Here is a 72,089-nt window from a genome sequence, read left to right as displayed (position 1 = left end):
GTTTCTACTCTTAAGGCACTGACAATGTCAGTACTACTGTACTAACAGTTAAAGTGCTGACAATTTAGTACAGATGCTTATAATGAAATGATCAATAATTTTCACCTGCTTCAACTGACCATTGAGGATCTGTCTTCAAAGCATTGACCATATATGTGGCAGAGCTTGAGCCTTATTAAATGTGGATTATAATTATACACTAAAGACACTAATAGGTTTGCTAACCATGTTTGTCCACTGGAAACTTATCACTGGTCATATCAGCTCACAGGCACACATGTCTCAAAAGGAGTCTGGCTCCCGGAGAAGCCGGCGGGAGCCCCGGGGAGAGTTCTCTTTTCTGGCACTGAAGAAAACTAAGATATGAATTTGTCTTTGCCAACTGTTCCATCTTTCAATATCTCTCCCTTGCATCTACCCCTCGGACACCTCAGACAAGCACAAAGAATCACCTTAAACTTGTGCTTTAAGTGAAATTTGCCACTTAAAATAATAATTTACATTTGCATTGCACTCACCTACTCTCCAGTCCAGGCTTTCTGACACCTAAGGTGAATTTTTGCTTGTTAAAACCAGGAGTTAGAGAGCAGAAGGTAAGAGCCTGCGATTACCTTAAGGAGTTTTGCATCTCTGTAGAGAGTGGCTTGGACTTTCGCAGTTAAGATTTTTCCACCCAAGTACTAAACTAGGCCTGACCCACTTAAGAAATGGGCAGAAGACATGAATAGACACTTTTCCAAAAAAGAGATCCAGATGGCTAATGGATCATAAAAAGATGCTCAACATCACTATCAGGGAAATACAAATCAAAACCATGATGAGATACCATCTCACACCTGTCAGGATGGCTAAAACTAACAACACAAGAAACAACAGGTGTTGGTGAGGATACAGAGAAGGGGAACCCGCTTGCACTTATTTGTGGAAATGCAAACTGGTGCAGCCACTCTGGCTAACAGTATGGAGGTTCCTCAAAATGTTAAAAATAGAACAACCCTGCAATCCAGCAATTACACTACTAGATTTTTACCCAAAGGATACAAAAGTACATATTCAAAGGGATATATGCACCCCAGTGTTGACAGTAGTCTTGTCAATAATAGCCAAACTATGGAGAAAATCCTAATCTCCACTGAGTGATGTATGGATTAAAAAATAGTTCACAAAAAATAAGAAATTAAAAAAAATAGTACACACACACACACACACACACACACCCCACACACACATTGGAATATTACTCAGCCATCAGCAAGAATGAAATCTTGCTGTTTGCAACAACATGGATGAAGCCAGAGTGTATCATTATGCTATGTGAAATAAGTCAGAGAAAGACACCATACGATCTCACGCATATGTGGACTTGAAGAAAGAAAACAGATGAACGCAGGGGATGGGGAAAAGATAAAAAAGGAGAGAGGGAAACAAGCCTTAAGAAACTCTTAATGACAAAGAACAAACTGAGGGTTGTGGAAGGGAGGTGGACAAGGGAGGGGCTAGATGGGTAATGGGTGCTAAGGAGAACACTGGTGATGAGCACTGGGTGTTGTAAGTGATGAATCACTGAATTCTACTCCAGAAACCAAAATTGCACTGTACGTTAACGACCTAAAATTTTAAGTTAAATAAAAAAAAAAGTTAAAATAAATAACATAACATCTCGGTTGTCAAAACAACAACAAAAAAAGACTCTTCCTATGCGTTTTGTTTCTTTGTAAAGCCCTGGATAATAAATAATTACAATGGCTTACAAATTTAGGGGGCTGATACGTATTAGGCACAGTTTTGTAAACGTCACATTTTCTTTCTTAAAACAATCCTTGGAGGCAGGTGATACCAGTACTCTATTTTTGAGCTGTGAAATTGAGGCTGGGAAGTTAAATAATTTTCTCAAAATCCATATAACTGCTCAGGACTGAATGTGTATGCTTTCATGAAGCAAGTTTGGTTTTCTATTGCTTCACAGCAAATTTCCACACAACTTAGCGACTTAAAATAACCATTTTATTTTACTCACAAATCGATGGGTCTGGAACATGGGAAGGGCTTGGCAGGGCTCTTCCCTGATCCATGTGGCGTCATACGGAACAGCCCAGGCTAATGAGTCTGCTTTCAGGGTGGCGTCTTCATATATCCGTTGCCTCAGTGCTCCTTGCTGTTTCTCCTCCTCCAGAGCTTCCCAATGTAACTTGGGCTTCTCACCACACAGTGGGTTAAAGAGTCTCATTTCTTACGTTGAAGCTGACTTTTAAAAGCAAGTTTTCCCAGAGAAAAGGAGCAGAAACTAGCATTCCTCTTTAATGTAGGCTGGAAATTTTACCTTAACGGTCAAAGCAGTCCAAGGCTGCCTATATTTATAGAGGGGAAATGGGCCCCACCTTTCAATGGGAGGAGTGTCAAAGCATTTGCAGCTGTAGTCAATCAATAATGCCTGCAGCCTCTTCAATCAAGCAAGCATTTGCATTCAGGTGGTGGCTTAGGCTGGAGGCCTTTGAAGGCTCTTTTGCATGGGACAGCCCAGTTGGCTTCCTTGTGTGACTGCAAACTGATGTTGGCAACTGGCGGGGAGCGCGGATAAGGCTGTTGACTAGGGTGCCTATGCTATACACAATCTCACTGTGTAGATTCTCAAGCATGGTGGCTGGATTCTTAGAGAGAGTCCTAAGAGTTATTCCTGGAGGCAGAGCAGAAGTTGCAAAGTTCTGCCTCAGTCTATTGGTCAGGTGATCATTAAGAGGCTCTGATTCCCAAGTAGAGTAGACTACACCTCTTGGTATGAGGAACCAACTTCTATCAGTTGCAAGGTCTTTTCATACGGTGTTTGCCTTCTATCAGAGTGCACACTTTTGTTTTTTATTTACCAGTTACATATTTCATGCAGTAAAAGTTATGGTTTAATGTATTCATGAAGGAATGCCACCGACTAAGGGACCCTCAGCCCAGATAGACTGAACCATAGGAAATGTCTAATACTCAAGCAGCTTTGACCAACAAAAATTGCAATTTTATGATTCAACTTAAAATTTTAGGTGTCTGTCAGAATTGAGATGTGTAGTAAAATAAAAACACTTTATATGAATATTTAGCAGAATCAGAAAGAAAGATTTGCTATCTTAACTTTTAGAGAAAAAAAAAAAAAAAGGTCATTTTATGGTAGCTCAGAATTGCCAGACCAACATTTCTATCTTCTGCTTACTTACATCCCTTAGTCCAGATCCTTGAAGCCCTTCCTGGCATTGATTCTCTAAGTTTATGAGGCCAATGCTTATATTTGGTGAATACTTGTAAAGGCTCTCCAACCTTATCCCCATGGGAGTGAATAAGGTCAATTCACTGTGCAAATAGAAATGAAAGTGTTCTCCTACATACCACATCTTCTATTTGTCTTTGTGACTTTCCCAGTGTTGCTCCCCACATGAAGGACCTGTCTTACAATTTACTTCTAACAGAAAAGCTTTTCAATAATAGATTCCCCTGTGAAGCTCCCCACAGCTCTTAAAATGAGGGAAGGGAGCCAAACCTCCAAGCTCAAAGTCGACAACTTGCTGGTATATTTTAGGAAGGAATTATTATGTGTCAATAACTCTCTTATACTATGGTTTATATGGTATGAAACACTCAACAAATGTAAATTACTAACAGCGCTATGATTATGACTATAATTCTGTCTCCTTTGCGTTGCCACTACTTAGACAGTATTAATTGAAGAAACTATGTTTTCTATCTCTCACACCTCCCAAATTTTAAATATTTAATGATATATGGTTGAGACACCATAGTGTCTTCCGTCTCTAAGAGAGCAATTCTCATATCTTCTCAGTGAGGTTCTAAATCTTAACGTTGGGAGTTTAGGGATTTTACTTGCTCTTTGAAACACAACAATCTGATAATAACACTCCTGACTCCAGAAGACCAGGGTAGACAAAACTTGAAGTGGGAATTGGAGCAAAAGATATTGTCTCTTTCAGTGTATCCTACAGCGTATTACAGGAGGATGTGAACTCATGAAATGTAAGTAGAAAAGAAAGGATGCTAACAACAGTTCTATCTCTAAGGAAGTCTGGGCTCTGCTTGGTGTTTGGGCTGAGATACAAAACAATTTCTCTATTTTCCCAAATAGTTCACCCCTCCTTAATTATAGCTCTCAGACGAATGTTTTGTTACCATCAGAAAGCAGGCAAAGCAGGAAGGAAATAATCAGGCATTTTCACTTAAAACATTGAATTTTAATACCGTTTTTCCTCTTGCTAACAGACCTTTCAATTTTACTTCTTACATGTTTTAAGTATGATCAATTTTACCTTTCAAGATATTATTCCTCATCCATAAAATTACACAAAAATTGCCATAAACAAGCTGACTGAAAAGGAACAATCGTTGTACATTAAAAAAAATAACCTTCATGTTTATAGAAATAATAAAGCCCATGCAGTACTTCTTTTAAAGATCTTGCTCTAAACAAACTGAATTATTCATGCATAGAATTGTACAGCATTAGAACACCTGTTTTCAATCATGCATAATGTAAAATCACTCATTACCTCACAAGAGCCTCTACATCTCCAGCAATCAAATGGCATTGAAACAGCAAAACAGGTGCCTGGCAGGTGGATCCAAGCAGATGTTTTTGGCTTGCGTGCCTTTTCTTGTACAGGTGTGATGATCTTGTTTTCAACTGCATAATTGCTATTTAAATAGGTAATATTTGATTCTTATGTACTTTAATATTTATTTTTGCTTCTTCAATTCCTCCCTCTTTGCCACTGCCTGGGTTTGAGGTGGATTTGAAAGCTTTGGGGATCCTGTGAGGTGGAGAGATGCCAGCTGAAGTTGCCGCTCCACATGGTCATTCTCGGACTTACATGGCGATGGGACCTCCTGTTAGAAGTACGGTTTCTGGGTGAGCCCATGGAGTTTCAGCAGCCTGGCTAACTACTGAGCAGGAAAGAAAAAGTTACTTTCCCTTGTTAGGTATCATCCCAAAGTCATATTTAACCATTTCCACTATGCATTCCATGAATTTTAAAAGAAGTCAATGCAAATCTATGCGTGCAAATCAGAACGAGAACATCTCTCTTCAGCTGCCGATACACAATTTATTGAACTTCTACAAAGATAGCTCTGTGTGTATCTTCCTTGTGAGGCATCAAATGCATTTGCTTAAGCATGTTTTAGTAAAACATCTTTAAATCTCAGCTGGAAATGGGGTTTTCACTTTGTACTAGATTTATCCAATATAAATTCACTCAAGCAGAATAAGTAATGCAGCTTTCAACAGGGGAAGTTGCAGGCACCTTACTTCCCTGTTTGTTTAGTTCTTCCTTTAAAAACAAAAAAGATCAACAGATTTATCAGTGAAAGGTGCCGTATTGAAAGATGCAAAGACGGGCAACTTTATTTCTGAGGACAGGTGCAGCATGAATTTGTGTGGTGTTCAATTCACGCTGTCATTCTCTGAAAATTTTGTCCCCGTTTTTCATGTGTTTGCAATGAGTTAGGTTGCAGAGTGGAATTACAGGTCCCCTCTGCTCACATAGGTGGAGCTTTGGGCACACATCTATCTCAGAAACTAAAGTTACCGTCACGCCAGGCAAGTGAACACATGGACCATACCAAGGGCAAAATATATCTCTGACACATTACATTACACCACTGGTATTTTGGATAAGCTATGAAAAATATCCAAATATTTCTATGTAAAGAGAGCAACGTTTGCAGTTGTCCAAATATTGAATCAATCCCATTACAATTTCTAAGTATCTGGATACATGCGACCATTCACGAAGACCAAAGAGCCAGAGATGGTTACCTTTCCTTTTCCTTTTCCCCAGATAGTTTGGCTCTGTGTAGATGTGGCTATGATATTAGTTATCTATGTAATGCCCTTTCAAATAAAAATACGCTAAGATGTATGAAGAGATAAATAAGATTGTGGCTATTTTACCACCTGAAGTGTTAGAATTATTTCTACTAATTTAATGGATTTTTAAAGTCATATCAGAAATTTAAACCACAGGCCTTACATTTTCACCTAAGAATTGGTATCTTGCTATATGAATGATCAATCATAACTTTCTTCTAAGGTTGATCTCCAGCATCAATAAAATGAAAATAAAATGTCTGTTGAAGCATATTATAAGCCTGTAGATCCAAGCTTTTCCTATCTATTACATTTATTCTACTTATATATGAGTTATTGATATGTTATTACTATAAATTATTTTAACACTTCCTCATGATTAAAATCTGATTCCAAGAACTAATCATCATCATAATCATTCACAATCACTATTAACAAACCATTACCACCATTTATTGGAAGCCTACAATGGGCAAAACATGATAATAAAAACTTTACATGCATTATTTTAGTACTATGCTGTATTATACATACTATGTACACTATGTTATCTTTACAATTTTTACTATTTGAGTGTATTAAAAAATCCAACCTGCCAAAGTCAGAGAATATGAAATCCATTGTTAAATTTTGGTTTCAAGTTCTTTCTCAGTATAACTAATTTGGGCTTGTCAGGTAGAGTTCTGAATTTTAAATACCAGAAGAGCTGGTTATAAATTTGATACAACACTCCATCATATCCAGTATGTGGCACTGACAGAATGAAGACAAACTAGTTCTAAAGAAGATATTTTCAAAACATTTCCAAAAGGTTTCTCAAATATAAATGTTATCCTAGATATGGACCCACTCTATTCTGAAGAGAGAGAGAGAGTGTGTGTGTGTGTGTGTGTGTGTGTGTGTGTATCTCACATACTTGCTGTTAGTAATCCATTTTTGTTTTTAAAAATACAATACATAATTAGGAATTGACTCTCTCTATGCAAGCGTGTGCTTTTCCTTGGACTAACTTGTACTTTTTAATACAAATACAAACAACATTCTATATCATCTATAATTAGGTAGCAATAGCAACTGAGAGAACACTAAATGAAGGCATTAATTACAATATAACTGAACAAAATATCTATAATGAAGACGTAGAAGGTAAGGATATTTTTAACTTGAAAAATACCAAAATTTATTTAGAGGTAAATTAGAATAGGTAGGAAAATAGAATAGATAAAACATGTCAAGGAAGCTCTCAGGAATGTGGAGCTTCAGTAAAATCGAAATTTGGGACAACAGGTCATCAAAAACCAAATAGCGGGGAGCCTGGGTGGCTCAGTGGGTTAAAGCCTCTGCTTTCGGCTCATTTCATAATCCCAGGCTCCTGGGATCGAGCCCCATATGGGGCTCTCTGCTCTGCAGAGAGCCTGCTTCCTCCTCTCTCTCCCTGCCTGCCTCTCTTGCCTCCTTTAACCTCCGTCTGTCAAATAAATAAATAAAATCTTAAAAAAACAAAAACAAACAACAACAACAACAAAAAAAACCCCACAAATAGTTACATGGTGACTTTAACAATAACTCATTACTGGTATTTTTTTTTTGAAACTTTTGAAGTGTCTCTTAAGTGCATTCCCTGAATTCGTCCTGACTTTTTCCACTAGACACAATTTTATCATGCTATCATTTACATTCTTCTACATGTGTAGAAGATGTGTAGAAGTGTCAGGGCCAGCTGACACTGAAATGAATTGGTGCAAGCATATGAGGTTGGATGCCTCACAGGAGGGGTGACCAAGTTATTACAGAATTCTGCCAAGTAGAAGGAAATGAAACCACACTGAAAAGCAAAGTAAAAAATTAAGAGTTCAGGGATGAAATATTTTACATTAGACATTAAATTGTATTTCCTGGAAACAGATAAACAAATTAAACGAATAAAACATTTAAAGAAATACTAATGAATTGTTTCCTTTCCAAAGAAATTTGTGCCTTGGAGTCTATTTGGAGATAGTAAGGATTGTGGTCAGTAGCTCCCACAAAATACCTAGTCTTTGAGGTAATTTCCATGCTCCACTAATCACTCTTTTCACCAGAGATTACAAAAATAACTTGTAGAATAACTGCCTGCTTGCTATGTTCCTTTCCTCCTAGCCTGCTTTAAAGAGTCTCAAGGACACCCTTTTTCCACTGAGGTAGAGACTAGCAGGAGAAAGAAATAACCAAGTACATACTAAGAAGGTGTCAAAAATGGACATCAACCTCATTTACTTAGAAGGAAACCAATGTCCAAAAGCAAGTCATAGCTAAGAAAACTAGATGAATTTATTTTTCTAGAAAATACTACACACAGAACATTGAGGAGAATAAGATAAAGAGACAAGGAGGGGCGCCTGGGTGGTTCAGTGGGTTAAAGCCTCTGCCTTTGGCTCAGGTCATGATCTCAGGGTCCTGGGATCGAGCCCCGCATCGGGCTCTTTGCTCAGCAGGGAGCTTGCTTCCTCCTCTCTCTGCCTGCCTCTCTGCCTACTTGTGATCTCTCTCTGTCAAATAAATAAATAAAATATTTAAAAAAAAAAAAGAAAAGATAAAGAGACAAGGAAATATTCAAAGAAAACAATCTCAGTCAACTCAATCTCAATCTCTTCAACTCACACACTACAAAGCAAAAATATTCCAGGATTTTTCATCAAAACAGTTTTGAGGATCCATCCACCAAGAGCCCCAGATCCAAAGAAGACCTTTATTAACAGTACAATCTTAATTTTAATAGAAGTGCTACCAAGCAAAATGTCCTTACCAATCTACTATAAAAGGCACAAAAAATTTAAAGGATAAAACTATTAAAGATAGGGGTGCCTGGGTGGCTCAGTGGTTTAAAGCCTCTGCCTTTGGCTCAGGTCATGATCTCAGGGTCCTGGGATCGAGCCCCGCATGGGGCTCTCTGCTCGACAGGGAAGCCTGCTTCCTCCTATCTCTCTCTGCCTGCCTCTGCCTACTTGTGACCTCTGTCTGTCAAATAAATAAATAAAATCTTTAAAAAAAAATGCCTTTTGAACCACTGAAAAAGATCAACATTTTTCTTTACTTATTTTCATAAAAATTGTTTCTCAACATCTATTCTCTTGAAACCTGCCTTTGGAATCTTTATGTCCTGAGTAAATGAGTTTTCCAACTTTTGGAACACGTTTGCTTTCTTCAAAGCTAGGGGACTTGCAAAAACCTGTTCATAAACTGAATTGAACTCCAGGTCACAGATTTTCAGCATCACCTAGAAAGCCAATGATTTGGGACAGCATATCATGTCAACTCAAATTATGGAGTAAAATGCACACTAACTACAGTATTGAGCTATCTGGGTCCATTTCTTCAAGATTCCAATAACTGTCCAGTTTACCAGCTGTGTTGCTCTCCTCCCCTAGTCCCCATTTTTATCACACCTGGATATGAGGTCCCAATCAATTGTTTGAAAGAAACTTGATCATTCATAGTGGACCATTTGAGTGGCAGCAGGAATAGATTTTTACCAATCCATGAACAAGTGGTAAATGTTTGATAAGTTCTGTGTAATATGATCATATCTTCTATCATGCTCATATTAGTAGACATTCTGTCTAAAACACTTTTATTTATTCTGAAGTAATGGCTAACTTTCAAATGAAAGAAAGAAAATTGACTAAGGTAATAAAAATAGTGTAATGAGATGATTCAAATGGTCTTGTAGGATTTTAAAGTTTCTCAGTTATCATTTTGAATATCAAGTCTTACTCTATTACATATGGGCAGACAGGAGGTGAAAGTAATTTTATACTTGGTAGAATGCCATAGCTATATTTTTTGCTTGTAACATTTTGGCAAATAATTAAATTAATATATTGTGTTTTCTGTCTAAGGATTCTTTGTTGAAAGAAATTGTTCATGTTCTTACATAAAACATGTTTCTGTATGCAATTCTCAGTCATTTTTACTATGGGCACATGTAAATTTTCGTTCATTTTGGACTGTGTAAGGAAGCATTCAATAAAATTAGCTGAATTAAATTTATAGGAAAAAGCTAAGATTTTCACTTAAAATCTTATTTCATGTTGTACTGAGTTAATTTTTCTTAATTCAAACCAAAATTAAATTTAAAAGCTTTATGAAGGCAATGAAGGAAATGTTATTTTGAAAAAAACTTTCTTTTTCCCTAAGTACTTTATAAAGTTTTATTTAAAATCAATCATACATTATTTAGCCATTATTTATCATTTTAAAAATTGTTAATATAACTATCTATAATATCTAATATCTTTAATACTACTCAAAAATATAAATAATTTGTGTTAATGTTATTCTTTATGAATAGTTATATAAGACAATAAGATGATTTTATTTCTTACAATAAAAGACATCAAAGTAACTGTATATGCAACTCAAACTAAGCAAGCATTAATTATCAGGAATATTCCCATATTTAAGAATTTAAAGTTGTTCCATTGTGTTTTGGAGTAAAGCAATAGAAAGATGAGTTTCTTCTTGGTAAAGTGAGAGTAGTAAAGGGTAAAAGGTAAAGGGTAGTGTGTAATACTAGTATAATCGATTTACTTAGTTAACTGCATAACTATGTACATTTTCCTGTGCGTGTAATGAACCAAAAGAAAATTCAGACTCAAAATAGCAGCTCTAGTGAGGTACTAGAGGTCAGATATTAAAATACTTTGTTTAGTAAGAGGTAATATAGTATCATATTCAACAGTCAAGAAAAACCTACTGAGTGCAATTGCTTTTGCCTCAATACTTCAGGAACTTGCGATATATCACTGGACAAAACGATTATCTCTGCCTTCCTGAGACTTAGAGTCTAGCAAGAAGAGACAGAAAATAAAAACCCAAACATAAGTAAGCAGATTACATGGCCTGTTAGAAGGTAGCCTGTGGTACAAAAGAGAAAAGCAGAGCAAGGTAGGGAGGCATGAAGCTACAAAGTGTAGGATGTACAGTACAATATCAAATGGGGTCCTCAGTGCAGGTCACCCCATTCAGCAGGAGATGACTGAAAGAGGTCAAAGAAATTGACAAAGGATAAATCTAGAATGATTTTCCAGGAAGAGGAAACAGTTAGTGCCAAGGCCACTGGGGAGAAGCAGGAATGCCAGCACAGCTAAAGCACAGTGAGTAGAGAAGAGGACAGCATGCGGTTACAGAGGTAACAGGAGTCAGATTTTTTTTAGGTCGGTGTCAGCAAATTTTACTGCACAGAGCCCAATAGTAAGTATTTTAGGCTTTGCAACCCACGTGGTCTTTGTTGCAACTGCTCAGTCCTACCTTTAGAGTGCCAAATCAGTCACCAGCAAAGCATAAATGAATGTGAGCAGCTATAACCCAATTAACTTTATTTATAGAAACTGAAAGTTAAATTTCACATAATTTTCACATATTATATAGTATAAAACATATTTTAATTGTTTAAAAATATAATACTAGGAGCACCTGGGTGACTCTGTTGGTTGGGCAGCATACTCTTGGTTCCAGCTCAGGTCATGATCACAGGGTCCTGGGATTGAGCTCTGCATCAGTCTCCATGCTCAGTGGGAAGTCCACTTTAGGATTTCCTCCCTTCCTCTGTCTCTCCCCCACCTCTAAAATAATACATAAGTGTGTGTGAGTGTGTGTGTGTATCTCTGTGTGTGTCTGTGAGTGAGTGTGTGTGTGTGTGTGTGTGTGTATCTCTGTGTGTGTCTGTGAGTGAGTGTGTGTGTGTGTGTGTGTGTGTGTGTGTAATTCTTACCTTGTAGGCTATTACCTATTACCCTGTGGGCAATTAAATTGTGGTGGGCAGGTCTGGCATACAGACCAGAGTCGCAAACACATAATGTGACATCTTTGGTCATTGTAAGGGCATTGGTTCTTACTGAGTGAAATGGGTGAAATCAAGCTTTAGTGTGGAATTTTCAGCAGAACAACAGCATGATAGGACTTAGAGCTTTCAAAGATTACTTGGGTGGCTGTGTTAAGACAAAGTAAGGGGCAAGGATAGAACTAGGGAGACTTGTCAGGAGGCCAATAGAAAATCCCAATCAAGAGATGATGGAGGCTGAGACCAAGGCAGTAGTAGTGGAGGAAGGTGGAGACAGGTGGTCAGATTCTAGACCCATTTTGAAGGAAGAGTCAGTAGCCATCCTGACTATTTATGTATAAGGAATATAAACTAAAAAAGAGGCATGGAGGTTTCCTCCTGAGCAACTTGCAGAAAATATAAAGACATTAGGGTCACATTAAACTTGACCTAAACCTCCACTGCACCATTAATGTGATATCAGGCAAATTACGTAACTGTCTCATGAATTAGTTTTCTAAGATAAAAATGAGGACAATAGTATCTAACTTACAGAGCAAGTCAAAGTGTAAATACCATGTAATGGTAATACTGAACTATGTAGGCATGTGCTTCAACACTTGTCACAACGAATTCTCCTACCACCCAAAAAGGCAGGTCATTTCATGTTTATTGTGGACTACATAAGCACACACTGTGGTGCCAGCTGTTTGTTACAGGGCTGTTTGAAATTCATTCCACCCAACTCCAAAAGACATGCTTTTAACCCTTTATGCTATTCTGCCTCCCTGGAAAAAAAAATATATATCATAATAATAGGCAAATAACTTATTTAACAGGCAGAAGCTATCTTAAAACCAGATATAGTAAGTAAGAAGCTAGGAAAGGGGAGCAAAAATAATAACTAAGCACAACACGGTATTTACATGGAATAAAAGGATTATAATAAGGGGCAAGGGAAAGAAATTAGGAAAGAGAAATTTTAGAGAAAATAGAAGTTCAAACTGGATCTTGTCTCACATAGAGACAAATTCTCCTCCACAGTAAAACCAGAAAATACAAACACATTAATTCACCCAATACATATTTTGCGATGTCCAGGATGATGGCTAAGGGAAGCCTTGGTGGCTCAGTCAGCTGAGCGTCTGCCTTCAGTTCAGGTCATGATCCCAGTGTCCTAGGATTGAATCCCACATTGGGCTCCTTGCTCGGCGGGGAGCCTGCCTCTCCCTGTGCCTGCTATTCCCTCTGCTTGTGCTCTCTCTCTCTCTCTGACAAATAAATAAATAAAATTATATAAAAAAAATAAAAGAATGATGACTAAAACTTAGGCATGTAAGCAAACAAGCTAGATGTGGCATTTGCCCTCTTGTAGAACCCATCATTAGGGATTAACCAGGACTAATTTCAGTGGGGTGAAGACAACCTCAGTACACTTCTCCCAAAAAATCAGAATCATAGCCATGTAATTCAAGACTAACAGAGAAAGAGCACAGTTGATTGAAGTTGCAGCAGAAATTCTGTTTTCTACTTTCTTAAAAAAGCATTCAAGAAAGGAAAGAAGGAAACACTAAATATTAAATTGATTGCATTCTTATTAGTCACTTATCAAACTGAAATGGCTCTCTGTAAAAGGTGCTTCTTTCTCCCAAATTGTTACAGCCATGGACATTAACCAACACTGAGAGGGTAAGGAGGCAGAGGAGAAAATAAACTTGCAAGCACAGTTATGGTAAAGAAACCATTCTCTCAGAATACATGCATTGATGGAAACTGAATTTGCTTAATAATCAAAAATATGAAGGGGTACTTGGGTGGCACAGTCGGTTAAGTCACCTCTCTGTTTTCGGCTCAGGTCATGATCTCAAGGTCCTGATCTCCATGCTCTGAGATCCAGCTGCATGAGGGGCTCCATGCTGAGTGCCTGGAGTCCACTTAAGACTCTCTTTCCATCTCCCTCTGTCCCTCCCCTCTCCTCATGTGCATGTTCTCGCTCTCTCTCTCTAAAAAAAAAAAAAAAAAGAAAACTTTAAAAAATAATAAGAGAAAATATGAATATCAATTAGTATATGGCAAAAAAAGAAACCCTTGAAAACGATATGAAGGATGAAGAAATACACTTGTGAAAATTCTATATTTTGATTTATTTATAGTCAAAATATATTGATCTGTACAGGAACATTGACAAGAAAAAAGAAAATATCTCGAAGGGAAAGAATACCCCATCAGACCCAGCTCTATAGTAGAAATATGCCCAGTTTCGGCTAAATTCTTTGTTTTACCCTTGCAATCTCTCATCCTGAGCCAGGCGTGTCTCTGACTTTCAGTGGTGCTGTCATCCCTGTGCACCTAGGATTGCCTGCTGCCTAGTGACAGTACCTCCTTGATGAGCAGGCCGGGGCCAGTCCCAGGCAGCTCCCCTTTCAGCCTGACAGCTGCATATCCCAGGTGGTCTGACATTTGAGATGGAGGCTGTGGATAAGATTGAAGGTGTTTTAGGGGAGAAGTAGGCTGTGAATAACACCAAGACTTCATCCAGATGGAATCACTCATGAGACAACCTGAGATACTCTATTACTGTCCATATGTCTTCTAGGTCTCCAAAGGCCAGCCTCCATTGATTTATTAGAAATCCACTATTTATGTTTTTGGCTCATCTCGCAACAGACTATGGTGAAGGATTTATCAGAGATGCTGCTGTTTCTAGTGGTTATTGGGATTTTATAACTTCTTTTAAATAAAACAGCCTCCATAAATATCCTAGTAAACATCAGACAGTAAAGTAAATATTTGGGGGTGGGATTCAGTCGATTTCCTCTTAATATACACCACCTTTTTACAAGTTTCCTTCTGAGTGCCGCCCCACGGTAAAACCTTTTACAGAGCATACCTATTTTAGGTAAATAAATAAATATGAGACTCCAAAGAAATCAGAATTACTAGACACTGCTAACAGTACTGCTTAACCACTACTTTCCCTTGCAGATAAACCTTGGAAGAATTATTTCATTGTTTTACCAGCACAAACAGCTGTTATTAGTGTATCTTATTTATAGATGGTTCTTTGAGGGACTATAGTAATACAGCAAAATATCAGTTATTTCATCACACTGGTGAATTTAATGAACCTGAAGGTGTGTGTTATTTTAGCACTTGCTATAGCTCCTGCGAAAACCCAGTGGTGCTAAAATCTGTAAACCTGTCATTGCTTAAGTAATAACCTTGTTAAAAGCATCTTCATTTAACTTACTTTAGCTCCTGCAGGATGTAGGCTTTATTTTATCAGTGCAGAGAGTAGGTGTTTCAAACCCAAACCACTTATTGTAAATATAATTAATTGTAGTTCATTAATTTATTCTCAGTGTTATTGCTTTTATTTTAATACTTAGGTAAAATTAAATATTGTCTGGAATCTCAGTACCCATTTTCAGTTTTTTGCAAACTCTTAGTTTATATCGAATTTCTGTAGATACAGAAGTAAATTTTAGTCTGCACTAACGAAAATGTTCATTTTAATCTCTAATACTTCTTTATGCAAGGCACAACACTCTCGTTCCCCTCCTATATCCACTGTAGATTTTTTAAAAGCGTGTTTTTGTTAATCTGCTTGGAATGGATTTGAGTTTATTCTTGCCTTTTAAAAATATGAAGAAAATTGGATATTGATGGTAGGTGTTCAGAATTATCAATCGATTTCTACATGAGCACATCTACAATTATTGAAATGCTGGCAATAAAAATGGGAACTCCCTCCTATTTAGAACTACTCATGGAAAGAGAGAGAGCAGGGAAAAGGGAGAGGGAGAATCAGAGACAGAGGCAGAGACAGAGAGAAGATGAAAGAGGATAAAAACTGTAATTTGTATGATTATAGCCTTAAGGCCAAAACAAACTTTCTATAATTACCTAGGACAGGCCAACAGCGAGGTGTATGATAAAAGCTATATGTTAGCAACCACTTTGAAATTCTTGGCTAATTGCAATAATGCAGTCAGTAAATACTGACACACATTACATAACCACATAGAGAAGAACATTATAAAAGGTATTGGTGGCCAACCACCGTTTTATTGCTGAGTGAAATTAGTTCAACAGCTACTAGCCTGATAGGTAGATGAAGATTCGTATCAAATTGTCTGGCCCCAAAAGGTATCGATAGAATTATAGGATAGAAATGGTATAGTAAGTCCGTGTGGCAATAAGTTGAACCTGTCAAAGTAGTTTTATTTATGAGTCTATTATTTTTAATACAGTTTTTATAAGGTCATGTAATTCTTTTTTGATTTATGTTAAAGTCTTAGAAAATTGATAGTTGATGTTCACATCAACTTGAATTATAGTGCTTTAAAATACAATATCAAACTGATTATTATAATCATCAAAATATTTTTGTAAAATCCAAAAAAAATTGTATCCTGTTATTGAGCATTCCTTTCCACTCCTTTGATTATAAATGTTACTTTTAAATTTGGGGCTAAAAGAGTGAAGAGCAGAAATACGTCGAGAACTACAACAATTTCTTGGGTTGTTTCTAGTGTTAAAAATAATACTAAATTTAAACCCTGTTTTCTATTTAATGATGTTTGTCTTTTATTTATTTATTTTTTAATGATGTTTGTCTTTTAAATGAAGATTTTTAGAGTTATCGATGTTCAGATTTTTTGAAGTATGCATCATTCAAATGATATTTAAATATGTAGTAAGAAAACTAGCTTTAAACTTGCATACATACCATTGCTGATATTCTGTCTCTTTTTGTAATGTATCTATTTCTAAGAACTTTTTAAGCAATTCAGTTAATGTTTATATGCCTTGTATACGTGACATTTTAAATCAGAATATTAAACAAATATGTTAATTTTTGTTTGGCCTGACAGTTAGTATAGTTTCTAAATAATAACCAGACAAGAGATTATACAATTGTGTCTTTCAATAAGATACACTTTAAATGTACATTAAAGTTAGAAAAATTAAATGAAATTCACACTTATATCAAGGATTTTTTTAATTAAATCTATTGGTTGTTGGTATCTGTGAACTCTTAAGAATAAACACCTGCAGTGTTTTATTATGTAAAAAGGTGGTTTAATTGCATCATATTTATCACAGACAAATCAAGCCCTATTCAGAAGATAATAATGACACAGTAATTGGATCAGTAATTGGTTCAGGATGATTCAATATTGTACTAATAATCATAAATACTGCTGTCTTCTGCTTTGATACAGGACTGACGTGCTAATATAGATTGGATTTAGAGCAATAAATATTAGTGAACTGGATGTAGTAATAATGTCTAGACCTTTACTTTGGCTATGCTGGCCAGAAACAGGTAAAAAACAGAGGCAAAACTTGGAAATATATGAATCTTAAATTATGATATGAATTCAATCAATGTACTTTATTGGCTTTTCTTATCCATTCATCTCTGAAACTAGTATCTTTAATACAGAAGTGGAGGGGAGTAGAAATGAAGACATTTCTTTATTTTTCTTGAAAAAGTGATCATTTTGTGGGAGCAGTGTAGTTTTTACATTTGATCAAGCCTGGTTACCATGGATGATGTGACAGGATGACCTGGTGGGCGAAATTATTCACGTGCCAGTCATGTAATGATGGATAAGAAAATCATTCCCATTACCACACTGTGTTCAGCAGACACTTGGCGGTTAAACAGGACTATTTCTTAGCCAGTGTGGTGGCAGCCTTTCACTGAGAGCCAAAGGAGAGGGAGGCTCATTATGTAGGAAACAATGATCCTTATTCACTCAACATGGAAACTTGCCTTACAAGAGCACATTGGACAGCTCTGGGCTGGAACAAAAATGCCATATCCCCTTTTATCAATGGAACAGAAACCCAGGATCAACATGCCTGGCTTGGAATGCTGCCTACTGGTGATAGAAATGGATATATTCAGGCATTTGTTTATTTATGATAATTTCCATGGATGGTGTGGTGTGAGGGGGTGGGGGTTGCTCACTATCTACCCCTGCTGGAACAGGTCTGTTTTGTGGGAGGAGGAGGGGACAGCTCACAGGTGCCAATAAAGAACGTAACTATGCAGTGTTAACTCTGAAGTTAATATGAAGTCATATGTCCACTGGAGACAACTAATTAGATACATAATGTTGATAATGGGAGAATGTTTTTTCTATTATTTTTAACCTAAACATAGGATAATAGCATGCAGAATATCTATGCCCAGGACCAAAAGAATGTCATGAGCTACGTATGGAAGCAATGTGTCCTGGTAAAAAGCTCGAACATTATGAAGCATTTCCTAAGAATAATAGAGGATGACGGGACCAATGAATCTATAGAAGATTTTGACTATCCTGTTACGCATCTCTTGCCTCTGGATTTTGTTATTTACACAATGGGAATCTGAAACCGAATTTACTCTCCAATAGTCATTATGAGAAAAATGAATATAAAGCTTATCAAGTCTATTTTTTGTACGAATGCTCCAGGATGAGTATTGAGATTCTTGCACATATTTTATCTCTCTTCTAATTATTTAGAGAATCTTTGAAGGCAGGCACAGAGTGGAGTGATTATTTCCTCATTGCCAAAGTCAGGCAGGAAACACAAGTGGATGAACAGCATGTTGGAAGAAAAAAAGAGCCAGAAAATACCATATCCATGTCCTTGAAGAGATTTTATATAACTCAATAATTCTCATTCAAGGGAACTGGCTTCAAGTTATACTGGTGTTCCCAGTCCTCCCTCTTCATGCAAGGTACAGATGACACGATTTTCTCAGCATATACTCAGTTGAGTATTTCTAATGGCATCCATGTTGGCGCTATTTTCCACGTAGGCATGGAGGGATGTCTTCATCATTTGCAGGAGTCTGGGGTTACTGCCAAAGGCAATGATCCAGCTCCACAGGCAAGGGAAATAGATAATTTTGGTTCCCGAAGCAGCATTGTGTCCAGTAACACCTGAGCAGTGAAAATCCTGTGGTGTCTTCATTTAAGAGCCAGGAAATTCCATGTGTTTATGGAATCAAGTTCTCTCCTACGTGGAGTGACTGTTTATTGTTAAGTACCCATGAAAGGAAATCTGTAGTCAACCAGCAGCCAGACAGTCACACGTTCACCATGCATCTATGCCCCAGTGGCTCCAGTTCCGAACCAACTGCTCAGGAGTTATAGGATAACTAATTCACTCGGTCCTATGTCTTCTGGAAACTATGTGTGTAGTTGTGGTTCACTGGTTTAGTGACGTGAATGAGGGGAATGCACTGCACTTCAAATCTCTCATTACACCTTAATTAGGACCCCAGCTAGAAATATCAATGTTTTAACAACTTAGCAGACAAGGTTTCTTTTTTTTTCTTTAATCACTTTTTGCAAAGCAGATTGACGTTGTTATTGTTGTTGTTGTTGCTGTTTCTTTTTCCTCCAGATTGAGGATCCATAGCTAAGTACCTTAACAGGAGAACTAAGGCTGTGGTCTTTCAGTTTGCATCTTCAGATTAGTCAGAGAAAATGTGATGCATGTAACACTAATCATAGAACATATATTATTAAGGAGTAACAAATTTATAATTATGAAGTTTTTGTTGTTCTTCAATATTGTTTTCAGTGTTTGTGGATTTTTTTTTTTTTTAAAGCAGGAATTTTGCCCGGAAGCAAGTCATACTTTTTTGTTTTGATTTGTTTTGTTTTGTTTGTTTGTTACTTAGCAAATTCTCAAGCAATTTAAAAAATTTCACATTAGTTTTTACCTTAGAAACTTGCCTTGGTATCACCAGTTACCAGTGTTCTTAACTTACCTGAGTAACTTCCTCTGTGAGGTACAAATTTGTTGCAGAAAACTCATCTGAGTGTTTGTAACATCTGTATCATAAATAATAAAAAACTAGTTTTTAGGTGCCAGTATAGTAAAAGTCTTTACAGCAAAATAGGAATAACATCTTGTTTTACTTATTTATAATTATTTAAATATTTACCTTTCACCAAAACAAGGTTATAATAAATTTCCAATTAACAGCAAAATACAATTAAATCATTACTTCAAAAATCCACCTTTAAATCAAAGAAAGAAGACAAACATACTAAAATTTAATCTCTCCTTTGGGGCAAGAGACAGCTTACAGGTTCTAGTCAGCCAGCTAAATGATAGTCAGAAAAGATCATGTGACTGGGGTCTAAAAACTAATTAATCTCCATAAAGCTGTAAGTGAGGTAGGTAAGATGACTTGAAATCTGATTACATTATTGCATTTAAGGGGAGAAAATGCAGCATGTATTTTTCATGTTGATTTTAACCACCTGAGCCCTTAATGACGTTTTGTACCTTGGAAGAAACCTCATATTTCATCCATATTTAAAAAGAACTATAAAGATGCTACCATCATTAGTATATGATTTACACATTTGGTGTAAATAATATGAAAATAAATCATGTAGGATGCCTTTGTAAAGTTTTCAAAGAATAAGTAATTCTTTGAAAAGTAGATTCATTGTAAAAAGAGCAGCCATAAATCCTAAGAGTAAAAGAAATTGACAAAGATATGTAAAGGAAATAATAATTTTACTATTCCTACCCCTATTTCCATAAAAAGCAAATGATTAGGTAGTATATTTTAGCTATTGGACATTTATGTGCTACATTTTTATTAGTTCTAAAGTTAAAATCCTATTCAAAATTATTCTGAGAATTGATTAAAATATGGTATTCTCTACTGCTTCCATTATTCTAGTCACACACAACATATATAAACACTTTGAATGTTAGAAGGATTCATTCGGAAGCCCATGGAACCTTCTTGTCTATTTCACAGCTAATTTTTTTTTTTTTTTTTTTTTTTTTTTTTTTTACTGTTTTAACATTTGAGTAAAAGAAACTTCCAAGCAATGGTTCTTTAAACACAACCTCCTTTTATCTGCAGAAGAACAAGGATTATAGAATAATAATTTGGAACATTGTCTGGAATGCCCTGAAAATAATCCTTATTCGATTGGAATGAGCCCTGGAAAGTGGGCCTGCAGGGGGGGGTGTGAGTATATGTGTGTAAGAGAAAGCAAGACAGAGACAGTGACGTGTCGTTTTATTAATTAGCATTATCAATAATAGATTATACAAATCATAAACAGTCTGCAAAAATTTTATTTAAAAAATTGTAAGTGCTGCATTTGGTTAAAAATATAAGCCAGGGAATTTATTCCTCTGAGGTAATCCATTGCATACTGAACACAGAGAGAGTTGACAGGCAGAATATGTCCTATACTTTGTTTTATTAAAATTATAATTATTTTTATAATAATATTAATGAATGTGTAAAGAGACTGAATCATGAAAATAGAGTACCTCTCATTGAGAATCTGAAAACACTTTATAGATGAAAGACTCTTTCTGCGCTATATTTTACATGAACAAGTTTTTGTGAGTTAAGGTATATTCACTATTTGAGGACAAAACTATCATTTTTCATCTTGTCAAAAAGACTAAGAGCTACTCAAGTTCTTCCCAGTATGCAAACTTCAGAGGAGCCATAAAGAGTGAGTATAATTTAAGATTCAGAAGATAAGAAATATCTTCTGCTCCTTCAGTTTTCTTGTCTCTAATCTCTTTAAGGTGAATGTGCTTGTATACAGACTGCAGCACAGGCAGAGATGCCCTTGTGCACCCGGTGAGAGGAGGAGCCCTGGGGAAACTCTAGAGGTGTCTGGATGAGGCAGAGTGATGGCAAATCACAGGATGCCATGCCTGGAAGGAGAGCCACTCCATCTTTTCCAACCTCTGCCTTCATACCCTTCTAATCTGCTCTGTGTCCTTTCCTATTATTCTCGATCTTTCCACTTTGCCTTTAGATACAGAACATGGAAAACCTTCTCCCTGACCTGAATAAGCATTTCTGAGCAGTTACTTCCTGAGTTCGATGAATATTTTTAGACCTTAGAAAGCACTGTGGTTGTAACTTTCTATGACTGATGATGTCAGTTAAAATCTTATTACAAATATTTAAAATGATCACTGTTTAAACATCCCAGTTCTGGATTTCAGGATTCCTGAAGATTTGCAGCATTAAGGGAACTCTTGCTAATGGGTTAACTAGTCATTAAAGCTGAAAGGAGGCCAAGATGAAAACTGGAAAACTCTGGGGGCGCCTGGGTGGCTCAGTGGGTTAAAGCCTCTGTCTTCAGCTCAGGTCATGATCCCGGGGTCCTGGGATGGAGTCCTGCGTCGGGCTCTCTGCTCAGTGAGGAACCTGCTTCCCTTCCTCTCTCTCTGCCTGCCTCTCTGCCTACTTGTGATCTCTGTCTGTCAAATAAAATCTTGAAAGAAAGAAAGAAAAAGAAAACTGGAAAATTCTGAAAGTTTGTGTCAAGAATTTCTAAAATGTTTTAAATGCAAAATAATTCACAAAAATGTTATTTTAAATTGTTTTGAAGAATGTTTAATGGGATCTAAGGGCATAAGCTATGGTACTGTCTGAGAAACTCTAAATTCTAATGAGAATTTTGTTCGATCTGGTGATGATGCAAGATTGCCTGGCCATTCTCACCAACTGCACCACAGAAAAAGCGCATGAGCCTATGCACAGTCAGTTTTGCCCTTACATAATCGAATACACAAAGCTTGACACCCAGGGTTAAGAAAAAAGGGATGGCAAGGAATGAAAAAGTTGAAAAGGACAATTCAAAGAAAAAGTGGATGTGATCCTCTATCCTGATATTCTTCCCCTCAACTATTTTTTATGCCCAACATTCCAGAATTGTTCAGCAATTCAAAAAAATCCTGAGAACAAAAAATGTGTCAACAGTACAACACATTGAATGTTTTTGCTGCTTCAAAGTGTACCCTCAAAGTCTTGCTTTTTTAAGCAGTAATTTGTATAAATGGCATAAATTGTCAACTGCTCTGCAATGGTGACCTGAGTTTTGTTTGGGTTCTGCACTGAGGTTTCTTCTTCCACTTCCTTTCTGTCTGTCAAGGTATTTCCTAACACATCCTGAAATTTGGGCTTAAATTGAGACCTAGTTTGACAATTGAGGTCCAGATTTATGAAGACCAAGACTCCTCCTGCTTAGTTTGATTTGAGAGAGAGAGAGTATATGTGTGTCTGTGACTGATTCTGTACTTACTTATTTTTTTCATCTTATCTACTTATTTACAGACAAAACATTAGACAAAAATCTATTTTGAAAACACTTTAATAGAAAGATAGTAGACAAATTCTCATTTTATATAAAAGCTACTTCAACTATTAATCATGATTACAGAAAATTCCCATTGGGACAGGATATCATTTAACTTCCAAAAACTAGAGGCAGTGACAGCACTTTTTTTTTTTAAAGCTCTCCAATGTAATAATTTTGTGTAAAGAAAGATTGTACAACCTAATCTTTGAAAGAGCTAAAATTACCAATCAAATATACATAACCTATTTCATTTGTGAAGGTCTTGATTTTATGTATTATTTTGGCTTCGTTTTAACAAATATACTTGGCCATAATGAAAATAAACGTGCTGAAGTCTCGGAGGTCTGAGACAAGCTATAACACATTTCTGCACCACGGGGTGGGCTCGTGGGATACCTACTGAGAAAATGCATGCCCACTGAGCATGCCCAGACTATTAAAATGAATTGACATGTTAATGCTGACAGGAAAAGAGCACAAGAGAGCTTGCTAAATTACTGCTCAGTCAGGCACTAGGAATTCCTGAGTGGCTAACTCCTGAGCAAAACCCACTGCAAGCACAACAACAACAACAAAACTTTATTGTCAAATGCACCCAAACAAACAAACACGAACAGGGTTGTCATGTTAGTAATCCACCTACCCATAAATCATATGGATTTTAATCATACCTGCCACCTTCGCTGCTTATCCCGAGAAATTGTTTTCTTTTTGCTCCCTCCTTCATTCACTTTCAATTATCTGGAAGCTGTTTCGCGTGTTTATTTATTTATCTAAAGTTCACATACAGTATGCATGCACAAATTTTCTCCAGGGGTCTGGACCAGGCAGATCATACAAGGACGCAGTGGAGCGTAGCAGCTAACAGCTCAGATGAATGTACTCAGTCTCAAAAACCTGCTTTGGACCATGATGACAAGGAAAGGGGAGGACAGAAAGTAATTAGTGTGTGTACAATGATTGATTATGGCTTAATATTCAGGCATTTCACCTTTAGACCACTCTAGGTAGACGTAGAGAATGATGAAACAGGAAATCCTTGTGGTTTTTGATAAGCGAGGGGAAAAAAGTTAAAAAAAAATTAAAACCCTGCCTTTCCACATTTAAGTCATTAGCTTTCTCTTCTGTGGAGGTGGAATAAAGTTTATTCACTTTTAAACAAATGTGTTTGGTCAGTCCAGTTCACTGCATTTAAGAATTGTTCAAAATCTCACATATTAAGACGAGCGTAAATAAGTGACTTGTAGCCTTGGGCAGGCAGAGAGGAGACGAAAGGAAGCTGCACATTTCAGATGAAATTACCCCATCTCTCCGCCATGTTGTCTTACTCTCATGAACAACTTCAGAAAATGATAACAATTTGGCTACTCAAGGAATAAGTAGTGAACTCTTCCTGACCTTTTCTCAGCTCTAGGAGGTGAAAGAGTAGCACAGACCCATTGTGGAGCCTGTACTCTTGAGACACAAAAAATCATTTTCATGAGACAAAATTGGGCACAAGGTAGATATGCTAGTTCTGGGGAATTCAAAAGAAAGAAAACTTTCACTTTATTATAGCTGTCAAATTCAAGGGGTTTTTGATGCTGTGGAGTAAGTCATGATGGCTTTTTATGCACATTCTGATCTATACTGGCCAAGCTGTGTATCAGCTCCATCTCTAGCTAGAATCTGTTTAGAACACCCATAGAAATTAAAAGGATCACATGGAGTTTGACATTTTGCAAAATGAAAGAATAATGGATGTATTATGTTGTGAGAGTTTTTTTCTTTTAATAAAAATGTCTAACTGACCCTTGGGAAGCTTGGCTGGAAGTTGAGAAGTCTGAATCATTTTTCTTTCTCTTTATGCTCAAAAAATATAAGAATGTAATTTTTTTCAACTCATATTTCTTTTGATATTTCAGTAAATTTAAGTTAACTTTCTTGTACATAAACCATAAATTAAATAGTCTAAGTTTACCCTAAAATAATTTGGTGTCTTATATTATCTTAGCAGTTTATATCCAAATGCCCAATAATCAAATATTCCTGCTCTATTTCCTTTTATGTTTTACCTCTTAACACTGTGGCCAAGAACATGCCACAAAACACAAGAAAAGTTGGATCTTTAATCTCAAGTCTAAATAGACTAATAATCCATATCATATTGCATATAAAATCTTGGTCTTCCTAAGTGCTAGAATATTTATGCAAAGTAGGCCCTTAAGAAAATATTTGGGGATGGAAAACATCATTGAGTCACACTTCACAGATATTTTACTATCATACATACATATTTTAAAGTTTGTGATCATGATTTCATATTTTCTATAATCTCCCTTAAAAAATTCTAATCACTAATTTATTCAAGATATTTATTTAGTATCTAACGTATGTTGGGTAGGTATCAATCACAGTGTCTTGACTGAAGTAGTCCTTAGTTGTTGCATAGATATAGATACAGATATAGAAATTGATATATAGATATACCAGCCTCTTCCTGTCTAGCCACCTCATTTCAAAAATATCAACTGCAAAGTTCAAGATTAGATTAAACTGAACATGAGTTAGCTGCCCTGAAATAACCAAAATATGTCAGTTATTTTTAACGTAGAAAAGAAAAAGGTCAACAGTCTGTATTGCTCTATGTGCATTACAGAGGTGAGAAGACAAGGGAGCCCAGAGCAGAACATAGAGCATCACAGAACTGCAGAAATCCCCAGAAAGACTGAGAAGGAAGAGTCAAAGAGATTGAGGGAGCTAAGGAGAATGTGAAATGGGAAGAGAATATTTCAAGACAGAGAAGTTAACATTGCCCAAAGGTCAAACAACATGGGGACTGAAAAGGATCTTTTGATTTAGTAAGACGACATTGTTGCTGATCTTGCCAGAGTGGTGGAGTAAAAGCCAAATGGCAGTGGTTTTAGAAATAAATAGAAGAAAATGAAGATATGACTAGAACCGAAAAAGTATTTTTAAGAGTTTTTCATTGAGAGGGGAAAGAGAAAGATAAGACCATAGCTAGAGCAGGGATCTGAGTTGGAAGGAAGATATTGGGGACACCATACTACAATCACCTACACTGTAGTCTGTGTCTGGCTCCTGGAATGGTGCAGCACACAGACCGAGCAGCCCTATCCAGTGTCACTGTTACTGTTTCTGTGTTTGGTCAGTCATTTTTTAAATAGGAGAGTCTTTAGCAAGTTGAAGTGTTCATGCAAAGTGGCCAATAGTGAAGAATAGGTTAGAGATATTAAGGAAAGAGAGAGATGTTCAAAACAAGTGTGACTAAGGATTGGCCACAGGGGTACAGTGGGGCATCTCTTCTCTAAACAAGTATGAATTCAGGTCAGCTTGTATCCTATCACTCGCAGTTCTTCCATAGATGTACACATGGCCAACCTACATTAAAAAGCCCATTTGTGCCCTGGCCAAACCATTTATAAATTTGATCTTTTATATCAGGAACATGTGACATTACTTATGTGAAGTAGAAGAAATTTTAGCTGTTTTTTCATTGTCCTATCCCTAACTTCTAGAGCACAGCCAATGAGAGGCACTTAATTAATATTTGTAGCTATTTTAGTAATTTGTAAAATCGTATTATTTCCTTGAAGAAGATACTGTTTGTCCAGACAACAGAGAATTTACCTTTTTTCTCATGTTGGCAGATTTTGATTTTGTTCTCACATATCCTCCATCTCTTCCCCAGCAACTCAAGAGAATTGGAATTAATTGGTCTTAGCAAGTTGCAGTTAGCCTATCAGTCTGTTTACCAAGGAATTGTTTTATGGTAGGCATGTATGTGGTCCAGGACTGGCCAATGAAATACTTGGAGCCATTACCTTAAGGGATTCTGGAAAATGTTTCCTGGCTAATAAAAAGAAACTTAGAGAAGAAATACATTGTATCTTCCACTCTATATCAATTTGTCTCCATTTCACACCTGGAAATAGGGCACCCATTTTATAAGCATGTAAAGAACAAACTTGCTGAGATTACTAGGGAAGAAAAACTTCTGCTGTTGAACAAGTTAACTCTGACTTTGTTTACTCACTCAACTCTATTCCACTGACACCCTACCAAGTGCCAGGGGATAGTAGAAACAATATCCATAATCCCTAATTTGAAAAGTTTATAATCTCCTTGTTTTGAAGACAATGTGTCTACAAATAGGTTAGAAGACACAAAAGAAGCTTAACAAATAAGTGTTTCCTATCTGAAGGCTTGCCTGGGGACAAGCAAATTGACTTGGGCTATTACAAATTGACTTGGGCTATTGACATATTTAGCAAGATAGTTCTAATATAATGTAATATAGTCTTAGGAGTGACATTCCATCACCTTCTGCATATTCTATCGGTCAGAAGCAAATTACAGATCCCACCCAAATTCACGGGGAGGGGATTATACCCACCCTTGAATGTGGGAATTTTCAGTCATCTTAGCTTATCTACCACAGTCCACCATTTGGCTATCAATAATAAACATCCTTCCAACATGTAAAATAAATTCATCCCCTCCACAGTTTCCAAGAGTCTTATGCCAGTGTAGCATTAGCTCAAAATTTAAAAGCTTATCACTTAAATTAAGTCCAGGTAACAATGAGGTTTCTGGACATAATTGTTAAGAACAGATAGCTTTGAGACATTTCTCTCCTGTAACGCTAAGAACACGATTATTTGCCTCTAACAAACTCAATATAAAGTGGTGGGACAGACAGAAATAACATTTATAGACATCCCAGTTCAAAAGGGGGGAAGCATGGAAGATAAAAACAAGTCAACATTCCATGTCAGTTCTGAAACCAGCCAAGCAAATGTTTGGCTTTTTTTTAATTAGATTTCAATGACTGGGAATAATTCTCTGCAGTTTTTGGCTTCACTGTATGGCTCTCAGTTTTGTTTTTTGAGTCACTCTTCCTTCTTCATGAAAGGTGCACCAGTTGACTATGTCTATCAGTAAGTACCTCCTGCCAGTAGAATTGTGGAGGTCTGACATCTTCATTTCATATGGTACTCTGTTTTTTGTTGGTTTTGTTGGCCTTGTTTTTTGTTTGTTTGTTGTCGAAGCTGATAGTGACTTTTCAAAAAAATTTTATTTAAATTCCAATTACTTAACATACCATGTAATATTAGTTTCAGGTATATAACATAGTGATTCAACACTTCCATCTACAATAGCCAAATTATGGAAACAGTCTATGTACTAATTGACTGATGAATGGATAAAGAAGATGTGATACACACACACACACACACACACACACAGGAATAATACTCTTAGAAAAAGATGAAGTCTTGATATTTACAATGACGTGGATGGAGTTAGAGTGTATCATGTTAAGCAAAATAAATCAAAGACAAAAACCATGATTTCATTCATACATGGAATTTAAGAAATAAAACAAATGAACAAAGCGGGGGTGGGGGAGGAGAGAGACAATCAAGAAACAGACCTTTAACTATAGTGACAGTGACTTCTTTATCAAAACAATCATCTCAAGTATTTTCTAGATCTCCTACGGATTTTAATGAGGTTCACATCATTAAACAAAACCCCGCTCCATGATCTTTTTGAGACAATCTCTCTACCCTGGTGTCCTGCTAAAATGGCTAAGGGATACTATGCTTAATTTAGTAGAATATTTATGATTTGGTTGGGAAAATCTGTGAGGTATATTATTAATCTCCTGATAGGTCCCTTTTTGTGACTTAATAGCCTAAATTTTTCATCTTTCTGAAGCTTTAGTAAAAGGTTTAACAGTCACACCCTCAACTTTTTTTTTCCGGAGCAAGCATTCCTGACAGTGAATCTCTTAATGTTGATTCCAACACCCCTCTCCCAGTCTGGAGAGACTGAGAATTTTCAAAATCATCAAATCTTGGTTTTTTTTCCAGTAGTTCTTCTCTTATTTTTTGCCTTCTCACATTTTACTACAATCAGGAAACATAAATAGGACAATACCTTCACCACTCTGCTCAGAAATCAGCTATATAACGAAATTTATCACCTACATTTCTACTTTTCATATAACTGCAGGAGACAATTTTGCTGAGCTTTCTGCTACTGTATAACAAGAATCCCTCCAGTTTTCAACAGCACACTCTTCATTGTGGGCCCTCAGTGATAGCATCCTTAGTGTCTAGATATCTGCCCAAACTAGGCATTTTCTATCCTGCTTATCAAAATTCCTCCTGCCTCTGCCCATAGTGTGGTTCAAAGCCACTCGTGGATTTTTAGTTATTAGTTTTCTATACCATGTAACAAATTACCACAACCTTAGTGCCTTAAAACAACATGTCTTTATTACTTCACTGTTTCTGTGTGTCAGGAGTTCAGGTGTGTCTTGGCTGAGTCCTCTGTAAGGACACACAATCAAGGTGTGAGTAAAGGCTGCAAATGTCATTTGAAGGCTTAAATTCACTTCCAAGTTCATTCAGGTTGATGGCAGAATTCATATTTATTTTGACAAAAAAATGAGAGAGCTAACTTCTTGGGGCTATTGGCGGGAGGCTTTCCTTAGCTCCTTGCCATTTGGGCCTCCTAAGATGATGGCCTCTTACTATTTCAAAGCCAATAAGAGAGGGAAGTCTCTAAAGCAAGTCGGCTAGCAAAGACAGGTGGGTTATTATAAAATGTTACATATACATGGGAGTGACTCCCATCACCTCTGCCACATTCCATCGGTTAGAATCAAGTCAAAGTTCTCACCTATTCTCAAAGAGAAGATTATAACAAAAGTGTGAGCACAGGTGTGTGTTATGGATTGAACTGTGTTTCTCCAAAACTCATTCATTAAAGTCTGACCCCAAGTACCTTAGAATGTGACTTAATTTGGATACAGAGCCTTTAAAGTTATAAGTTAAAATGATGGTATTAGTTGTGCTTTAACCTGATGTGACTGTTGTCTCTAGAAGAGATTAAGAGAAAGGTACAGAGGAAAGACCATATGAAGACACAGAGAGAAGATGGCCATCTCAAGCCCAAGAGAGAGGTTTCAGAAGAAACCAACACCAATGACACCTTGATCTTTGGACTTTAATTCTAGAGTTGTAAAAAATAAATTTATGTGGTTAAAACCACCCAGTCTACTGTATTTCGTTACAAGGAAGCCTTAGCAAACTAATTTAGTGTGCTTGCTCACTGGGGATAACCATCGTGTCTGTCCTCCACAATCCCAGAAATTTGTGATGGTTCCAAGACATGGTCTTAAGGAACTCTTGGTGTTCTTCTGAGGTGCCTTCCCCAGGAGGTGGGGGTGAAGAGGGCAAACATAAAGGAGTCTAGGGCTCTAACTCCTTTTCAGTGAGAGACTTGTGCTTTAATCTGCTCTAAATATGTGAATTCTACCTTATGAGAGATCCTTCCAAATTCGAAGAATTTCTGTAGTCTTATTTGATATGTCCTATCCCAGAAAAACATCCTTCCTATAGAAATTGTACTGATCATCAAAATAGCAGTGGGCTAGTTAAATTTAAGAGATTTATTAAACTCTAATAGCCACTCTGATACATGCCAGTTTGGCAATTTTGAACAAGTCCCCTAAGCATTGTGGCCTTTTAGTTTCTTCACCCATAAAAATAGGAGTTTGGACAAAATGTTTCTAGATTCCTTTCTATCTCTCAGTAATGTAAATCATAGCCGTCTACACATTTTGTTGTTTATCACTTTGCTTCTGTTTCTGTACTTATAGGGGAGAGATAATAAGATAATGCCCTATTATACAAAGTTTATTTTGCCTAATCAGTGACGAAAATTTCTGATCATTAAAAGCTAAACATAGATTTGTACAGAAAAGGAACTTGACAGTATTTTCCCGGCATTAGAAGGATGCATAAGAGCTGTATGTTGAACACTGACAGCAGTTTTTTTTTTTTTTTCTGTTACTTGTCTGTGAGAAAGGAAATGAGATTAGACATAATAGATTGGAACTTATTTTTATAAGTTCTGTCAGTGCAAAAGAGTCTTCCCCAGTCAATCTGAAGAGACAACATTTTTGTATAAATCATAAATCAAAGTTTTTAACCTTTGTGTTTTCAGACTTTATAGAGCTGAGATGTCCCTTTGGTGTCTGTGTAAAACCAGTGACAAATTAGAAAGTGAAAATCAACTTCTTTTGTTCCCATGCCAGGGACCTCATTTGTTTTTGTATTGCTTTGAGCGTCTTTACTCACTGATATGGGATTCTCAGTCCATGAGGAATTCTTTATTCTCACACCTGTAGTCTGAACTTGCTGCCATAGTTAAAACTTTATAATTTTGCTGGGTGCTGTCAGAACTCAGCCCGGAGACTACAGACAAATTTACCTTCATTCACCAAATATTCATTTCCTTTAGGCAGCGGTTCCAAATGTGCGGTCAGCCTGACTTTAAAAAAGAAAAAAAAATAAAAAATAAAGAAAAAAATAAAAACTTTCAATGTTCCTTTAATTCTTGGTTGTCACCTAGCCTGTCCTCAGAATTCCAACCCCTTCTGTCTCCAGTTTCCACAATGAAGGTCCCTGAACAAAACTCTTTGAATACTTAAAAGGCCAAGTTTCTAGAACTATGTCAAGATAGCATGAGCTCTCTGATGTATGGGTGACAGGCAAGGACTAAATTGGGCCACGTTAGCTGAATTATCCAAACCTATAGGGGGCAGGATTCCACCTGGTTGGGATCCTCTACTGGAGTAAAGTCAGGAACCAGCGTTTATGAAATGAAATGGGCTGTAAGGGAACAGCCAAAGTGACGGCAGATTTTGTGTTCAATGACCGTATGGTTTTCATTATCTTGTGCTCAACGAAGAATTCATCCAAAGAACAACCAAATGAAAGCAATGTGTAAACCATGTCAACCCATCCTTGGATGAATGTGTCACATTGGCTCTGTTGTCTAATGGTGATTGTGCAAAGGTGGGGAAAGGAGAGGGGAAGAATTAGGAAAAGTAAAGGTAGTGTGAAAAGAAGGTACAGTAGGAGCAAGAAAAAAGAAATGTGTCAGCCATTCAGCTGTCTCATTATGTAGCTTCCCACACTCACAAGATGTAATTCATCCTGCAGGTGCAAACATTGTTGGCTTTCTCATAGACTCTTGACGAATGGACCGGATGTATGCTTCCTTACCCCAGATGCTCCTTAAGAATACCGACAATGAGATAGGGGATTGTGTGCACCTGAATCAGCACATTCACTGAGTCTTATTTGTCCCATTTCTTGTTTAAAGAATCGGTGGTGCTGTGCACAGAGCAACAAAACTAGGCAGAGGGCTTTTTTCTTTCTTTCAATACAGAAAGATGGCCAATCTAAACACCATTTTGAATCACTTCTTATAACTGCCTCTGAGATAAATATGACACTACTGCCTTGATTGCTTATCACCAAGAGACACATTAGTGGACAATGATCAGAACACATGACAATATTGCATCCTGAAATAAAATTCATCCTTATGTTTTCTACAAGGTTTTCAAGAATTTAAGATGGATTTTTCCACTATCAGTTAAGGGGGAAAAGAGATTTTTTCCAAGTCACTTGAAAAGATAATACAGTAGAAATAGGAATGTCCATTCTATCTGAATCAGTGACCCCCTCCCTGCTCATTAGCTCCCACCAACTTTGAGGATCCAAAATCCCAAACAAAACTAACTCTTTTCTTGTTGAAGTTCCATTGACTCTTGGCAAAAAGCAACTTCCTGGTTCAAAGAAAAAAGGCTTATAAAAAAGCTCACAAGGCTTCTTAGACATCAAATGAGTCTTACGAAACCACATTTTGATGAGCTAAGTGTAAATGAATCAGAAACACATGGATTAAATTTCCCTTGAAATACACATGGGTTTGAAAATCAAGGAAAAAGTGTTTAGCCAAATGTGTTTTGGGTTTTCTTGAACTGAAAACATTTGAAAAAAGTTGAGGCATTTGCTAAACCCTAATACACTGTTGTGTTTGCTCAACCCTCCTCTAAATCAATTAAATTTCCACGAGGCTTCCTCTGTTCCCTTGTGGTTTGTCTTGTCCCCTCTGTCTTGACACTTTATAGACCAAACCAAGTTCCCATTGAAAAAATAGAGTGTTGTTCTAGATCCACTCAAATATGAGGGAGCTATTAAAAAACACAGTGAATCAGAGACATTAAGGAATGGAAAAGCACCCATTAGGTCATGTATTCTATCCCGAGGGTTGGAGCACATGCACTCACCGCTCTCTAGTGCTTTATCCAGTATAGTTTTAAATGTCTCAAGTGACAGGATTTCCACCACCTCCCTTGGGAGAATATTGTGCATTCTAATAGATTTTGCCATTAGGAACCTTGTCTAAATGTGTAACAGGGCAAAATGGGATGTCTGAGGGGGGAGAAAAAGGTAGTATGGATAATTAACTCTTTCACTACTGTGTATCAGTCACCTGTGGCATATTCAGTAAACTTTGACATTTCAAAACTATGGAATGTGCTATCTGTACACCTTACTACATTAGTTTTCCCACACACGCAAAAACAACATTTTGTTAAGTGTATAAAATAATGCTTATTTTAATGTAAGACAAAGCTCCACAATGAACAGATCCATCAAAATAAAACTATGGAAAGTCATAAATATATTTTCTTACCTGATAATATTGTTTTAGTATTCCTTAAATATATAGGACTTTGAATGGCAAGACTTTTACTGCCCAGAAATGACGTGTAAGTGGTCCCAACCAGAACCTAACCACGTATGCTACCTATATATGTATCATATTACCTACCTACTCTCCAGACTGACTTCCTTCTGCTGCTAATACCTTTTCTTTAAGTCTCTTCACAGCAAATTGAACTTATTTCCCATTTCTTCTACTCCTCGGCAGGCAATGTGTCCGTCAGGCGTTGTCTTTTTGTTTTTCTAGATAGAAAGGAAAACCTTGCTTTCAATATTACTAACATGTTTTCAGAGGTCTTATGGCAGGGTTTACATTAATTTGCTCTAGTTCTCATTCTACTTACAAATGAGTTATAAGTCACATAATGACTTACGTGGCCTGTCACAGTGCTACTGTGCTGACCTTTTCAAGATTCTGCATTGTGAACAGCTGACAGGCAAACCTCTTCCATGCCAGCTATTGCAACCTATAAAACTTAACCAGTGAAGTGGCAAGAAGAATCAGGTAAGAGGAATGGAAAAACCCCATGATATTCCCGACTTCTCTTTCTAATTTCCCTCAGATATGAAGGGGCTTTTCACGTTTCACACAATCTTTTCTTCTCCTTTGAAAATGAGCAGTTTCCTTTCCCTCAACCCTGTTCTCCATATTATCTTGCCTCTCTGTGTGCATTTCTGGGTCAGTCTTATAGAATGAGTCCCTTCTTGGGGTATAGAGTTGAGACATTTGTATCTAAGTTGCTCTTTTGCTACTGTTTGAATATTTGGTGAGAGATTTGGTAGGGATCGAGATAAATAGTTTTCAAAATTCTAGATTCATTTGATTATTATCACCCTTTCTCACTTTAAATTGTGTTTCTCAAAGATATTTTAAATAATACTTCAAGCCAAGTACTTGCTTTTCACCTACCACACTCTGCACTTAGTAATACTTAACCTTAGCAAAAAGAGCCGGGCCATCTTGCTCCCTGTGTTACTATGTTACAACTGTTTATATTACTGCTACAGCTTTCCTTATCTGCTATTTTCCCACAACAGATCCAGTTCTCCGTTTTTACATTTTTTTCTTTAATCTTCTAAGTCAACCCTCATAGCCCTTTAATAAGAGTGTTACTTTTCTCTGAATTTCTTCTAATGGTTCCCCTTTCTCTCTTGCTTAAGAGGATTGCTGTTAATATTTAACAATTTCAAATTTCTGTTTTCAGAAGAGGATATTGGATTTGGGGTATCTAGGCTGCTTTAAGTTTTTGTCAAATTTTCATAACAAAGACTGAAAAACACATATACAATTTTCATTTGGTAGCAAACAGGACTAAAAATAGGGAGGAATGCTGTTTTTCTTTCTTCTTTAAAATCTTTTTTATATTCAAATGATTACAAACAGAATAAGAATAATATTCTGAATCAGGTTACTTAAATCTATATTCTAATCCAAATTAGGTGAGTTTCTGGGTAAAGGAGTATTTATTTTGCCATTTAGAAAATGCTTTAAAACATGTCTCTTATTCAAAAAAACTGAGCAATAAAGTGTTTAGTTCTTCTTACAGAATTAAACTGTGAGATTATGTTAAGCATATGCTTCATGCTGCCATGTTATGACCACTAGCTTGTTTTTTTCATTAATGGCAAAAGTGAAACCAGATTCTGTTACATACACAATGTGATGTCTTCAGCTTACACAAAGTTGGTACAGTCAAAAACTCTATCAGGAGGAGCTGAGGGTGAGGCTGTGTTCAACTAAGTTCAAATATACATATTTTACCTTACACTTGTTATACAATGGACACCTGTAAATAAATGTCACTGTCAGTTCATGTTAATAAGCACATCATAAAGGGAATTCAAGTTCAATATTTGTTTCTTTAAAATGCTTTTATTCTGTCTTACAGATACATGCTATTTCAAAAGAAGATATTAGTAAGTTCTTGAAAGCCAATATTTTCTATGCTACAATCATTTCATAGACATTGAGAAAGAGAGAAAATATTTATAAAGCACTTAGTGATGAGTCATTCACAAGGAAATAATTATAAATACAAGACAAACAAATTGGCAATTGTTTGCATTTCAAATTAGAAATCACGTAAAATGAAGCATTGCTCTGATTTGCTTCATGAGCATTTTTAGGGAATGCTATTTCTACCTACACTTGTGAGGCTCACATGGAGGTCTAGCTGATAGAACATTAGCCCGAGAGTCTGGATTTCATAAAGTTTCTCCTGGCTCTATCAGACCTCACTGTGTGGCCTGGTGGAATCTGCTCTGGATTTTCTGTATTTCAGTTTCCTCATCAGTGCAGCTGGTGATAAGAAGATAAAAAGAAACTTTTAAAAATATGTTAAAGGTATTAATGGTCAAGCATGCTCATAATTTATTAGGACCGAAGCATGTTTTTCACAACAAACATGTTTTCTCTAAAGTCACTGATGCTCCTAATAGACTGGACTCCACCTAGACTTTTTAGATAATCATGAATGTCTCTTTAAGTGATGAAGAAGAATGCATAGCTATTTAAGAGATGAGGAAATTCCACTAAGGAGATAACAAGACTGACCGACGGCCACTACGAGTATCAGAAAAATCAGCTAATGCCTTTTTTATAGAACAAATATCACTTAATATGATCTTATAACATTAAAGCTAAATTAGCCACAAACAGACTTTCTCTGGTTATTAACTCTAATTGATGATATCAGCACAATCTCCTTGTTCTTATCCAATATGAGTACCAAACAGCAAAAAAAGTACAGGTCTTTTCCTGTCTCTTTTCAACAAGCATCCTTACAAAGCACAAAACACTCCAACTTATTTGCATCCTCAGCCAATGGCATGGATAAGAGTGAGAGACCAGGGAGGAAGATAGGTTAGCATATGCAGACAAAGTCACGCCAGCCCTTGAGTGATTCAAAATGTGATGTTTCTCACCACACAGACAATCCAATATTAAAATACAAGGTATGTTAAAATACACACATGACTAATTAAATCTGTGATCCTGCTTTTGTTTGAGCCATGTATGACTCGGGATCCCTGCAGGGACGATGCTAACATTGACTCACGGGAGGGAGATCATGTTCCCAGGGTTATTTGGAGAGTTCAAACCCACATTTGTTGTCCTTGCTTCCTGTTAGCATCATCCTAGATTTTCTCACCCATTATTAGTAGTAGTTGTGTTCAAATAAGTTAGGATGATTTGGTAGAACTCCACCTTTCAGCCATTAGCCACTGAATATATATATTTCCTTTAAAGTCTTCTGGCCTTATTATTATTATTATTATTGGCCTTTTGCAATAAATATAAATATAAATAAACTGAATAGGAAGTTAATTCCTCAATTTCTTCTTGCCAAGAAAGAGGATGAACTTTTAACTTGCACAAAATGCATCTTCACATTTATTAACCACTATAGGAACAGTAATAATATCAGTAAACACATGAAAAACTGAGTTACAACTCTTTCCAAGAAGCATTAGCATTTACTTCAAAAGTTAGTAGCTATTTATAGATGACTATGCCAAAGAGGATTAACAAATGTAGCTAAAGAAGGTAGGTTTTCATATTTTTTTAAAAGCAAGGCTTTTCCTTTAGAACGAATTAATGTTCGTTAATCATTAATTTTGCTCATGCTAAAGTCAAAATTTTTTTGTGCACATTAAAAAAAAAGAAAAGAATAGCTGCTAATGTATTAACTTTATTGGCAGAAGTTTTCATATGGTTAAGTGATATTAATTTTAGACTCTTATTATTAAATGTTTTCAAAACACAATTCTAACAGTAGTGTAATTTTTCTTTTCACATTTACAAAATCAAAAGATTAGAGTAGTTCATTTTGCTGAAGTAAAATATCTGGAATTTTAAATTTATTTATTTGTTTTTGTACTGATAAAATAAATATAAATATTGGTGAAGAAAAGTGTCAGTGTCATGTTAAAAAAAAAGCAACCTTACTAATTAAGGAAGCCTATGGAACAGAGCCTATGGTGTACATATAGTTTATGTTTTTGCTTTCAAACAATTGTGAAAATCTCCAATTAAAGTAGAAGCAGCTGTTGGCAGACTTTAGATTGGTTCTTTCTTCTGCACAGTAGGACTGACTAAAATGCAGAAATGTTTGTGCTGTGTTATGATGAATTAAACAACATGGTAGTACAGGCATCCCCTCTTCATTGTCCATCAACAAACAGATTCAGATGTTAGAAATGTTTTATTTTTTATCCTATGAAGAGCTGCTTCCTAAGTAAACCTAAGTATTCTAACATGGTATTATAACTCTCTTATAATTCATATATCACTGTTAAAAATGAGAACGTAAACAGGAAATCTTAAAATTTTTATACAACCATAAAAGACCTCAAATAGCCAAAGTAATCTCTTTTAAAAAATTATTTATTTATTCGAGAGAGAGAGATGGGGGCTAGGAGCAGAGGGAAATAGACAAGCAGACTCCACACTGAGCGTGGAGTCCAACATGGGGCTCCTTCCCAAGACCCTGACATGACCTGAGCCGAAATCAGAAGCTCAGATGCCTAGTCAACTGAACTACCCAGGCACCCCAGATAAACAAAGTAATCTTAAGAAAGAAGAACAAAGCCAGAGGCACCACACTTCGTAAGTTCAAAGTATATTACAAAGCTATGGTGATCAAAACAGGGTGGTATTGGCATAAAAATGGACACAAAGACTGATGGAACAGAACAAAGAGCCCAATGAACCCACACATATATGGTCAATTAATTCACAACAAAGGGGCCAAGACATACAATATGAAAAGAATGTACAATGTTCTTTCTACACATTGAAAAGTGTGTGAAAACTGTGTCCATGAGCATCTGTGCTTGATCTCAACAGCTTCTCTCAGACTTTTCTAATACCCTTAGACACATCTTGTTAAAAGGTGTACAAAATAAGTTATTTTTAGTCTAGAAATGTTTAGAAATGTTTCCATATGAATTAATGGTATTTTCTTCTTTGCTTTATGTCATTTCAGCTTATTAAAGGTTTCACAGAAACACTCTACTTTCAGATAGTGGGGGAAACCTGTACAGGCAGATCGGACTTAAACATTTCTAATTTGAAATCACACTGTAAATAAATAAATAAATAAATGAACGGATAAGTAAGTAAATAAATAAATAGAATTGCACTGTTTATCATAACTTCAATATTCCAAATCATTATAAGGTTATGAAATCTCATAAAGCTAAGACAATACCTAAATAAGAAGCAGTGTTAAATGTTTATACAGTTCTTTTTGGTTATGAATATACTACTTTGCCTTCCTGTACTAAGTCAATAGGAAATAGAGTAGAATGTATCCCTCCTAGTACAGGCTCAAGGAATAGTGGATAGACAGCAGTATGATTTTCAGCATCCATCTTTATGTCTTCCTATTACATCAGCATAAATCCTCCCTTCCACACAGTCCACCCAATATGGTCCCCAAGGACAGCTTGGTCAGGTCTATCCTCCATATTTTCCAAAAAGGCACATAGCTCTATTTTGCACTATCTTGGTTTAGTTATGGTAGGAATGTCCAATCATTATTCCTATTCTCACCCTTCTGTTCAAATTCTACTCCCTTTCAAAGATCTAGTTATAATCCTACCTCCTCAGTGGAGCTATTTCCCAGTGCACCTAGTTCAATAACACATATTGTCTGTCTTATATGAGAGAGCACTCAATTTACATGTATATATATTGACACCCAGATATGTACATCTATATATATATTCTTTTTAACATCATGTTATTCTTTTCTCCCTTTTCATGGGAAGAATTGATTCTTAGATGTGTCTACCTCTCCATTTACATGTATAATCTGGTTGATAGGCACTTGTATTCACTTGATTAAAGGTTTTATTTCCTTTTAATTTGTTTTAAGGCATTCATTTATAACAAAGGGTCTTAGTATTATACCCTTTACCCCTATCTATTTGCAATATAGAATACAGAATAGGTTCTTCTTTTATTGAAGTAGCTCTGTAAGTCCTGTAAAAGAGCTATTGCATGAGTCCTACCTTCCACCAGGCCTAACGTCTATCCACATCTCCTGCAGTTAGTTACATTGGAAATTAGTTGCTAACATGCCTGGTCCTTGAAGATGTAGCGATCAGTGTCTAATGTGTTGATTTGAAAGGCAACAACCTGGATTAGATTTCTGCATGAAGTGTCAAAATACAAGACACAGTGTAACATCTATTCCATATCTAACCTGATTTAATAGCCATTCAGCACTTCTTAAATTTCCTTTAAATCAAGATCATATTTGCTGCACTTTGAAGGGTTGAGTGAACACATAGCCCAATCAGGAGAGAGAAAAGGATATAAAACAGCAACAGAACATTGACAAATGCATGAGGAGTACTAAGATGCAGAACTGTGGGTTTCATTTTCTTCTTTCTTTTTCCTCTTCTCTTTCTCCTTTTTCAGAATCAAGTTTAGGAAAAGCTCTCATCAATATGTATCATTTTTCTATTGTCTGTTTATTAACAAATGTTAATTAACAAAAAAGGAATATATAAATTCTATTTTAACCATGGGACTCAGTAAATAAAAACAGTAGCAATATACTACTTTGAATGAAGTCAAGATATATCAGATTAAAATATCTTAGAATCATAACCACAGTCTTATTTTATTATAAAGTAATGACATATAATGATCAAATATCGGCATCAGACATGTAGAAGAAAGGAAATAAAATTCCCCTTTCTTTTCAGGACCTAATTTCTCGTACTGAAACTTGCATATCATGAAGATGTGACCTTTTGAAGGTTTCCATTAATACCTTGTAAAGAATTTATTTTTTTAGATCTATTAACCATTTTTAACATGAATATAGGTTTAAAGATCCATGATTTCATTAAAAGCCAAAAGTCAGAATTAAAATATATTGCAGGTTATTTTATTACAAGTTTTTCAATTTCCCTAATTTCTTTTATTTTTTTTTCAGATTTTATTTATTTATTTGATAGAGAGTTGGGGGGAACACAAACAGAGTAAGTGGAAGAGGGAGAAGCAGGCTTCCCAGTGGAGCAGGGAGTCCAACGTGGAGTTTGATGCCAGGACCCTGGGATCATGACCTGAGCCAAAGGAAGTACTTATAGACTGAGCCACCCAGGCACCCCCCGATTTCCCTAATTTCTATATTGTATAAGTACAATATATTGTATTAGTACATATACATATGTATCATGCTGAATAATTGTATCTGTATATCCTTACCATATTCATCATTTTACATAAATGAAACCTTGACCCAGTAAAATGATACTTTGTTATTCAAGTGATGCAAATCTTTGAATTATCTTGTTTGAATTAGGTCTCTGCTCTTCTGCTTTCACCAGTAAATGTTTTGTTTTATGTTATACTCATTGCCCTACAGGAATTTTTTTTTATATATATATTTTATTTTATTTTTACTTTTCCCATTTTATTTTTTTTCGATGTTCCAACATTCATTGTTTATTCACCACACCCAGTGCTCCATGCAATACATGCCCTCCATAATACCCACCACCAGTCTCGCCCAACCCTCCACCTCCCTCCCCTCCGAAACCCTCAGTTTGTTTCTCAGAGTCCACAGTCTCTCATGGTTTGTCTCCCCCTCCAATTTCCCCCAACTCACTTCTCTCCGACTCCCAATGTCCTCCGTGTTATTCCTTATGCTCCACAAGTAAGTGAAACCATATGATATTGACTCTCTCTGCTTGACTTATTTCACTCTGCATAATCTCTTCCAGTTCAGTCCATGTTAACAGAAAAGTTGTGTATTCATCCTTTCTGATGGAGGCATAATAGTCCATTGTATATATGGACCATATCTTCTTTATTCATTCATCTGTTGAAGGGCATCTTGGTTCTTTCCACAGTTTGGTGACTGTGGCCATTGCTGCTATGAACATCGGGGTACAGATGGCCCTTCTTTTCACTACATCAGTATCTTTGCGGTAAATACCCAGTAGTGCAATTGCAGGATCATAGGGTAGCTCCATTTTTGATTTCTTAAGGAATCTCCATACTTTCCAAAGTGGCTGCATCGATTTGCATTCCCACCAACAGTGTAAGAGAGTTCCCCTTTCTCCACATCCTCTCCAATACTTGTTGTTTATTGTCTTGTTGATTTTCGCCATTCTAACTGGTTTAAGTTGTTATCTCAATGTGGTTTTGATTTGAATCTCCCTGATGGCTAATGATGATGAACATTTTTTCTTGTGTCTGTTAGCCATTTGTATGTCTTCTTTGGAGAAGTGTCTGTTCTTTAAGAGATAAAAGATGGACAAAGAGGAGAGAAGCTCCTTCTTGGAAAGTTTGAGACTGATGCGCTGCCTACTGCGCTAAGGAGGCACCTCCTTCTTGCAAAGTTTAGATAGTGATGCTATTACCTCTGTTACAATGTTAAATCAAATGTGTTATTTTATTGGGAAGACCAATTTTATTTGCATATAAATACTATGGTGTGGAAGTTTGCTTCCTTTGCATTAGGCGGTGTAATGAAGGGAAGTCAGCTTTCTTTGAATATTTATTCCTTGAGAAAAAACACACCAGTGATATCTTCACAAATGGCTCTATGATAATCTTTGCAGTGTTTTTTTTTTTTTTATAGTCATTCTTTATATTTTATTCCTAATCCGAGCACCATTTGGGTTCTTTCAGAATGAGTATTTGGAACTAGCAATACACTCACAGCCTTCTCTGGACATTGTATAGACTGCACACAATAGATTCAATTTGGTCCTCATGAGTAGCATTCAGTAATGAGGAACATGTAGCCATATGAGAAGGACATGAAAGAGCTTACTTTTAGTTATTCCATGTGCCATTGAAGATTTATGTATTTGGGCAATGTTTAGAACCATGATCATGTGGAAAGTTTGCCAGGGATTAGATTATAGAAGAAATCCATTGCCAAACTAATGAATTAAATGAATTAGCAACTTTTTAGTAGAAAAGTAGAAGTCGTAACTATAATGCTAAACAGATTCATTACATAAGTATAAAGTGGAAATGGAAATGGGGGGGGGGATGGTAGAGTCTTTACAGTGCCATATCCTGAGGGATACCAAGTGAGTGACATTTAATTGCTTTCTACTAGGATAGACCCAGAAAAATAGCTCACCAGCATAAAGCATGTCACCAAGATGGAAAGTTAGCAAAAGGCAGGAAGAAAACCTGAAGTTTAGATAAAGTCAAGAAACGGAGATAGGAGTCAGTGCTCATGGTGATGAAAGTGTCCATTGCTGTAGTGTGACCCCTCTCCCACCATATTTAAGGTTTCCTTCAGGGACAAAGCATGAAAATTTACTGGCCAGTTTTGCACAGCTAAATTCAAGGTGGTCCCTAAACACTAATCTTTGGACTCTCTCAGCCTGACTTCAAAAGAGCTATTCTAGGGGGCAGAGAGGGAAGGACTATTTAAAAACCTAGGTTTCTGGTACTTGATCCCACAGCTTTGGTCTCTGTCAGTATATCTGGGACGGGACATTAAAATATGTTTCATTTTTGTTTTGTTTGTTTTGTTGTTGGGGGCAGTGTTGCAAGGTATGCCCGAATTAAAAGATGTTACCAGGCCAGGCCTTCCTAAGATTGGTAGTTTTCTTAAACTTTAGTGTATTTGAATCAGCAGGAGAGACTTACTAACCCCCAGATTACCTGAGAATTTACATTTTTAACGAGTACCCAGTTGATTCTGAGTTTTCTAGTCTAGGAACCATATGTCAAAAAACACTTGTGTAGAGAAGTTACATATACAAATGCCTGTAAAACCTAAATTAAAAAAAAAAAAAAAGGGTGCCTGGGTGGCTCAGTTGGTCAAGTGTCTGCCTTTGGCTCAGGCATGATCTCAGGGTCCTGGGATTGAGTCCAACAACCTTCTGGGGCACCTGGGTGGCTCAGTTGTTAAGCATCTGCCTTTGGCTCAGTTCATGGTCCCAGGGTCCTGGGATGGAGCCCCACCTTGGGCTCTCTGCCCAGCGGGGAGCCTGCTTCTCCCTCTTTCACTCCCCATGCTAGTGTTCCCTCTCTCACTGTGTCTCTCTCTGTCAAAAAAATAAAATCTTTATATTTATATATAAATATAAATTTATATATAAATATATATATATATTTATATATAAATTTAAAGATTTTATTTTTTATATATTTGCCTGAATCAGACTGAGGATCAATAAAAAGTACGAGGGATCTGTGTGGGTTAGAAGAGAGCATGCCCAGCCTAAATGTATTTATAATGTAGTTTCTTCTAAAATATTCTACAGGCCAGCTGAAAATTCTCTGAGGTAAAATTCCACTCTATGCCCCTACATATGTGATTTCTAGCTCTATGAACTTAAATTAAGCATGGCTTTCTACGAAGGGTGGAAATGTCTTTCATTCATTCATTCATTACTTATCGAGTAACTTTTATATGCTAGGTACTGTTCTTGGTGGATGGGATATATCAGTAAACAAAATAGAAAAGTGTCCTTACAGAGAAATTTATAAGGCACCTATCCACTTTTTTATATTTTGTTCATTTAAAATTAAAATATATATAATGCTAAGGCCTGTCTTACTTATTAGTTAGAATTCCCAAGAATGCAACCATTTCATATCAAGCTGTCTAGTTTCATAAACTTTTAATTAAATACTTACATTTTTTAGTTCATCTAACTGCTATAAGAAATAGCTTGTCTGAAAATTCTAAGGTACAAATATAAAGACTGTGATTTGGGGGAATACCAAACCTTAGCACCCCTTATCAAATATATGCAGAAGAGGTGGTCTATGAGACTTTGAGAGAGATGAAAGATTTAAAGAATACAAACTCGAGGGGTGCCTGGGTAGCTCAGTCATTAAGCATCTGAAGCATCTGCCTTCAGCTCAGGTCAGGGTCCCGGGATAGAGCCCCGCATTGGGCTCACTGCTCTGCGGGGAACCTGCTTCTCCCTCTCCCACTCCCTGTGCTGTGTTCCCTCTCTCGCTGTGTCTCTCTCTGTCAAATAAATAAATAAAATCTAAAAAAAAAAAAAAATACAAACACGATCATTTAAAACTTTTTCAATCTTACCTTCATGTAATTGTCTTTTGAAAAATATCAATGCCTGGCCCTACCTATAGAGTTTCTGTTTTTCCTTGTTCTGGAGTAAGCTCAGGCATGCCTTTTTAAAGGGCTTCCTGAATGATTCTAATGTGCAACTATGATTGAAAACCACTGATATGCACAGTGTTATTTATTTGTTCATTTCTTAGCAAACATTTAGTGTACACTACTATGAGCACGTGTTAGGCTATATTCATGAATGAACGAAATATGGCATATATCCCCATGACTATATAGTTCTTTAGTATTTCAAGGAACTATTTAAAACAAAACAAAACAAAAAACAGAGGCTTTTATTAGGGATTTGAGTGAATGCTGAATGACCTTGCCTTCCACAGGCGGACGCTGGGTTATGTTTCTGAGTAACACCTTTTGGTGGGCAATTTTCTTGAAGTAACACTGAAATTGAAACAAGTTGAGAGTTTTTTAACATCACAAATAGCTTTAGAAATGCAATTTAAAAGGATATACTTGAAACATACTTTGTCCCAGATACATTTCAGATTCTTCTTAATTATAAAGAAAGGAAGTAGATACAGAAGGTGCAAGTGCTATTACAAGTCAACTGACTTAAGCCTACATGAAAGAAAACAATGTATACAATGTTCTCAGCAGGACTTCCAAGCAGTCCGTCCTCAGAGTACTAAAAAGAGGCAAGATTTTAATTGGGTGAGAAGGGTTGATTTTGAACTATGGAATAAATTACCTATTCAAATAATTTAGAAAGGGTGTTCTATAACGCTCTTGATAATTTTAACCCATCTCAGCACTGTTCCCTAGGAAATACTTTTATTATTTTCTGAATTCCTTTTAAGAAGTTTCTGATATTTAAAGGGAAAGATGTTCTTTCTAAATATTTATAAGACACCAGAGACCAAAAAATGCCTAGGTCTCTTCATAGATTGACTGTTCTTCTAGATTTATTTTTAATGTATTTTTTCTATATATACAGCTATATTATAAGATCTTTTTAACAACTCCCAGGATCCTAAGAAACCCTACAGGTTCTTTGATTAATCCCCCATCCACTCTCAACTCTATCTTTCCTTCCTTATCACCTCCCCTAATAAGCATAATTTTATTTACTTCTTCCCAATTTTGTCCATTATCCTGTAGGTATCTCTGATTGTTCTTGTTGCAGCAGATTTTATGCATATGTGGCAACAGGCACCGTGGTTGCTATTTTGAATGCCTTGTTTCTAATCCTCAATATCCAATCTTATAAGGTAGCTATTTTCCTCAAACCATGGATATGGAAATAGAAGTGAAGAAGAGAAGAATAAACTTGTTCATCTTTATTGAGTAGCCCGATGAGCCAGGAAGCCATGCCAGGTTTGTCTGAACTGAAATGCCTAAATTATTATTCTAGCTCATCTCTCCAAGGCTAGTTCTATCAAGGGGTTCTCTTTCTTCTTGATCATGAAGAATAACTTAAGCCTTTTTCACAAGTCTACTATTCCTGGCACATGTACTTTTTTTAGACCTTTCTAAAGGTAAACTTCATTTCCTGTGACTATTCCTCATGTGTGGTAATTCTTAACTGGCTTTGCTTGCCATGTTACAGTTCCTTGCAAACAGATGTACGTGGGTCCTGCAGGGTTGACTGAACTCTCTGGGTGTTGTGTGTGCAACTTCAAGTTGAGTTGCACCCTATCTGCCTTATTCTAGAGCAATGCTTCTATTAATACTGCCTGAGGGCCCATCAGTCTTTTTGGCAGCCACATTACTGTTGACTCCTACTGAGCTCATTGTCAACTAAATGCCTCAGTCTCTTTCACAACTGCTGTCGTTAAGTTCTATCACCCTCAGTCCTACCTTTGTGTATTTTGTTTCTGAATCCAAGTTTCAGGCCTTAACAATTATCCATAATGAATGTAATAATATTACATTCATAGTCACCCCATTGTTCCAGACTTCTGTCATTTTTCAGTATCTCTTAACCTCTGCATGTGGGGGGGGCGCGGGGGTGCTTTGCAGAGCATAGTGCAGAGAGATTCTGAATCCACATTTGTTATAGTCACTCTCCCTCATGACTTAAAGCTTTGTCTTTCCAAAACAGTCACATAATTTTAACTTACGTTTAATTTATTTATTCTTAACTGAGTAGGACTTGGGGCTAACCACCAAAAACTTCTGTTCAGGATAAAGACAATGCCCCTGAGGGAGATAGAGCTTTTTGGCTATAATGTGAGCTGTGCTTCCCAATGTCCTGTATCCGGTATGCCCTCAACTACTATGCGGATCCTGTTGGCTTCATGTATGGGTTGCAAATAATTGTAGAGATTTTTAAGAGTTGGAACTCAGGTAAGCTCAGGTAAGCAAAAAGTCAGGAGAAGCAGCTTGAAGTAGTCAAATTGTTACTAGGTCAGTCACTCAAATTAAATTGTCCAGACAGGGGTGCCTGGGTGGCTCAGTCATTAAGTGTCTGCCTTTGGCTCAGGTTATGATCCCGGGGTTCTGGGATCGAGCCCCACATCGGGCTTCCTGCTCAGGGAGCCAGCTCAGCCGGAAGCCTGCTTTTCCTTCTCCCACTCCCCCTGCTTGTGTTCCCTCCCTTGCTGTGTCTCTCTCTGTCAAATAAATAAATAAAATATTTTTTAAAAAATGTCCAGACATACTAAATTATGAGGAAAATAAAAGCTACCAAACCCTGGGAGCATAAGAGGGGATTAACACTGTATAATAATTTTGTCACCAAAAGAATCACTACCTGTTTAAAACGATGTAAATATTATGACTGAATGCACTGCAAAGTTTTTATGTGAGATCAGAGATGAAAAATATATTTGAAGAGAAACAAAATTTTCTGTCTTTCCTATCCCTTGGTCTTATTCTCTTTTGTCTCTTTTCCTCAATTCTTAGACAAAAACTAAGTGATCTAAAAAGGAAAAAAATTAAAAAATAAAAAGGCAAGAATGTTCCATGCCAGATAGTTTTTAATCTTCTTCCTCTAACAGTTTCCAAGAAACTAAAAAGGGAAAAGTGGAGAGAGGAGAAAGATAATCAGGGTTGATTGTGAATCGGAAAAGTCTCAACTATGTATTGAGATTCACAAAAATGAAATATGAAAGATCACAAGAGAGGAAATGAATAACCATTTTGCCCGTTGCCAGTGTTCTGCTCCCCATTCTTCCAGCTGTGGCCGAGGCTTCAGCTTCACCCTTCAGACTGGAGTTGGAGGCTCATGCACACGTCCCAGCTGCTGTGTTCTCTGGTACTGTAGTTTGCCTTTCTTTAGAATGCCCTAAAGATAGCATTCTTAGTAAACATACTGTCAGCCAGAGAGAATTGCATCAGGGGGATGCAACCATCCTCTCTCATAGGAAAGGCTTTTACACCTGCAGGGTGTAAACTATGGGAAATATACAGCTTTTTTTTTTTTTAATTGTAACATCAGCAACCAAAAAAAAGTTCCTGATTCAGCTCTCCAAATACTCTTCTCACCTCTGCAGAGGATTCAATGTCATGGACCTATGACAGTCATCTTCACAATATGTCCTCTGTGCATGGCACAGTGAATGGCACACACCAGGCATTCAACCAATATTTGCTGACTGAACACATGCACTTTTAGCTGAGCCACCTGGGATGAGCTGCGACTTTTGGCATAAGTATGAATGAGCAGATACTTGATGCTCAAACACGTGTGTGGTAATGAGCAGTGGGCGTGGCCAGGAAAGGAATTCTGTCAGGTTTCGCAGTTGCATTGCTGGTGGTGATCTCGCCATGTTTTCCAGACATTGGGTTGAATTCTTCAAGATGAAATAACAGAACATTTCATATTGGAGTATACAGAAATCCAACCTTCCCTTGAGCCCTGAGAGTTTCTCATTCACTTGACTTGATAAGGGACCCAGAAGCTTGCGTTTTTATTAAGTTCCCAGGCTGTGTTAATGCTGTTGGTTGAAAACCACTGAACTAATCCAACCCCAAAAGGACAATGAGGAAACCCAGGGGAGAGTGTGGATAAAGAAACATACCAGTACACATACTCAAGCAGCACCCACATCCTCCTTCCAGCTGAGGCATTTTTGTTTTCTTACATGGCAGCATGAAGTAAAGAAAAGCAGAAGGAAGAACAAGTGTTAGGGAGACCTTAGTGAAGTAAAAGCAGCACCAGTAAACGAGGATAGCTTTTATGTGAAATTTGTGGATTAAATAGAAATTTTTTACTTGTTCTGACGTTCTCTGGCGGGGAGGGAGAGGTTCTATGATCTTGCTGCTAGCTTCTTCCACATCTAAAAACAGTCAGAAAATTCCTGCTGCAAACTTAAGCCCATTTCCATTGCTAATGAAGCATTCTATATTATACCACTCAGGAGTTGATGTTGGAAAATATCTGTGTCTATGAAGTAACTACATTTAAAAAAATAAAATTGAAATAAAAATAATTAAATGCAGCCAGCAGCTTTAGGCAACCATTTCATCACATGGTAAAAAAAGTATTAAAAAACCATCCAAAATCCGTTCTCCTCCGTTACTTCTTGCCTTACTGCTTCACTACAATGAGCCATATAAATTACTGAAACCACTGTCTTCATGCATTTCTTATTCTATGGCCAGTTCTGTGTCCTTTTAATGAATTGAGCCATCTTCATTTATTCCTTTGTTCTCATCTCACTTTGCTTTATTTGCAAACAAAGCCTATACTTAGTCACCAAAAAAGGTAAATTTCTCTACTCATTAGTCTCACTGAAGACAGTATTGGAAAGGGAATTAAGTGGGTCATGTACAGATTCTTAGTTAGGATGTGAAGAATTATACTGATCCCAAAGAATTAAATACATCATCTTCCTCAACATTTGAAATCATTTTATATGACCCAAACTTCTCACAGATGCACTTATTTGTTCTTGAAAAGATGAGGTGAATTGGCATAAAATAAACCCATATATACACATTGTCTACAATAAACACATATATACATATATATAATAAAACCATTTATGTTTATGAGAACAAAGCTTGGTTGTACTTATCCAAACAACCAGAAATCTTGTGTTGCCTCTACTGGGAAATAAGTCTATGAGAGGATGCACAGATTTATGAAGGAGGAAGACTCATGATTTATTTTGGTTAATGCCCTGATTTTGTTGGTTTGCTTTTAGTTTACCTTCCTTTTACCTATATTTGGGTAGATGATTCTAATAGATGAATAGTTGTCCTTACACTGTATGGAAGTATGCAAACTTGAAATGCTAAATAACAAAACAATGTCTTAACTCCCAAACTCTAATCTTCTTACATAGTACGCAAGAATATGTCCAGTTGTACAGAATATATTCCCTGCAACTTTCAGCATGTAAGGAAACTCAGGCTGGGATAAATAATAGAATAAGGGGTTTAGTAAAATGTACACACACACACACATGTTTATAGCTAAAAAATTGGGACACCTGGGTGGCTCAGTGGCTTATACCTCTGCCTTCGGCTCAGGTCATGATCTCAGAGTCCTGGGATCAAGCCCCACATCGGTCTCTCTGCTCAACACGGAGTCTGCTTCTCTCTCTCTCTCTCTCTCTCAATCTCTCTCTCTCTGCCTGCCTCTCTGCCTACTTATGCTCTCTCTCTCTCTCTCTCAAGTAAATAAATAAAATCTTAAAAAAATGCTAATAATAAGTATTTTTCCCCTGTCATATCACTATACATTATTGATAATTGTCATTCTTGGTGCATTTTTCTGAAGTTACCAGAGAATTGAACTTTGTTGTGTGTTAATATTATTACTCCATATATACCTAATTATATGTGCTCACTATATTCTTAAGAAGGTACATTGGAATAATAAAAATTTTGGAAGTAGAAATCTAATTTAACTATCTATCCTGTACCAGTGTTTTTCAAACTGTCCTTAAACAGGAAAAAAACACAAAACAAACCAGTTTATTAGCACACGCACACTCACAAACACATATAACTAACACGAAATGTCACATGACAGTTTATGCTAAATGAGATGCATTCTGACATTTTCTATTCTATCTTGTTTTATTTTTTTAATTATTTAAATTAAATAATTTAATACTATTTAAAATTATTTAAATTAAATAATTAAAGATTATTGGTCATGCCTTACTAAATTAATTTCAGTGTACACTAAATTTCACAAAAACCTCATCACTTGCAAAACACTGCTGTTTTTAGGAAATTCTATAATGATGATCAAATAATCCTTTAGTATAGGGATTACCTTCTGATTTGTCCTTGGACCAATTTAAGGTTTTGCTATAATGGGTCTTCAAAATATATGCTCACTTCTCTCTGACTAGTGCATATCTGAAGGTAACTACAAAATATATGTTGTACAAATGAAGACACTACAGTATTTGATAATGTTATGGTTGCTTAAGTTGCCATCTTTAATGAATACTTTGCAGTTCACCAAACTGGTGAGCAGTGTGTGCAGCCTACTGTCTCCAAGCCTAGTACCTTTGTGCTTCCATTCCCTTGGGCTTCTCTATACTTGACTTCCTATACATTAGATCATTTCTAAGAGAAGTCTAAAAAAACATCTCTAGCAATCTTTAATTCATATGATTAAAAATTCAAAAGAAGCCCTTGTACCAGCTGTTAAACTATGTTCGTAAGCTGTAATTCAGAGTTCAGGCCCCAGCAAATTGAAGGTTAGGTTAACAGGATTATTCAGTGGAAGTGCATTAAACTGTAGCAACTGGAACAGTAGGTGGACTGTTTTATACATGCTCATTTGCAGAAGATAAACTAAGGATAAGCAAACTTACCTCGTTGGAAATCTTGCCATCCAATTCTTTTGCCTCTTTTCTGCAGTGTGGCTTAAAAAGGGAAGCAAATGAAATTAACCATCATGTTTATTTACTACATATGCAGATAAAAAGAAGAAAAGCCACATCCATTGTTACATGGAATCTTATTTGAAAATGACCAAATGAGTTTCTCTTCTCAGACTTTAACTTTCTCACATAAGTCTGAAGTTTCAGAAGAAAAGTTTTTTTGCTGCCCCAAACTGAAATGTGTTCACATGAAAATTTGGGAAACACCAAAAATTAAAATGAGCCTTAGTTAGAATATTGATGCCCTTATGCTTCTGTGACAGAATAGTAAGTTTTCTTTATGGCATCAATCCCCTACTTGCAAAAACTAAGCAAAGCTACGTCATAAGATAGAATGTTTGAGAATTCAAAATTCGTAGTCCCGAAGCTGGTTCTGGCGTGGGCACTCTTTAGCAGCATGCCCTTAGGGAGCCACTTAAACTCTCTGGGCCTCACTTTTCTCACTTCTAAAATGAGAGAAATGGACAATATGACTTTCTTCTGTGGACAAAGGATCCTTTCTTTTGTAAGTTTCTTTGCTTCTAAGTTTATGCCTAAAGTGATTGTGGGCTAGATCTCCTCCTTGTTGGCTGATAAATGATCGGGAACAAAAGAGACGAGAAACACAAAATCTCTTTGATCTTAAATGAACTTGAATTTCTTTTTTTTTTTTCCCCTCCTCAAGAGTTACTTACTGCATTGGAAAAGGGAAAGAAGAGTTCTCCAGATGAGAGTGAAGAAAATGACACAAATTAGTAATCTGGGTTAGAAAATGTAAAATAAAATCGGTGGAGATGAATTTAAACAGATGCTTCTGCCTCACTATGTAGTAAACATAAATTAGGAAAATAGTGAATGAAACTTTTAAAATCATGAACATTAACTTCAACAGAATGAGAAAGGTATCACACACACCCCACCAAAACCCCAATATTTTGCTTAAAAACAGGATACAAGATGTTAAAAAAAAAGGCCCTTGTGAAAACTCAGACCAAAATTTTGAAAAAAATTCAAGAAAGTATCAAAACTAAAAATATTTGAAAGATCACTTTTAGTCAGTAAACATCATGAGATGCTACTTTAAATAGGTTTTTGAAAAAAGTGGTATAGCTGTACACTACAGTTATGACAGTTCAAACCTCCTTAGTATAATTAGTAAGTATAACTTACTAGTTGGCTTTTTTTTTTTCTAAAGATTTTATGTATTTATTTGACAGAGAGAAATCACAAGTGGATGGAGAGGCAGGCAGAGAGAGAGAGGGAAGCAGGCTCCCTGCTAAGCAGAGAGCCCGATGCGGGACTCGATCCCAGGACCCTGAGATCATGACCTGAGCCGAAGGCAGCGGCTTAACCCACTGAGCCATCCAGGCGCCCCACCAGTTGGCTTTTTCTATAGGGATGCTTAATCTCAGCATCTTTTTTATATGGAATGAAGTTTCCTCTGTATCTATGGAGCTGCTCAATACACAGTGGTCTGAAAGCAAGATAAATACTAAAAATATGATAGGGATGCCTGAGTGGCTCAGTCGTTTAAGCATTTCCCTTCAGCTCGGGTCGTGATCCCAAGGTCCTGGTATTGAGTCCCACATCAGGTTCCTTGCTCAGTGGGGAGCCCGCCTCTCTTTCTGCCTGCTGCTCCCCCTGCTTGTGTATACTCTCTCTCTCCCTAATGAATAAAAAAAATCTTAAAAAAAAAACGATAAAGTTCCTTGGATAAAAACATACATTCATTAAAAAGCATTTATCCTTCACTTATTGGATTCAGAGACATTTGTGCATGTTTAAATTTTTCTCATATCTACACAATAGAGATTCATGTATCAAATCAAGGTGGCCAACCAAAAATAAGAGCTAAGGAGTAGGAAAAACGCCGGCGTGCAACTCCAGATTACCACCCCAATAATTTTGTTGTGAATCTTGGCAAACAACTACATGTTCCTGATCTCTAGTTTTCAAATCATTGAAGAGAATGGTCATTCATATTGTGAATTTAAATGAATTAATACATACAATGCTCACCATATTGGAATTACTCAATATGTTATTAGTGTTTTTTCTAAGATGGATCTAGCAGTAATAATTTTTGCAGAAAGAAATCTCCCACAGTATATCATAAATAACAGCTCTTTACTTCATATCATATTCTAGTTTCCAATGGAGAGAAACTTTAAAGTACAGACATTATATTCAAGACCTTTTAAATGATTAGGAATATTGTGAACTGTGGATGAAAGGGACTGTTTCTGTTAATGGAGGGAAAGCGCACTTCAGGAGAAGGAAGACAGAGCATCACTTCTGTTTGTTCTCAAACAGCTTCCTGTGTGGAGCACTCTTTCAGCAAACATCTGAACAGAATGCACAATGGCAGCAGCCCTCATGGTGCTGTATCTTACTAGCAGGGAAGAGGTAAATATTAAATGAAAGTACTAAATGACACACTGAGTTATAAGGCAACAACAGGTATGGAAATATAAGTAGAACAAACTCATTCTGAAAAAAATGGGAGCATATGTGAAGGGGTACAGATTACACCATTAAACAGGATGGTCAGTATGAACCTCAGAGTGAAAGGTGAATTTTACACAAAAGCTTAAAGAAGGTAAGGGCACTGTCCAGGAGATTGACTGGGGGTATGATGCTGATGGAGGACATAGGCAAACCAAAGTCCCAAGATGAGAATGTGAAGCCTTATCTGCTGAACAAGAAACCCAGTATGACTGGAATGGCATATTAAGAGGGAACTTGGGTTTTTAGGGACTTGAGCTTTTAGTCTGGATGAAATGAGGGCCAGGGAGCTTTCAGAGGCCTGAAGAGGAGGAACAAGCTATACTTCAGTCAAACAGGATTAAACTTGCTGTTATTTATTCTCAGCAGGAAGCAGTGAGACATGTTTGGAGAGACTATCTCAATAATCTAGGAGGAACACCAGCATGGTATTAGTAGAGAAGGTAAGAAGAAGTCATGTTCCGGATATATTTTCAAATCTGACACAACAGATTTGATAATGAAGTAGGTGCATGCTTTGAGAGAGAAAATAATGAAAGAGGATACCATGGCTGGGGTCTGAATGACAGTGGGATGCAATTTACATTACCTGAACTGTGAAAGTTTATGGGGAAAATAAGTAACTTCTAGGAGGAAACATAAAGAATTGGGTTTGTGCATATTAATTGTGAGAAGCCCATTAGATATCCCAGTGTCTGTGTAGAAATGCACAAGGAGGTTTGGGGAAGAGGGCTTATCTGAAAACCTATATTTAGCATTCTTCAACTTAAACTTAGAGTTTACCAGTGAACTGATAGTATCAAAGCCATGAAGAATAGATAAGATCACCTAAAGGAATGAGGGTAGATAGAAAGGGGAGTCCAAGGACTGAAGCATGGGACCATCCAGCATTTAGAGATGACTACCTGAGCTCTGTGTCTCAGGCCCTTAGTACTCAAACATTACAGACACACCAGGTCCATTTAAAACACTATGCTTTGACTTATACTCACTCCTTCCATCTGACCCATAATCATCTATCAGAAATCCTTCTGTCCTCCCGGAACCATCTACATATCTCAGAAGATATTTGTCTAATTGTGCTCATTCTCTGTGACTGCAGAACACTTGCATTTTGCCCTGCACTACGTGTATACACCTGCCCCCTTTAGCCTATTGGGAGGGCTCAGATGGCAACAACCCTAGCATTCCCATTACCACCACTTATGAAAATGACATCAGTGAGTGTTTAATATGTGCCAGGCATGCTCTTAAGTTCATTGAAAACATTATCTCCCTAAATTCCTTAACTCACCTACTCTTATTTTACAGAAGAAGAAATTGAGACTGGAGAACTAAGACAAATTATTTGAAGACTCCTAGCTAGAAAGCAGCAGAACTAAATTTCAGTACCAAGTCTCAACTATTCTAAAGACCTTGACCACTGCTGGGCACCTTCATGTTATTCATTTTATAATTTTCTGGACTTGGTAAATATTTTATAAAAGTTGCTGAATAAGTGAATGAGTTCTTGAATTAATAGCTCTGCTTTCCTTTTGGCAACCATAATAAAACCTTGACTAACAGAAATTAATTTTGCACATCTTTCAATTAATTAGGATTTTTAATTTTCTTGTTATAGTCTATTTTTAATAAAACATGGCCAATCACAGAACATTTCGCTTTAGTTTTTCAATCAGAATAAATTCCTAAAACATTCCTTTGAGGTGAGGGCAAAATTATCTGTGTTCCCCATACATTGGACTTCGCCTTGGGTAATATTCTTTCTTGAGACATTATGATTAGGATCACAGGATCATGTGATCTCAAACTTTTAAGGAAAGATATATATCATATTCCCCATACAATTCACCTGGAAACACTTTTAAAAATATTTTAGAGTCATTTTTGGCAACATGAATCAAAGTGTACATTTTTAATTAAATCTTTAGCTAACTAGAAATCCCAATCATAGAATGTCTTCTTCGCCAAATGTAACAAGATGCTCACAGTATCCCATCTTCATCCTGCAGATTTTGTGGTATGATCTGGCTGAATTCCCCCTGCACCCATTTGCTTCTGTGTGTTTGAGGGGCTTATTCCACGCACTTGCAACCACCCAGAAATACTAGGAGTTAACATACTGCCACCACTGCCTCCACTCCACCCCTTCAGCCCCACCTCTACCCAATAAATCTTGCATTCAGTGCCTCTAAGGAGATGGTATATAAATACCTCGGTTCCCTCACCTCTAGACTAGGATTATTCTGAGGTCTGTTTCCCACTATATTCTAGGATCCTCTGCAGTGTCCGGTGCCAGCCACACCCCGGGATAGCTGGCTAATAAAGCCCTCCTTGGTGCATGACTTCACTTCTCTCTGTCTCTATCCTGCCACCTTCAATTATTGTTTCCTGCACCTTCCAAGTAAACTGCTTGCCCTCACATCCTTATGTCAGGTTTGGCTACTGGGGCAACCCAAAATAAGACATGAGAAATCTAATTATCTGAGTTTTTACTACAGCAATAGAGCTTCCTAGACCGAGAGAGGGAAAGCAACAGCATACTTTTTTTTTTCTCCCCCAATTTTGATGTTCTTGTTTTCTGCCAAAAATGTGCCGTATTTAACTGCTCTTGTACATGATTTTCATAGAGAAATTGAGGGAGTTGATCAATATTTCAGGCAAGTTCTATATTTTGGGATGCTGATGTAAAACGTGACTATTTAATGCGTTGACTATGCTAGCCATTGATCCATCTGAACAATAAGCCATTTGAGTACATGGGGCTGAATTTCACAGAAAAAGCACTGCGTCCACACCTGTGAAGAACAAGACAGCAATGAGGTCATTTCAGACACCAGGGAGTGATAAGAGTATGACACTATATAAGCTAAGCAAATCTGTAAAGCCATGAGTTAATGTCCACTGTCTAAACAAACTATTAGACGAATACGGGATAGTGTTATTAATCAATGTTGACTGACATATACATATCATCATATGAAATAAAGAAAATCTAATTCTTTCCAAAGTTCTAAAAAACTGTTTCCTCATTATACACTAATTTCTGGATCACCAAGTGTTTTCCTGGCTGCTTGTATCTACAAAACTACACCAACATTTAATTTACCTCAAAGCTGACTGAAAAAGACTATCTTCTGCTTTATTTTCAACTAAATATTTATATTTTACTTAAAATGTCAGTGAAATGCCTAGTGAAAACTTTAGTGTGACTGATAAGTCTTTGATGTTACAGGTCTTAAAATAATTTTCCTCTTCGGGGTCCTTTCTAAAACCGAGATTAAATTCAAATTGTTTTTTTTTTTTTTTCAATAACTGAGAATGTGAAATGTGTCCTTCACATGTGTACTAGAAATATCCTTTGATTTTAAATAATTGATTAGAGAAAACTAGTACCTCTAAAATTTAGCACTTTCTGGAAAACCAAATCTTTTTTGTATGATGTAATTTTGTTTCAAAATTTATTTTAAGGACTAGAAATTCTCCATCATTAATTGGTGTATCCAACATAATGTATGTTTTTAGATACAGGGTAAATAATTTGCTTTAATATCAAGGAGACATCAGTTAAGATTTTATTAGAATTCTAAAAATGAATAATAAGCCCAGCCCCATGCTTGTTATAATAGCTAAAATAAACTTGCAGCTCAAACTATGGTGATTTAGCTAAGCTCCTCTTTCATTCCATCAGACTGCATGGGGCAACAGCTGGGGTTTTTTTCGACACCCTTGCTATGTTTACTGCAGCAGTGTAACTGTGTAACTTTGTCTCAGGGCTGGACTGTTGCTAGGGCTTGGACCACACCTTCCTCCTGCTTACCTAAAGCCCATTGGTCATGGTTTCATAAGCAGGCAGTTTGCACAGTGTCAACATAGGGGCATTGGTAAAAATATACTCTGTGTTTCTACAGGTGTTACATTTTTTGCTCCCCTAGTGACTAGTAATCATTCAATTGGACTAAAATGATATATTTTAAAAAACAATGTCCTGGCATTGCTGAGAACATGCATATAAAGGCCATGAAGGTCTACATAGCAAGATTGCACAATAACCCATTAAAATAAACATTTGCAAGCACAGATAGCTGGACTGAAATCCTGCTCTGATACAAATAACATCTGGACAACTTTTGTTTGCATCTTCCAGCATAAAACACCCTTGAGAAAAAATAGAAGGCAAACTAAAAGACAAAGGACCACTAAAGGTTTTATTATGCTATGGGTGTGGTACCATAAATTTGAGGGCTTTCGGGCCAGAGTTGCCAAACCTGAATTTAAACAGCATGTTGTTTTTAAAAGTTGTAACACTGGTGAGGAACAATTCAGTTTTCTTACATAATTAATCCAGTGTGAAATAGAGTGACTGGAAAACATCCAGTGGTTTAAAAATAACTCAATTATTTATAAGTTTCACAGTGCTATAGGATTCCACACCAAGGGAAGGAAAGGCAGCTTGGTACCAAGTGTGTCTTTCTTATTCAGCAAGAGCTTTAGGAGGTCGACATAAACAATTTAACTGTTAAGACAACCCCGAGAGGCAAAGAAACTGAGGTTTCCTTGGATTGTAGATCAGGGTGACAAGCCCGAAAAAGTTCCTTTCTCTGACATGTCTATATGGCTAATATATTAGTATGACTTATTAATACCAAAAGTACCGAGCCCTCTGAATGAGGTAGGGGTAGACAGTCTCAGGGAACAGAGAAAGAGGAGGGGGTTATGGATAAAGAAAGAAAAATGAGCATCTTTTATAAGATCCTCACCATAGGCTATGACTCATACACAACAGTGAATGGACTTTAATTTCTAACGTTGTTCTTTGATGTGAAGCAAAAATAATTACAAGCTGAAAGATACTACCAAGTATGATATTCAATATAAAGATAAAGAAATTAGCCATAAATAAACCCTTATATAAAAATCTCACTCTGAGGGCGGGCTACCAGCTAGCAGCTATATATTTGTGTCAGCTACAGCTGGCCGCTAAACAAAGGGAATGAAAGTTCACTCTAGTAATATTAAAATCTTGCAAAATATTTCACAGTTGTCTCATGCATTTTTTTTCTCTTTTCTCTATATAAAAGGGGCATGTGAGAGATGGTAATAGTCTCAAAGGGCCAGGCCCAGAGTTAGAAAGATTAAACTTGAAGATCTGTCTTTAACATATCAGGTGAACTTTACTAAATAAATTCGATTTAGCTTAATTTCATTGTTTCTTCAAGTTAGAGAACAGAGATAAGAAAAAAAAGAAAGAAAGCAGGCCTTTATTCATTCAGATACTTTGTAAGCTTTTACTACAGATCTTGTACGTTTCAGATGTACTATATTTATTTGTTCTTTTAGCCTTAGAAACAAACAAAATATAAAACCTAATTAAATCATTTATTTACTAGGCTGAACAAACAAAATTTTGATATACTAATACTTATGACAAGGAAAGTAGCTGTCATTTATTTAAATAAAGCATTGAGAATAGAAATGACTTTAAAAAATCATTTGTTGTTTATTCATGGATATTACCTGATGGATGAATTTCAGTAATTCTACTAGAAGAGTATTTTTTTTTTTTCTTGAGAAGCTGTAAGTGATAGTGGAAATACTGAAGGAAAGTAGTAAAGGGATTACAAGTCCAGGTAGTTGTAGTTATGTCTAACTGCTATTAAGTGTCGTTTTTTCATTTTTTTTTTCTTTCTTTTTTTACTTATAATCATTGCACTAACAACTAGGAGATTACTACTAGAACAACTATACAAAGTTTTTGATTAAGGGTCAAGACAATAAATAAGACCATGACTACCCAGCTCCCTGACATGAAGTTTCCATTGCTTTGACACTTTTTTTTTTCCTTTTTTCTGTTGATAGTATGGAGTCGGTGGTTAACTGAACATCAGCAATCTCGGCTTCTGTGGGTTTTTTTTTTTTTTTTTTTTTTTTTTTTTTTTTTTTTCACTCCCTCTAGCCAACCTGTAAAGACACAGTACATCAACACTTCTAGGCTGGTATTGACTATCCAATGCAACAAAAATCCTTCTGAAATGAATTAGAACATTCCCTATTGATGAGCTCAGTGCATTCTTTGCACGTGAAAAGAGAATGGTGAATGCTATCAGCTCTGAGTGGTATCTCGATGTGTGAAAGAACTATTCATTAGCTTCATTATTTCATTTACCCATTTACTTAAGGCCTACCTGCAGCAGTTATGTTAGCTATGACAACAGAGATACATTATGTTTTTCCTGGAGGTGATAGTCAATGACATGCATTAAATTATATTAAAAAGGGTACAAATAGGGGAAGATTTGGCTCCTCCTAAGAGAGCTAAGAATGGCTTCAAAGAAGGTGTGCGTGGGTGGCTCAGTCAGTTAAGTTTCAGAGTCTTGATCTCAGTTCAGGTCTTGACCTAAGGTTCATGAGTTCAAGTCCCATGTTGGGCACTGAGCTGGGTGGGGAGCCTACTTGGGGGGGGGGTAAGAATGGTTTAAAGAAAGATAAGACATTTGATTCAGTGTGGATCATGAAGGAAGAACAGGAGTACAGTTGGCAAGTAAGAGATAAAAATGTCTGGGTAGAAAAAAGATCGTAAGAGGGAAGAAGCATTAAACTGCATATTTCAGGAAGGGTCACTGTTTGGTGTAACTGAAGAAGAAGATGCAAGGAGGGATGGGGCCTGGGAGGTAAATTGGAATAAGATTATGAAAGGGGCCATGGTATGCCAAGGAGTTTATTCTTTGGGAAATATAAAGGAATGGAAGGTTTATATAGAGTATGGCATAATTGGCTAAAATAGCTAAGTAAAACTTGCTCATTAGTCTTGAAGAGAATAGGCTATTTAAATTGTTAGCAGGATTTGTTACATGCTATTATAAAGTGAGTTGTACAGTCTATCTTGACACATGACAAAAAGACAGTGGTTCATAGAGGCTACTCTATCTTATCCTGCTTATCATTCTCAGCCACTTATATAGTGATATGTATCATCCTGATGTGTAAACAGTATCTCTCTCTCCTGTGTACAATTTACCAACAGAGTGTGCCTTCTCCACCCAAGGAGAAAGGACTTTAATACCTTTTCCTTCCCCCACAAACACAAAAATGGGAAAAAATGACATACACTAAAGTTTCAACCTGTGGAGATGAGAGTTATATACACAGGAAGAAAGTAAAATGGAGAATTGGGCACAGATCCAGGTGACCTCCCCCATTTTACCCATCATTACCCCCAAAATTCTCTTGCCTAATTTATGTCTATACATTATAGAAAATAATGCTTCTTCAACAGATCCTTTTCAGTTTTCATTTTGTGTTATATAGCTACATACTTAATAAGCTTATATAAACAAACTTTCTAGCACTTATAGGAGAAACACAGTTTAAAAAAAAGAAAAAAGAAAAAAACAGTGTTGGAAAGAACAAAATTATTCCAAGATGAAAACCTAGCATTATGACCCACACAGACCACCTGGAATTCTTTAAACCATAATACTGAGTAACAATTCCTCTCATGCAATGTAGCTTGTACTTCCTAATTTCTCAAGAGATATTTACTTGGACACTAGCTCTTTGTTTTCAACAGTTTTCCTGCCTTTGCAAATTAATCCCCACCTGTAGTCAAATGCTTCCACTTATGAAATCACAACAGTTGTTTAAGTCATGGGATTAAGAATAATGGAAAACATTATGTAATTTTGGAATGTGGGAAGAGGAAGAAAATATTTTAAATGAGTAGGACAATTTTCTTATTTAGCTGTATCTTCAAAGATAAAATAATAGAGAAAAGTAAGTAGATGTTTCTGGAACAAGGAGAGTAAAGCTGTGGGTATGTTGCTTTCAAGAAAAATAAAACGGTGAACTGACTGGTATAGATCTTCAGTGGCCTTTATACTCCTCTAACCCACTAATTTGTTCTATAGATGGTACACCTTAGTATACCTAAGTATAAGGCTAAAATCACTGAGATAATTACTGGATTTGGTTCTGCTAAGCCATTATGGAGTGTTTGGAAGCACACCAACTTATCCAGTAACAAAAAGAGCAAAGTCACTTGAAAAACTGTCACTGAATTCAAATCAGAATTACTTTAGCCAAACTGAATTATTCTGAACCCTAAATAATTTTTATTACAAATTAGAGATTTTATCTACAGTTAGCCAGTCAACTTAATAATTCTCAGTTCTCCCAGGTCTTCATGTTGTGAAAATCCAGATGAACCATCAACTGTTCATTTCTATGCTCTGTTTGAGATACAAATGAGAAAGCCATGGAACAAAAAATAATGACTCAGGGGTCAACATAAGCCTTCTACCTCTTGTTGAGGAGAAGCAACAGGGTCCAGCTTTACTGTAATTGAAACAAACGAAAAATAAAGGAATATAGAAAAAATTATTTTCAAAACACTGAACATCAAATAATGGACAGTGATCCCTGAAAGATGGGGGGTGGGAATGAAGTAAGTCCTAGAGTTGCCCTAGCTTACTGGCTTGAAAGTGTTTCCAAGACATGTCCCAGGGAAGAGGAAGACAGACTAATCCAGCAAACTCCTTGAATTGAGAGGTGAGAGTAAGCATCTGGAGAGAAGAAGGTGGCTAAAATCTGTAAAATAGAGTCAAAGAGGAGCAAGATGCAGAGAGAGAACTCCAGACACCCATAAAGGATTATCTTCTAATATTCAGCTGCATATTGGCCATTTAAGACACTACCTATGGCTGGGGAGAGAAGGACCTAAAGGCATTTGAGGTAATAGTTTCTGATAGTCACTCAGAGCTGGGAATAATGCCTATCCCTTCCAACCAACATGGAAAACTTCATAATAAATAAAGCCTTGAATGGAATACTCAGAAGCATCTTGTCTGAGTGGTAGGGAATACTTAGTCCTAGATTACGTACTGTTCCAGTCTCGACTGATGAATTTTAAAAGAAAGATCTGAAAGAATCAAACTATTTTCATATAACTTAACTGTGTTCCAGAATGAAGCTCTAGCATATTTATAGAACACAAACATATTGGACACTCAAATAGAATTCATCATGTCTGGCATCCAATCAGCTATGTCTAGGCATGCAAAGAAGTAGAAAAATATGGCCTAGGATTAGGAGAAAAATCATACAAAACAACCCAGAACTTCCACAGATGTTAGAATTAGATGTTAAGATGATAGCTTTTAAACTGTTATATAGGAAAAGAGATGAAAAAATATATGAAAAATAAAAAACAAAATCATACTCCTAAAGATGAAAACTGTACATCAGAGATGAAACTGCACTATATATGATTAACAGTAGATAGGACATAGCAGAAGAAAAAAAATTAGTGAATTTGTACTAGACACAGAAATAACAAAAATCCAAAATGAAATATATGGAGAAGAATATTATTTAAAAAGTGAATAGAAAATTAGCTGGGGGGATAATTCAGATGTCCCAATATGTGTATAATTGGAGTCTATGAAGCTATTGAGAATGAGGGTGAACAGAAAAATACTTTGGAGAAATGGTGGCTGAAAAATTTCCAAAATTGATGAGAACTCTAACCTACAGATCCAAAAGGCTCAACAAACTCTAAGCATAAGAAACAAAGAAAAACATACCAAGTCACATTACAACCAAATTGTTCAAAACCAGGGATAAAGAGAAAATCTTGTGGCGCCTGGGTGGCTCAGTGGGTTAATGCCTCAGCCTTCAACTCAGGTCATGATCCCAGGCTCCTGGGATCGAGTCCCGCATCGGGTTCTCTGCTCAGCAGGGAGCCTGCTTCCCTCTCTCTCTCTCTGCCTGCCTCTCTGCCTACTTGCGATCTCTCTGTCAAATAAATAAATAAATAAATAAATCTTTAAAGAAAAAAGAGAGAAAATCTTAAAAGCACCCCAAAAGAAAAAAAGACGCTATATGCAGAGAAACAAGGATAAGGATGTGGCAGATTTCTTACCAAAAAACAATGATACCAGGAAGACAGCATGATGAAATCTTTAAAGTACCTAATGAATAAATCTATCAAATAAAGTACTAAATTAATAAATCTGTTAAATTACTGGATATTCAGTATGAAAATATCTTTCAAAAACAAAATTTAACTAAAAATTTTTGCATGTATACAAAAGCTGAAGCACTGCATTATTTTATTTATTTTTTTAGTTATATTCAATTAACATATAGTATATTATTAATTTCAGACAGAGTTCAGTGATTCATCAGTCTTATTTAATACCCAGTGTTCATTACATCACATGCTCTCCTTAATGTCCATCACCCAGTTACCCCATCTCCAGACCTCTCTTCCCTCCAACACCCCTCAGTTTCCTATGATTAAGAGTCTCTTATGGTTTGTCTTCCTCTCTGATTTCATTTTGTTTTATTATTTCCTTCCTTGCCCTATGATCCTCTGTTTTGTTCCTTAAATTCCACATATGAGTGAGATCATAAAATAGTTGTCTTTCTCTGATTAACTTATTTCATTTAGCATTCATTATTGACATATCTGACTTATAAGAAATGTTAAAAATAATTCATTCAGGTTTAATAATGATAGATGAAATCCTGTATCTATACAAAGAAATGAAAAATACCGGGAAAGATAACTACATGGATAAATAGAATTTTTTATTAGTATTTCCCTTTAAATGAGAATGTACTTGTTGAAAACTATACCTAATGAATTAAAAAAAAAAAATAGAATACACTTTGGCATACCTGGGTGGATCAGTTGGTTAAGGGTCTGCCTTTAGCGCAAGTCATAATCCTAGGAATGTGGGATCCAGACCCACTTTGGGCTCCCTGCTCAGCGGGGAGCCTGTTTCTCCTGCTGTCCATTCCCATGTTTGTGTTCTCTCTCTTTCTCTTGCTCTTGTGCTCTCTCTTAAATAAATAAAAATAAAAATAAAAATAGAATGTACTTTTCAAACAAAAATAATTAAAAATGTGGGCTTTATTACACACACACTCACACACACACACACATACACATATGAAACTTAAAACAACAGACTATGTATAGGAGAAGAGTAATAGAAGTATATACTATGGTAAGGTTCTTAAAGTTAAAGACATAAGGCAATTACCTAAATCATAAGGCAATTATTAAAATAATGAAGCAAAGGGTCATAGCTAATAACCTAAAAAAAGGGCAAAAGTGGAGTATAAAATATAGTCAGTCAAATAGAAGACAGAAAAAAAAACAGAAAAAAGGGAACAGCATACAGAATATAGAGAAAACAGAGCAGATGATGAACTAAAATTTAATAAGGGTAATAATTACATTAAACAAAAATAGTCTAAAAATTCCAATTAAAAGGTAGAGATAAGCACAATTGACCAAAAAGTTAAGATTTAACTTTAAACTGCTTACAAGAAATACACATTAAATATGAAGACAAAGATAGGTTAAAATTAAAAGGATGAAAGACTTATACTAACACTAATCAAAGGAATATAGAATCCTTAATATTTATTTTATACTTATATAAAATATTTCTATTTCAGAGTAAATATAACTAAATATCAAATACTTATATTTCAGAGTAAGTTGGTTTCTGAGAAAAGAACATAACCAAGGAAACTAAAATCATTTCATAATCACTTCAATTCAACAAATGGACATGACAATATTAAACTTTGATGTTTCTAATATAAAAGCTTCAAAATAAATGAAGCCATGACTGGTAGAATTACAGGGAAAAATAAATAAATCTACCATTATTGTCAGATATTTCAGTACTTCTCCCTCAATAACTGATAGAACAAATAGAATACAGTAACAATACAGAACTGAAAAATACTATTAACCAACTGAATGCGTTATGATTTGTAGAACATTCCACTTAACAACAGTATAATATACATTTTTCTCAAGTACACAGGGAACATTCAGTAAGATCACCTACATGTTAGTCCAGAAAGCAAGTCTCAATATATTTAAAAGTCAAAGTAAGCATATTCTCTGGCTATAATAAAATCAAGTTAGAAAACAACTACAAAATGATCCCTAGAAATACTATAAATATTTGGAAGTTATGTAACACATTCCTCAGAAATCCACAACCAAATGTATATATATATATATATAAGAAAATAGTTTGAACTGAATTAAAATGGAAACACAACATATCAAAGTGTGCAGAATGCTGCTAAAGCAGTACAAAGCAGTATAACCAGGGAAAATTATAGCACTAAAAATCAGAAATAATAAAAAAGATCTCAAATTGATGACTTGCTCTTCAAAAACTAGTAAGAAAGGCATAAATTTAATCTAAGGTAATCAGAAAAAGGAAACTAAATAACAGATCAATCATTTTGCAATAAAAAGCAGAAAAATAATAGAAATATTCAGTGAAACTAAAACCTCATTTTTAGAGAAGAGTCAATAAAATTGGTGAACATTCGGCAATACTTCTCAGGAAAGAAGAGAAAAGACATGTATCGTCAATATCAGAAATGAAAAAAGCAGCTCACTACTGAGTCTATAAATATTTAAAGGATAAGAAGAGGATATTATGAGAAATTTTGCACCAATAAACTTGACAAGTTGGTGAAACAGGGAAGTTCCTTAAAAAAATTCAAACCACCAAAGCTTACTCAAATAGAGAATATATGAATAGCCCTATATTTTTTAAGTAAATTGACTTTGCTTTAAAAACCTTCAAAATATTTTCCATCCAAAATAGCTTCACTAATTATTCTATTAAATATTTAAGAAAAAAATAGTACCATTTCTATACAAATACATTCAGAAATTCCAAGAAGAGAGAATACTGCCCCACCCCTTCTATGAGGCAAGCATCAAACTTTTATCAAAATGAGACAAAGTCATGACAAGAAATCTATACATGCATATCCCTCATAGCATGCCTGCAAAAATTCTCAGTGAAATATAAACAAGTCAACAACAACAATATAGAAACAAGATCATAATATATCACTACAAAGTGTAATTCATCTAAGTAATGTATGGCTTATTCAACTTTCAAAAACCAACTTGTGTAATTCACCATTATATATTAAACTGTAAAATGAAAACCTTATGATCATTTTGATAGACATGTACAAGCATACACATACACACATACAAACACACAAATACACAGATCTGGCAAAATTAAACATTCATCCCTGATAAAAATTTCAGCAAACTAGGAATAGAAGGCAATTCCCATAGACTGATGAAAGGCACCTAAGGAAAACCTATGGTTAACCTCATACACAGGATGAAAGACTGAGTGTTTTTTCCTTTTATGAGTAATAAGACTATTTGCTCTCATCACATATAGTCTACAAAGTACTGGAGGTTTAGGTGAAATAGCTTTGAAAAAAAAAATCATTCAAATTAGAAACAAAGAACTAAAACTATCTTTGCTCTTAGCTAATAAGATCATCTCTGTAGAAAATTCCTAATCTACAACAAAATCCCTAAACTTAATGAGTTAATTGAGCAAGACTACAACATATAGTTGCAATATAGAAAAGATCATGTCCTATCAAAAATCTGAAATCGAAATTTAGAAAATATTTTCAGTAACATAAAAATAGAAAATACTTAAAAATAAGTCTGACAAAAAAAAGATGTCTGACACCTGTGCACTGGAGAGTATAAAATAAAGCAGATGTAAATGGATTGAAGAAATATACCATGCTTGTTGATTAGAATACAAAACATTGAGTTGGAATAACAACAAATATTGGTAAGATGTCAAACATCCTCAAATTTATCTATAGATTTAATATAATCTCAGGTAAAATTCCAGTAGGATTCCTGGAGACATTAACAAATTTATATAAAAAATCATATGGAAATGTAAAAAACCTAGAATAGCCAAAATCAACATAGTAAAAGAAGAACAAACTTGAAGACCAATAATACCAGTTTCAAGGGTAGTACAATGTTGCAGCAATCAAGACAAAGGGAAATGGCATAAAGATAAACAGATCAGTGGAACAAAATAAGTCCGCAATAGATCCACAATATATGGACAACTCATTTTTATATATGTGCAAATATAATTCAGTGGAAAATGGCTAGTTTATTCAACAAATGGTGCTGTAAAATTGGGTATTAATATGCACAAAAAATTGAACCTCAATCCTTAACTTGTAAAGTATATGAAAATTAAATTCAAATGGATCATAGACCTAAATATAAAATATAAAATTATAAAATTTCTAGAAGAAAATTTTTGCAACATTTGATTAGGCAAATGCTCTTTAGATATAAAAGCAATAACCTGATTCCAAAATAAAAACCAAAGCTGATCAACTGACTATCATCAAAAGAAAAATCTTCTGCTCTTTAAGAGACATGTTAGGATAATAAAATGGCAAACTTCAGACTCAGAGAAAATATGCCAAATATATATCTGCTAGAGGACTTTTATTCCAATTACACAAATAATTCTTTAAACTCAGCAATAAGAAAAGAAACAACTCAGTTAAAAATGGCAAATGATTTGAACGGACACCTGACCAAAGGAGATAAACAGATGGAAAACATGCACATGAGAAGATGCTCAACATAATTAGTCATTAACAAAATGCAAATTAAACAACAGTAGATTTCACTACACACTTACAAGAATGGGTAAAATTAAAAACACTGATTTTGCCAAGTAATACTAAGGATTTGGAGGAACTGGAACTCTCATACACTGCTGGTAGGAATGTAAAATGGCACACCACTTTGGAAAATAGCGTGACAGTTTCTTAAAAAGTTAAACATACACATACCACATCATCTAGCCATTCCATTCCTATTTATTTCCTCAAGGCAAGGGAAAGATGTCCATAAGATTGGTACCTGAATATTCATAGCAGCTCAACCTGTAATAGCCACAAACTGGAAAACAATCTGAATGCCCACCATGAGAGAATTACATAAATTATATCCACACAGGGAATACCGCTCCAAGATTAAAAGGAATCAACTACTGAAATCCACACCAACAGAGTTTAATCGGAAAATATTTCTGCTGACTGAAAAAAAGCCAGACATAGAAGAATACATATTTTTGGATTATTCAAAATTCTAGAGAACTAAAACAAATTTCTAACAACAGAAAACAGATTAGTAGTTACCTGGAGGGAGATGCGGAAAATGTTTAGAGATGTGAGGAAACTTTTTGGTGTGATGGATGTGTTATGTCTTGATTATAATGATGGTTTCACACCTCTGTCAAAATACCTTTGTCAAAACTTACCAAATTGCATATTTTAAATATACACTTTTTCAGATGTCAATTATACTTCAATAAAACTATTACAAAGCAAAAAATGGGGAACATGACTCTTTTTAAAATGCTTAATACTTAAACATGAACTGTCAATTTCTATAGACTTCCTTTCTAAGATTTATTATGGATACCTAAATATATATTGTGGATACCTAAAATGAATATAGAAATTATGCAAAACGTTTTAGTTCTTCTGCCTAAGGAAACTATACTTAAATGAATTTGGAGCAGAGGGATCATTACACTTCTTGAGTTTAGCCCCACTTACTCATGCATGCAATGTTTATACTGTGATGCTAACATACTGTGTTCATTTTGATCTATGTTCCTTGAAGACAGAAGAGATCCCTCTGCTCAGAACAGAGATAACCCAAATTTGATTGGGAGCCAAATAGTATTGTGTGACCTAATTAAATGGTGGGTATTTCATGAGCTTAGTCTTTCACATCTGGCTGTTATTAGATAGCCCTACTTGGCTACTCCACAAAGCAGCATTTGATCTAAGGGCCAACTCTGCCCCGCAATTTGCTAATGTCTCTAACACTGACTAAATCCACAGGGAGAGGTCAGGCCTGAAGAAACCACGAAACAAAGTAGGCAATATCTCTGCAGAAGGATATCTTCTATTTCTATTTGTTTGGTTTTTAAGTGCATTTTGCCTTGACTAACTTCAAATATTGATTGTTAGAAAGTGGACTGGAAATGTGATGATTGACTGATCGCAATGTATTACATACAATGAATTTTGAATACCACAGAACTAATTGAATAAATGAACGGAAATATTAATATTGAATTAATAGGAATGATCAGAGTGAATTAAGCACAGCAGGCCAAATTCTGCCCTTGGATATGCATGCACAATTTCCATTGACTTCAATGGGGGTTTTCTTGTGTGTATCCAAGGGCAGAATCCAGCTTAATGAATTTTTTAATTGTTTTTAAATGGTGAATGAATTGGTTAAAGTGCAAAGCACCAGAGATGATTCTGAACATATTGCATATATTCCCGTGGTTTTTTTGTATGCCCAAAATACATGTATACAATCTTATATCTATGATTCACCACAAAAGTCAAATTTTAAAGTTGAAAAAATAATATAAGAAATAAAATCATTGCTGTTATATGTACTTTCTAATGGCTCGTGCGTTCACGAGCTGAAGACTTCTCTCATTATATTTAAGTGACAACACTTTGATTTATTAATGAGCCACTAAAAGGTATTTGCAACTTTGGTGACCAGCAACTCATCTATATCCTTTCAAGCATGAACACCAGTAGATCAAGGTGCTTTCTCCACTACAGCATGTCATCTTATGTTAGAAAATATTTTGCCAATGATTATCAATGCCTATGGTTATTATTTGATCTTAAGCAACTGTCACATCAGTTTGGTTTTTAACACGTTAGAAAGAAATTTTACTACCAAAGCCCTTCTAGATTGAGTCCTGATAGAATTTAAAATATGTAGCTCCCATAATAAATTCAGTCATTTAGATAGACCAATTCTACCTTATATCACACCTAATGGCCTGAGACAAAGAGAATCAATGCCTTAGAACTGAAATTTATAACAATTCTATAAGACATTGTACCTTAAAATAGCATCTCCCTGGTAATGGAAAATAACCTTTGTGTTGGAAAAGCACTAAATAGGTATAGAGAAAGTTTGCGTTTGTGTGTTTTTGGGATGAGGGTTAAAAGAACTCCCCTATACAAGAAAAATAAGACAAAACAAAACCCAGACTATTAGACACTCCTTGAATTGATGTATAATGTAAAATTAAATCAGTCATGTTCTGTTTGGTTTGTTTTCTTTTCTAATTAATAGGTTTTATGTTTTAGAGCAGTTTTCAAAACACAGCAAAATTGAGTGGGAAGTACAGAGAAATTCTACGTATTTCCCCCACACACATATACCCAACTCTAAACATCCCTCATTAGTGCAGTACATTTGTTATAATTGAAAAGCCAACACGGGCATATCGTTATCAACCAACGTCCATAGTATACCTCACTACTTGTGTTATACATTCTATGTGTATCGACAAATATATACTGACATGTATCCACCATTGAAGTATATACGGTGTATAGTTATCATGCCCTATAAATTCTCTGTACTTCCTCTATTCAGCCTTTCTTCCCACAAATCTCTGACAACCACTGACTTTTCTACTGTCTCCATAATTTTGCCTTTTTTGAAATGTCATACAATTGAAATCATGCAGTATGCAACCTTTCAGACTAGCTTCTCTCACTTAGGAAGATGTATTTAAGGTTCCTCCATTCTTTCCATCACTTAATCCTTCATTTATTTTTAGCACTGAATAATGTTTTGTGGTTTGGATGTCCAAGTTACCCATTTACCTACTAAAAAACTTCTTGGTTACTTCCAAATTATGGTAATTCTGAAGAAAGCTGTTACAAAAGTCCTTGTATATGTTTTTGTGCAGACATAACTTTTCAACTCATTTGGGTAAATACCAAGGAGTGTAATTAATTGATCACATGGTATCAGTATGTTTAGTTTTGTAAGAGACTGTCAAACTGTCTTCCAAAGTAGCCGTACCATTTTGCCACCACACCAAGAGTGAGTAAGAGTTCCTGTTGCTCCACATACTTACCAGCATTCCATGTTATCAGTATTTTGAATTTTAGCCTTTCTAATAGATGTGTAGTGGTATCTAATTGCTCTTCTAATTTATAATTTTCTAAAGATGGATGATTTTAAGCATTTTTTTCATATGTTTATTTTTCATCTATATATCATCATCAGTGAAGTGTCTTTTCAGATCATTTGCTCATTTCTTTAATGGAGTTGTCCATTTTCTTATTATTGAATTTTCAGACTTTCTGGTCTATTTTGAATAACAATACTTTATGAGGTATGTCTATTGTAAATATTTTCTTCTCATGTGTGACTTGTCTTCTTCTTCTCTTGATAATGTATTTCACAAAGCAGAAGTTTTTAATTTTAATGAAGTCCAACTTATCAGCCCTTTGTTTTATGATTATACCTTTGATAGTTAACTAAAATGTCAATGTCAAACATAAGGTTTTAATCTCCATTTTCTTCTGTATTATACTGCAG

General features: G+C 35.9%; 2 long non-coding RNA genes across 3 annotated transcripts; both read right to left on the bottom strand.

The window, feature by feature from the left end:
* Positions 1-12,929: 12,929 nt before the first annotated feature.
* LOC106006349 lies at positions 12,930-24,678 on the bottom strand. The gene is made up of 3 exons (XR_001180334.2): positions 23,488-24,678; positions 19,444-19,507; positions 12,930-13,663 (listed from the first exon to the last, which is right to left on the bottom strand). It is a non-coding gene; the product is annotated as an uncharacterized LOC106006349 (long non-coding RNA).
* Positions 24,679-47,419: 22,741 nt separating this feature from the next.
* LOC106006348 lies at positions 47,420-64,614 on the bottom strand. Of its 2 annotated transcripts, XR_001180332.2 has the most exons (5): positions 64,469-64,614; positions 51,236-51,286; positions 48,669-48,733; positions 48,476-48,533; positions 47,420-48,247 (listed from the first exon to the last, which is right to left on the bottom strand). It is a non-coding gene; the product is annotated as an uncharacterized LOC106006348 (long non-coding RNA). The 2 variants fall into 2 exon arrangements; XR_006602416.1 differs by having other exon boundaries at positions 48,476-48,733.
* Between the last annotated feature and the right edge of the window lie 7,475 nt (positions 64,615-72,089).

This window comes from Mustela putorius, unplaced genomic scaffold (genome assembly GCF_011764305.1).
Source record: "Mustela putorius furo isolate JIRA1106 unplaced genomic scaffold, ASM1176430v1.1 tig00003867_pilon_pilon_pilon, whole genome shotgun sequence".
Taxonomy (NCBI): domain Eukaryota; kingdom Metazoa; phylum Chordata; class Mammalia; order Carnivora; family Mustelidae; genus Mustela; species Mustela putorius.
Note: the sequence above shows the minus strand (reverse complement) of the source record. Positions and strands in the feature narration are given on the sequence as shown.